A 62434-nucleotide genomic window follows, 5' to 3' on the forward strand; every position below is an offset into this window, starting at 1 on the left:
TCACTAACAAAGAAGCCTTATCACTCACAATGTGTAGTATTTATAAAAGAAGCAATCATGTTAAGAAAGATTGTTGGTTCAAAGGGAAGCCTTAATGCTTTAATTGTAAAAAAATTTGGGCATGTTAAAAAAGATTGTAGATTTAAGAACAATCAACAAGCAAGTTGTGTTGTGGAAAAAGAGGTTGATGAAAACATGTTTTATGCTCATCAAAGTGCTGTTAAGCAAAGAAATAATGTGTGGTTCCTTGATAGTGGTTGCACAAACCACATGACTAGCAATAAAAATATTTTCCTTGACATGGATACAACCATCAACTCACAAGTCAAAATGGGTAATGGTGATTTAGTGAATGTCAAAGGGAAAGACACAATTGAAATCCAAACTAAAATAAGAACCAAGTATATTAGAGATGTTCTTCTTGTACTAGCATTAGAGCAAAATTTCTTGAGTGGGACAATTAGTAGAACATGGGTACAAACTTCACTTTGAAGATAGTAAGTGCACCATCTACGATAAGGAGCATAAAAAAATGTAGTGAAGAAGATAAAAATGGAGAAAAAAAGAAGCCATCCATTTGTATTCAAATATGCTGAAAATGTGGCTTTTAGAGTGGAAAATATTGAAGTGTGGTTATGACATAGAAGATTTAGGCACTTGAACTTCAATAGCTTGAAAATGCTTTATCAAAGGAAGATGTGGTACAAGGGTTGCCTAAACCATTGAAAAAAAGAATGAAATATGTGAAGGTTGTGCTATTGGGAAGCATCACAGACAATCATTTCCAAATGAAGTTTCTTAGAGAGCAAAGAAGGTATTAGAGCTAATTCAAATTGACATATGTGGGCTCATGTCTACACCTTCTCAAGGCAACAACAAGTACTTCAACAAAACTATATAAAGCCAAATCATTGCATAACAAAATCTTCTTGGAAAGAAAATTCTACACTATTTGAATGTCAGAATCTACTTCGATGACTAAACACATTAACACTCTAAAATTTTTGTTCTATCAACTGTTAGCTATGGAGCATAACATAGAAGAGAAAGAATGTGTTGAACTTCTATTCCAAAGTCTACCTGACTCGTATGATCATCTCATCATAAATATGGCCAATGGTGCTTTGAGGACAATGCTAGTTGTTAGGAGATATAGTCTTGTTTAATTGTTAATAATTTTGTTTTTTTTTAATGTTTGAATATAGAAGTCTTTTTAGATAGTGACTTGCTTTCCATTGAAGATCAAGAGTTGCCATTCGTCCAACTAGGAAGTCACAAATATGTTTAAAAATCTTTGGCCTGTGGTAGACTCCATTGAGGTCTAAAGAGGATTGATAATTGTTTTGAATTTAAAATTAATTTTTATAATTTTTTTGAAAAATAGAGAATGCTTAAGCGGGGAACAACACTCAAATGATGACCGCTCAAGCGGTCCATACTACTTGAGCACTTGAAGCGTTCAAGCCACCAAAGTAGGCTAGAGTGGTCACGAATTTTCAACTAAGATTCTTTCATGCAAATATGATTTGGAAGTCTTCTAAAACCAAACCTCTTCAGGATTTACTCTTATAAATACCTCATTATAACCCTTTGAGGCTTAAAAGATCGTTTTAGAGATTCTGGAGATTGGAAAGTGATCTCAAACTTATTGAGAGGTTCCCATTGAGAAGAAAGCCTAAAGTACCACACCATTCCCAATCTCTCATTTAAGGATTTGATTTATGAATCTTGGGTTGAAGACCTTCATCCCTTTGTCGAGGTTAAAGTGATCCATTGGAGCAATTGAAGGTTGCTGCATTGCGAATGTGAATGAAGTTGTAGGTACTGGAAAGAAAATCTTTAAGGTAAGATGATCAGGTAAATATGTGTAACCTGATTTCACATAATGGATTTAGATTAGTAGGTCTTAGATTTTATGGGTTTTTTTTTCCTTTATAGTTAGTATGAGGGTTTTCCACATAAAAATCTTATGCCTATTGCATATCTTTTCATTTCATTGTTATATCATTGAATGTTTGATTATAATTGTTACCCCTAACATCTCATAGGTTATCCCTAGAAGATAAAAATCATATTTTTATACTTGAAGATTTCAAGTATAGCCTATTAGGTTATACAAGGTATCACTGGTACTTCTCAAGATAAAAATTGGGGATAATATATATAAATCTTTATTTTAAATTTTAAAATCACTCATACACCCCCACTTTGGGTGTTTCAGTTTTTTACTAGTCTTTAATAATGTTGCGACTACTATACTTGAGGAAAAAAGTAGGCATAAAAATAAGGAATACAAATATTATCTTTTCAACAAACTGAGACTCTAATTATTTCTAAAGGAAGATCAACAAAACGTGGTTCTAGTGGGAGTCACAAATAGAGTAAGTTAAAGCTTTAAGGTAAGAAGAAAGTCAAATGTTACCATTATGGAAAACAAAGACATGTAAAAAAAGAGTGTTAACCCAATGGGTTCTCCTAATCAGGTTTTGATGATAACAAACCATGGTTAAGTGACTAATTGGTTTGAATGGTAAAGAATCTCAGGTATAAATTCAGAAATTCATCAAATGACCAAATGGATACAAGATTAGGACTTTCGGAAGACTTTTAATCATAAGAAAAAAAAAATGTAAGATGAATGCATGGGTGCACTTAGGGTTTACATATCTTTTTATGCATCTTTGGAAAACTCGGTTTGTTCTTTAAAGTTGTAATTTCATTAAAACCTGAGTTTTATCAAATGTACCTTAGGCAAAATGTTTCAAAATTGACATATTAATTTACCTAAAGACCTTGCCTAAGTGTTAGAAAAGAAAAGAAGTGAAAAAGATAGGTTTTCGGGGCCAAAAGGTTGAACCGGTCGAGGCTTTGGCCAACCGGCTCAATTGGTTGGGGAACCAGTCGACCGGTTGCCCTTGTGCGGTCGAGATCCGGTCGAGGAGTGTCAAGAACACTCTCTCGTTTCCAGAATCCGTCCTTTCTTGGTTGAGGTTTCCTCCTTCCCGGTCGAGGTCTGATCGAGACAATGGTAACCTGCCAAAACATTAAACGCTCCAACGGCTAGTGAACCGGTCGACCCCCATCTCGACCGGTTGAGGCTGTTTTTTGCTGTTCTTGGCTCCCAAGCTTAGAAACCTATAAATTGAGAGCTCCACTTCATTTATGACAGAGAGAACACTTGCAATCAGTTGTCTACCTACTTGTTCTTACCTTAAAAGCTCTCATTTCCTTTTTAGTGCATTAAATCCTCACTTGCATATCTTTTAGTGCACCCTTGTGAGTCATCCTAGCTTTGTTTTGTATTTGAGATATCATTGAGATAGGTTGAGGGATTCATTCTTGTAAAAACTGAGTGTTAAAGCCTTCAAGAGGTTTGAATCTTGAAGAGATTGTGCAAGAGCCAATTGGAGCCGCAATCCAAGTGTAAGAAGATTGGAAGCTTGGTTGAAGCTTCAAGTTAGTGGAACCCTCACTTGGTTAGGAGATTGAGGAGAGTGGACGTAGGCAAGGAAGTGCCAAACCACAATAAAATCCGAGTTTGAATTCTCTAACTCTATCTCTTTATTTTTTTATTATATTGTGCTTGAATTTGTTGTGTTGAAAAAGTTTTTGAAAAACCCAATTCACCCCCATATTGGGTATTTTTCTTATTTAAGCATAGCCTTTATTTTCTCAATTGGTATCAAAGCAAGACCTCTTGTTTAAGACTTAATCGTCTAAGAGGAAATGACTATTCCATCAAGCTCATCTCAAACTGAAAATTTTACAAAACATAGAGCTCCATTTTTTTACGGGAACCGACTATCCCTATTGGAAAACTAGAATGACTCATGTGGATCCGCATTTTTCACGTGCACTCCCACTCAATTGGCGAGGCTAGATTTTATTTGTGAAAAATTAATTTTAGAAAAGTCGGAGTTGCCACTTATTTTATTTTATTTTAAAGGAAAAATAAAACAAGAAATAAAACCCTAAAAAAATGACTTCTTAGTTTTTGGAAAAGCACGTCTTTGGAAAAACCAAGTCTAAATTTGGGGATCAAGTTACCTATTGGGAAGGTACCTCTAAAAGGTAGCACCCTTTTAAGCCCTACAAAGGTCTCTATTGACTAAGTTGAGGGAAATGTGACAATTAATTGGTTAATTATAGATACCTAGGTAGGGTAGGTGATTTCAAAAAATAACATGCTAAATAAGGAAACCAATCACAATCATGAAGAAGATTTCAGGTGCGTACTTGGACTGCTTCTTAAGCGCTATCACAAGACATCAAATTAAGTTAGTTCAAATAGTATATCATCCAACATGCATTTTATTAGAAATAATCGAATAATGAAACATGTATATCAAAACACTCAAGCACTATCAAACATAAACATAATTCACAATGACGATCATATTTATAGAATTTAGAAGGTAGGTGATAGGAGGCGTACCTGGATAGCATAGATAACTCATAATACGCTTTCTTAGGGCATGGGGGGGGGGGGGGGGGGGGGGTTAGATAATAAATAATAAAACAAGAAATCCTAACATGCATATCTAATTAGCATTACAACAATTATCAAAGTATACAAAATCATCAATTATCACATACATCTTGTATATAATTCCTAAAAAATAAATAGGCATGATTACAACAAATAGCAAGGGTGGTAACAAAATAAGTTTTGAAAAGATTTTCTTATGTAGGGGTTTCACCAACTCCCCAATTGATATACACAAATTTAGCCTATAATTGTCCCATTTATTTGGGAGCACAAGCTTTGATTCGTGTTTTGTTCAAAACCAAAATTTTCATTGGAAGCCGAAAAGGATGCAAACCAATCAAGATATGGTTGCATATTATTTTTAAAAAAAGAGATTTTGATCTTGAGGACTTTAAATGAATTTTTTAACATAAAATTTTCAAGGGTATCTTTTGAGAAAAGCATTTGATTTTAAAATAAAGGGAATTTATGTGAAAATAACAAAACATAAGAAATAAAATACCTAGCAAAACAGAAGAAAACGAATTTACAAAGTGAAAATTTGGACAATTCAAGCAAACTAAAGTGGTGAGAATGGAGACCAATCGTCACTATTTTCCGATGGCCTTTGAAAAGTAAATTTCATGAGAGACCATCAAAGCAATAAATTATTCAAACTTAGATCAAATAAGCTAATGAGACATTCACCAAAAATTAAAGACTAGTATTCAAGAAGCACATAAATTGAACATAACAATCAAGAATTAACATAGGATTGGCTAAACACACAAGTACAGCTAGATTAAAAAAATAAAAATAAATTGAAACTATACTCAATTAGAATTAAAAAAAACATAAACTTTATGTAATGGGATTAATTAAACTATTGGATTAAAATCATAAACATACTTAAAGTAAAAAAAACAAATTAAAACTAAACTAAATTATAATTAAAAACATGAATTTTATTTAGCCAGATTAATTAAACTATTGAATTACAACCACAAATATATCCAAACTAAAAAATAAATTATAACAAAACTAAATCGGAATTAAAAACATAAACTTTATTTAATAAAATTATTTAAACTAATGAATTAAAATTACTAACACATTCAAACTAAAGCATAAACTAAAACTAAACTAATGTGGAATTAAAAAAAAATATAAAATTTATCTCACAAGATTAGTTAAACTAATAAATTAAAATTACTAACACATTCAAACTAAAACTAAACTAATCCAAAAAAATATAAACTTTATCTCACAAGATTATTTAAACTAATGAATTAAAATCACTAACACATTCAAACTAAAACATAATTAAAACTAAACTAATCCATAATTAAAAATATAAACTTTATCTCACGAGATTATTTAAACTAATGAATTAAAATTACGAACACATTCAAACTAAAACATAAACTAAAACTAAACTAATCCGGAAGTAAAAATATAAACTTTATCTCATAAGATTATTTAAACTACTGAATTAAAATAAAAAACACATTCAAACTAAAACATAAACTAAAACTAAACTAATCCGAAATTAAAAATATAAACTTTATCTCACCATATTATTTAAACTAATGAATTAAAATCACTAGCATATTCAAACTAAAACATAAACTAAAACTAAACTAATCCGGAATAAAAAATATAAACTTTATCTCACAAGATTATTTAAACTAATGAATTAAAATCACTAACACATTCAAACTAAAACATAAACTAAAACTAAACTAATCCGAAATTAAAAATATAAACTTTATCTCACAAGATTATTTAAATTAATGAATTAAAATCACTAATACATTCAAACTAAAACTAAACTAATTTGGAATTAAAAATATAAACTTTATCTCACAAGATTATTTAAACTACTGAGTTAAAATCACTAACACATTCAAATTATAACATAAACTAAAACTAAACTAATCTGTAACTAAAAATATAAACTTTATTTCCCAAGATTATTTAAACTAATGAATTAAAATCACTAACACATTCAAATTAAAACATAAACTAAAACTAAACTAATATGGAATTAAAAATATAAACTTTATTTCCCAAGATTATTTAAACTAATGAATTAAAATACTAACACATTCAAACTAAAACATAAACTAAAACTAAACTAATCCGGAATTAAAAATATAAACCTTATCTCACAAAATTATTTAAACTAATGAATTAAAATCACTAACACATTCAAACTAAAACATAAACTAAAACTAAACTAATCCGGAATTAAAAATATAAAATTTATCTCACCAAATTATTTAAACTAATGAATTAAAATCACAAACACATTCAAACTAAAACATAAACTACAACTAAACTAATCCGGAATTAAAAATATAAACTTTATCTGACAAAATTATTTAAACTAATGAATTAAAATCACTAACACATTCAAACTAAAACATAAACTACAACTAAACTAATCCAGAATTAAAAATATAAAATTTATCTCACAAAATTATTTAAACTAATGAATTAAAATCACTAACACATTCAAACCAAAATATAAACTAAAACTTAACTAATCCGGAATTAAAAAAAAAATATAATTTATCTCACAAGATTATTTAAACTAATGAATTAAAATCACTAACACATTCAAACTAAAAAATAAATTAAAACTAAACTAATTAATCCAGAATTAAAAATATAAACTTTAACACAAAGAATTAATCAAAAATTAAAATTTCAAAAAACAAATCTAGGCTAAATAAAAATACTATATAGAAAACTAACCTATGAAGTGAAAGAAAAATCCTCTCTTGATGATTAAAGTGGCAACCCGATCTCCGTCTGAAATCCCTCGCTCTCCTCCAAAATTCTGCGTGCTCTCTCTGAAAAAAATTTCCTCAGCTTATTTTTCCCCGACAAAAAAAAAAAAAAAAAAAAAAATTCCCCCATTTTATTCTCGTCCCTCTCTTATTTATATGGCAACCTATCATTTCCATGGGATACTCCGTTTCTTTTTTTAATCCCGGCGGATATATGGAAAGTGCACATGTGCAAACCGTGTCTTGTAAGTTGCAATGCTTAGGCTGTCAACGCCACTTGATGTAGAAACTATTAGGACTACCATTTTTCAGAACAATGAAACCCATCATCTAGCAATGAACAATTCTAGGATTGATATAGAGGGTAGCTCTCATTCCAAACCCAACTCCCATCAAACACGTTACACCCATCAACACCCTCTTCAAGAAACCCCAGCAGTATATCGACAATCGCCTCTAACGACAGCGGGGAGGACAACTGCGACTCATCAAATCCCAACCAAGAAAGCCTCCCAGGCAATGTATGAGTGTGAAGCCTTTGACTGACAGCATGGTAATTCAAGAAAAAGAAACATCCAATGAAACATATGACAACGAAGAAGGAGCCAAGAATGCCCACAAACGACTCAAGAGGATTGAAACGCTAAATTTCTTCAAGAACTCATGTGAACAGCCATATTGGGATAGTTGAATATTGTCTCGCAGTTTCTTGTACACCAAACAACTAGATCTGAGTGTAGCGACATAGGCGATGACTCTAAGCGCTATCTTGACTTTCTATCCACCTTTGAATCCACTGGATGACTCTTCCCCCTCTGAATTTACGCTCTCGGTACTCACGTGCTGCACATCCCTGACGTCAGACGAAAAGGGTGTAGGAGAGGGCGTCAACGGTGATCCAAAGCGTGGTGATGACGAAGGAGCAGTTGGCGAGGACGGAGACAGAGCATGTAACAACAGAGCGACGTCTTCAGCGCCGCTTTTTAGGGTGCCAACGTAGGCGATAACTCCAGCGATTCTATAACAGTAGCGAGCTCTATTAAGAGGAGAGGAAATTGAGACTGAACGTCGGTGTAGGGGACGACAGTTGGAGAGAGCAGATCCAGCGATGCTAAACGAACGATAGTAGTCAGCGAGAACAGCAACACGGTGATGGTGGACGTAGACGACCCTCCTTCATGAGGCATCGCCGCTCCTTGCACTGCTACACAACGTCTTCGTTGTCGAGCTTTGACGTCGTACACCTCATCACAGCACATCTTGTTTAGGAACGTACAAACAGTGCCGGAAAAGAGAAAAATATCCAAAGAGGCACCTCCGGCGGTGATAGTGGCGATTGCGACAGCCATGACGGCTAGGTCGACGATCCATAATCAAAATCCAATGCGGAGATGCGATTGAATTGAGAATTGAAAGTTGAGAGGTGAGAGCGCTCCAATGTCGGTGAGGATTAGAGCCGCTGCTGAAGGAAAAGTTGGATACAATGGAGAAAAGAAACACTCTCACACACTCACTTTGATACAATAAAACTCTCAAAGATACAAAATAAGAACAAGAAGAAGAAGAACACAAGAAAGGCTCAAACAAGTTCTTGGAACTTTGTCCAAAGACTCTATTTCCTCCCACTTCTAGAAATCTTTAGGGAACTAATGGAAATAGTCTTGGGATTGATCAAGCCTTTTCACTTTTCTGCATAAGATTTCAAAAAGAAGAAAAGTCATATATATAGCACTCTTAGGGTTGAAAAAAGGTTACAAGGATGAGAAAAGACTCATTATCTTCCTCAATCTCTTCATCTTTGTAACATTCAAAAAATTAAATCATATGTTTAATTCACACATTAAACATGATTTAATCTCAAATGTGTAACTCTCTTACACTTAACCTCTTAAGTTTTATAAAGTTACAAAGATGAGAAGAATCATTGTCTTCCTTAACCTTTCAAGTTTTGTAACATTTCAAAACTTAATCATATGTGTAAATACCTCTTAAGTTTTGTAACATTCCAAAACTTAATCATGTGTTTATTTCACACATTAAAAGTGTAACCCTTCTTACACTTTATTTTCAAAGGTTATTTTTCAAAAGTGTAACTCTTCTTACACTTTATTTTTAACCAACAATATATATATATTTATATAAATATAACATCTGCAAGATCTGAAGCAGCGAAAAAAACCTTGAACCCTTCACGATAGAGAGATGGAGCGAAAGAGTTGGGTCATTCCAGGAGAAATGAATAGAGAGAATAAATGGAATCAAAACGAGAATTGGCACCCATCCTATATAAAGAAAAAATGAAGTAATAAAAAGAAAAAGAAAAAAAAAAGGCTAAATGGCTTCCATTTTTGTCTTCTCTGCGAGTGTATGTGGGTCCTTCCATCTTGCGGGCTGCTCTTCTTCAGCTATGACCCCCTCTCCTTGACCACTCCAAGTGACATGCAAAATTAAAAAATAAAATGGAAATAAGAAAATCCTGTGATTGGAAATAAAATAAAATAAAAATCGAAAATCAAATCACATGCCACAAAAAATCTAAGATGTTAATTAATTGGAATTAAAAAAATGTATAAATATGTGAGTAAATAGACAAATAAATTGATAAGGGTAACAAAAATAAATATTAGACGTATGCAATTAGAAAAAAACAAGAAATTAAATTAATGCGATGGATCATAACAATTTAAATGTCAAACCCAAACCCCCAAAAATAAAAAATATTCATTTCATGCAATATGTAGTCAACCCAATACTCATCCTATCTCGGAAAAGGAAGTAACCAAAATCAAGAACACGCCTAAGTGGACCATGCCAAAAGAATTGTCCAAGTGACCTATTCTGAAAAGGTGCCTAAGTGACCTAAGTGGCCTAAGGTGAATGTGTGCAATTTAGAAGGTGTCTAGGTGGATCTAAGCAAGTCAGGGTGGCCTAAGGTGGTGCCTAATGGGTCAAGTGTATCTAAGTGAAGCCTAGTCTAAACTTGAAGGGTAGGCAAGGTCGTAATGTGGAACCGGATAAACCCTTCAATCAAAGTCTCCAAAGTGACTTAGAAAAGGTAAGCTACACGAGTAGTAATGGGCCATCAAAGAAACACTGTGGAACACTGGAAGTGAACTTAAAGACATGTGCTAAAAGGACAAAATGGAGGGTCTACAACTTGGTATTTACAATCAATCGATTTAAACGTATGAGATGTCATTGAAGATGACCCAACTTTTCCTACAAAACTAGTTGATGGAGTCTTGGTTCCAAAACCCAAGCAAGAATGGAATGAGCTTGATAGAAGAAATTTTCAATTAAATACTAAGGCCGTTTTTACTTTGCAATGTGCTATGGATAGAAATGAATATAATAGAATATGTCAATGTAAATCGGCTAAAGAAATTTGGAGATTTCTTGAAATAACTCATAAATGAACAAATCAAGTGAAATAGTAAAAAATAAATATACTTGTTCATAACTATGAATTGTTTTTTATGAAAGAAAATGAGACTATTGTTGAGATGATCACTAGGTTCACCGACATTGTCAATGGTCTTGAAGCATTGGGAAAGACTTGCAAGGAATCCGAAAAGGTGATGAAGATATTGAGGCCACTTCCATCAAAGTGGCATACAAAGGTCACTACAATTCAAGAAGCAAAAGACTTGACCAAGTTACCAATGGAGGAGCTCATAGGGTCATTAATGACATATGAGATCAATTTGGCAAAGAAGCTACAAGATGGAGAAGACAAAAAGAAGAAGAGCATAACTTTCAAAGCTACAACTAAGAAAGAAGAAGATGTTAAAAAAGAAAAACCAAGTGAAGAAGATGATGATTTAGCCCTCATCACAAGAAAGCTCAACAAATACATGAGGGACGAAAGGTTTAGAGGAAGAAAGTTCACCTCTAGAAGAGACCTTTCTAAAAAGGAATCTTCATCTCATGGTGACAAGGAGAAATGGGAAAAGAAAAGATATTTGGTGTGTTTCAAATGCAAAAAATCGGGACACATTAAATATGATTGTCCTCTCTACAAAAGTGAAGCTAAGAGAAGAATGAAAAAGACAATGATGGTCACTTGGAGTGAAAGTGAAGAATCCTCCGAAGAAGAAAAGGAGAAAGAAGTGACAAACATGTGCTTCATGGCAATAAATGAACTTGATGAGGTAAACTCTAACTTTAGTGATGAAGATATGCAGGATGTTTTTAAAGAATTATATGAGGATTTTGAAAAACTTAGTTTGAAAAATAATTCTCTTAAAAAGAAAATTCAAGAACTTGAAAAAGAACTTGAAGAAGTGAAAGAAAAATTTTCAATTGTTGAAATTTATAAAACTCATCTTGAAAAAGAAAATGAGATTTTGAGAAATGAAAATGAGATTTTGAAAAATAAAAATGAATGGTTGACATCCTCTCTTTCAATCTTCTCTTGTGGACAAAAATCTTTTAAAATGATTTTAGCTAGCCAAAAATGTGTTTTTGACAAACAAAGGCTAAGATTCAAATCTTTAAAAAATCAAAAGTATTTTAAAAACTACTTTGTAAAAGAATCCTCAAGTGCAAGTCCTTCTACCACTTGCAACTTTTGTGGAAGAGGATGGCACATTAGTTGTACATGCCCCTTAAAAAATGATTCTCAAAAGAATTTAAATGCAAAAACTAAAAAGGTTTGGATTGAAAAATCCAAGGTCACTAACCCTCAAGGACCCAAAAAGATATGGGTACCTAAATCAACTTGAATTTTATTTTGTAGGGTTCAAAGAAGGATAAGTGGTTCTTGGATAGTGGATGCGTCAAATGCAAAAGCTAAAAAGGTTTGGATTAAAAAATCCAAGGTCACTAACCCTTAAGGACCCAAAAAGATATGGGTACCTAAATCAACTTGAATTTTATTTTGTAGGGTTCAAAGAAGGATAAGTGGTTCTTGGATGGTGGATGCAAGATGAATCTAAGTTTGCTTTTCTTACAAAGAGAAAGGGAGGATATGTTACATTTGGAGACAATGCAAAAGAAAGAATCATTGGTCAAGACAACATTGGTAATGACACATCCTCTCTTATTGAAAGTGTTTTATTAGTGGATGGTTTAAAACATAACCTTTTAAGCATTACTCAACTTTGTGACAAAGGTTTTAAAGTGATTTTTGAAGCATCTCATTGCATCATCAAGGATATTCAAAATGATAAAACCATCTTCATGGGCCATAGGTGTGATAATGTTTACACTATAAATATTTCAAAATATGATGACCATGATAGATGCTTTTCAAGCATGCATGATCAAAGTTGGTTGTGGCATAGGAGGTTGGGACATGCTAACATGGACCTCATTTCCCAACTCAACAAAGATGAACTTGTTAGAGGCTTTCCCGAAATAAATTTTCAAAAAGACAAAGTTTGTGAAGCTTGTCAAATGGGAAAGCAAATAAAAAACTCTTTCAAAAATAAAATTTTATTTCAACCTCTAGGCCTCTTGAGTTGTTGCATATGGATTTATTTGGTCTCTCTAGGACACAAAGTGTTGGAGGAAAATCTTATGCATATGTTATTGTGGATGACTTCTTTAGATACACATGGGTCTTGTTTTTAAGTCAAAAGAATGAAGCCTTTTATGAGTTTTCAAAGTTTTGCAATAAGATTCAAAATGAAAAAGGTTTTACAATTACTTTTATAAGAAGTGATCATGGGAGAGAATTTGAAAATATTGATTTTGAATAATATTGCAATGAGCATGGTATTAACCACAATTTTTCGGCTCTTAAAACTCCTCAACAAAATGGGGTAGTTGAAAGGAAAAATAGAAATCTTCAAGAAATGGCTAGAACCATGCTAAATGAAAACAATTTTCCAAAATATTTTTAGGCCGAAGTGGTTAACAACACTTCGTTTTATGTTTTAAATAGAATATTATTGAGACCCATTATTAAGAAAACTCCCTATGAGCTTTGGAAAAATAAGAAACCCAACATTAGCTATTTCAAAGTCTTTGGGTGCAAATGTTTTATATTAAACACCAAAGACAATCTTGAAAAATTTGATGCAAAATTGGATGTTGGAATTTTCCTTGGTTACTCAACTTCAAGTAAAGCCTTTAGAGTTTTCAACAAAAGAACCATGGTTGTAGAAGAGTCTATCCATGTTATTTTTGATGAATCTAACAATTCTCTCCAAGAAATAGAGAGTTTTAATGATGATTTAGGCTTGAGACCTCCATGGGAAAATTCAAAATTGAAGATAGAAGGCAACAAGAAGAAATTGGAGAGGATCCCAAGAAAGAAGAATCACAATTGGCACTACCCCCTCCTCAACAAGTGCAAGGTGAATCAAGCCAAGACCTTCCTAAAGATTAGAAGTTTGTCATCAACCACCCACAAGATCAAATTATAGGTAATTCATCTAGTGGGGTAAGAACTAGATCATCTCTTAGAAATATTTGCAATAATCTTGCTTTTATCTCTCAAATTGAACCTAAAAATATAAATGATGCTTTAGTTGATGAAAATTTGATGATTGCTATGCAAGAAGAGTTAAATTAATTTGAAAGAAGTGAAGTATGAGAATTAGTGCCAAGACTGTCAAATCAAAGTGTTATTGGAACTAGATGGGTCTTTAGAAATAAAATGGATGAAAATGACATAATTGTTAGAAATAAAGCAAGATTGGTAGCCCAGGGTTTTAATTAAGAAAAAATGATAGATTATGAAGAAACCTTTGCCCCCGTAGCTAGATTTGAAGCCATTAGAATGCTACTTGCCTTTGCATGTTTTAAAGACTTTATTTTATATCAAATGGATGTGAAAAGTGCTTTCTTAAATGGCTTTATAAATGAAGAAGTATATGTTGAACAACCACCCGGTGTTCAAAGTTTTAACTTTCCTAATCATGTTTTTAAACTTAAAAAGACACTTTATAGTTTGAAACAAGCACCAAGAGCATGATATGAAAGATTAAACAAATTTCTTCTGAAAAAGGGTTTTAAAATGGGAAAAATTGACACAAATATTTTCATAAAGACCAAAGAAAAGGACATGCTCTTAGTTCAAATATATGTTGATGATATTATTTTTGGAGCTACTAATGTCTCTCTTTGTGAAAAATATTCTAAGTGCATGCATAGTGAGTTCGAAATGAGCAAGATGGGATAACTCAATGATTACTAGTAAAAAAGAGCATATTTTAGATAATAATTCTCATGAGTTTCACATCTTTTGAGTAGTAATTATGTCTAAAACACTCAATTAACATGTTGATGCCCTTGCAAGAGTTACTAAGAAGTTTTATGAAGTTTTGAAGTCATTTCAAGGTATGATTTTGATAATTTGGTGACAAAAGAGATGAATCAAATTGAAGAGAACAAATAAAGTTGATGATGATCCAAATGCATAATGAAAAAAGCAATGCAATCGGTTTGGATTGGGATTTGGAGTTGATTTGGACGTAGTTGAAATGGAATCAAAAGAAAGAAATGGAAGAAATGACAAAAAGAAGTTGAAAAACTATGTTTTTCCATTTCGCATGAACATGAGGAAAATTTGCACAGTCGTGCGAAATGAAACAAAAAGGATTTTGGCTGTAGCTCGAAGGGGAAAAATGAAAACTAATTTCACATGACCATGCGAAAATTTTGCACAGTCATGCGAAATGCTCCAAGAAGGTGAAAATGGTGCTAATGAATTTTCCACTTCGCACAATCGTGCGAAATTATTGGAGCTCGTGTCAAAATTGCATTTTTTCTAGATTTCTTGGTGAATAAGACTCCGAAAAACCTCTTAGATGATGCCAAGTGTCCACTTGACCTTGGCCTAAAATAGAAACTTGATTTGCTCATTTTGGGGACTTTTATACATTTTCTAATTGTAGAATTTTCCAGATTTCCTCTCTAAAGAATTTTCTAATTTCCTTCATTTTTCTCTCATTTTATCTCATTTTCTCACTAGCCAAACATGCCTTGTGAGACCAAATCTCCAAGCATGAGTGGCTAAATCTCGTTTTTCTCGGAGGAGAGAGGATCTAGAGGCAAGATCTATGGTGAATTAGAGAAATGAGTTTGAATTGCAAAGATAATTTGATCCAATTGATTGATTAATTGAAATTTGGGGATTTTTCTCTTCAAATTGTCTTGAATGATTACTACAATGCAAGCTAGGTAGATTCATCAAATTCTTAATACTAGATTTGATGAGATTGAATAGTTGCATTGTGTGAATCATTGGAAGATAATTTAAGATGAATTGAATATATGATTTGAATTGATATCTTAGATTAAATAACCTAATTTGAAGAAAAATTAGATCTATACCTAAAGCTAAATAAAAAAACGGTTTAGATGAAAATTTAGGTTTTCAATATAACTTGATGAAAATTAGATCTCAACATCTATTCACCATGGAAATTGTTTTCTAGAAAATCCTAACTCGAAGAATTTCATTTTCTATTAATTTTCTTCTATTTTACATTTCATTTTCCTCTCAAATTGGAATCATTGTCATTTTGAATTTTTATCATGAATTGTCAAATCATTTTCACTTGATCTCAATCATTTCTTCTCCTCTCATTCAAGCCTTGACTACCAAGAATAATCCATCCTTGTGGATGATACCTAAAAACCACTATACTACAGTAGTTTGTACTAAAACTACTTTTTGATCGGGTACAATATGCTATAGAATAGTGAATTAGGTTATAAATTTTGTTTTGATCCAATAAACGACAAAAATCCGAGTGATCACATAACTTCTTCCTTGGACTTCAAATCAAGCAACTAAATGAAGAAACCTTCATCAATCAAGCAAAATATATAAGAGATCTTCTCAAAAGGTTCAACATGGAAGAAGCCAAAACAATGAAGACTCCAATGAGCTCATCCATCAAGCTTGATAAGAATGAGAAAGGTAAATCCATTGACTCAACTATGTATAGAGGCATGATAGGTTTTTTGCTATATTTGACCGCTAGTAGACCCGACATCATGTATAGTGTATGCTTGTGTGCTAGATTTCAATCTTGTCCTAAAGAATCCCACTTAAGTGTCGTAAAACGAATTCTTATATACTTGAAAGGGATAATGGACATAGACTTATGGTATCCTAAGAGTGATAACTTTGAATTAATTGGATTCTCGGATGCCAATTTTGTCGGTTGTAAGGTTGAAAGAAAAAACACTAGTGACACTTGTCATTTCCTAGGACACTCACTTATTTGATGGCATAGTATGAAGCAAAATTCGGTAGCTTTTTCAACGGCGGAAACCAAATACATAGCAGTCGGTTTATGTTGTTACAAATTCTTTGGATGAAACAAACACTTAGTGATTTTAATTTGTCTTTTCGGATAGATGGGGTGGCTGCCTAAAGTGACTATTTCAGAGCCAATTTTTTCGACATTAGTGAGAACATTCTATTCGAGAGTGACATATGGACTTGGTGGACCGATTATTTCCACTGTTAGAGGTGTTGAGATCCTGTTGGACCTAGAGAGCATCTGCCATATTTTAGAAATTCCTTCATCTGGACTCAGGGTATATGAGTCCAAGACTTGGCTCACTGTGATGATCAACCAAGTTCTTCATCACATGATATGCTCCATCCTATTGCCATAAGGCGGGCACCGAGATGAGGTCTCCTACATTGAGGCATTCCTCGTAGACTCCATTCTAATAGGGAGACAAATTCACGTGGGATATCTGATGATGATGCACATGATATCATGCTGAGAGAGCACGACCCGCGTACTCCCCTATGGCCACTTCCTCACTCGAGTATTCAAGGATGCTGGGGTCGATTTGAGTAAAGAGACAAATTTCAAGGCTCCTAGTATTTATGATACATATGATGAGTAGTCTTTGGGGCGGATGAAGTTTGAGAAGGCCCCCGATGGCTCCTGGGTTAGGAGAGTGGAGCGACCACCAACACAGGCCCAAGGACAAGGGTAGATGAGGAAACCGAGATCCGAGATATGGAGGGTGGGTTAGATCCTCAAAGAGGCTTTGAGCAGAAAGAACCTGAGCTTGACATCCCTCCACTCCAGTCTGAGGGTGTTCAGTTTGAGGCCACATTCCTTGAGCCAATGATGTCTGAGCCGGCTTACACAACGGGACCATCTTCTTAGCCATTCTTCATCAAGCCTCCTCACACCGAGACATCACCTCATCAAACACTTCACGCTCGTGATCATGCGCCTTGGATGGATTTATCTACTCAGATCAGCTCACTTGGCATTAGCATAGAGGAGCTTGCAGTAGTCAGTGATACTCAATTCTACTCCATGGATGATCGCAAGGATCAATATCAAACTGGCTTCACTTCTCAGTTTGAATATCTACAGCAGAGATTTAAGCTTATTGGAGGATCGCATGGATCGGTAGCAGGTTGCATTTGATCATCTCCAACAGAGGATTGAGTGCATTGAGAGTCACCAAGAGAGTCAGCATGAGGATATGATGGCTTACCGCTTCGTGTTTCCACCTCCACCTCCTCAGCCTTGATTACATCGAGACCCCCTTCGTTTCTTTTTTATGTTGCCAAAGGGGGAGAGATATCTAGGATCTAGGAGACCTACATGCATATCATTGTCATATATGTTTGGATTAGCTTATATGTTTATGTTTCATGTACATTTGACTTTACTATATATATATATATATATATGATATGTTATTTTCATGATTTACATTGTTTCCTATTGAAAATTCGCATATCTTGATTATCTTGGTTTTACATTCATAAATTTTTATTGATTAATTCATAATTGGTTTGAGGGGGAGATTTTTTTCCTTTTCCTAGATAACCAAGGTTTGTCATCATAAAAAATGGAGAGATTATTAGCCCAAGGGGTCTCCTAATCAAGTTTTGATGATAACAAACCATGATTGAGTGACTAATTGGTTTGAATGGTAAAGAATCTAGGGTATAAATTAAAAAATTCATCAAATGACCAAATGGATACAAGATCAAGACTTTTGGAAGACTTTTAATCATAGGAAAAAAATGTAAGATGAATGCATGGGTACACTTAGGGTTTACATATCTTTTTATGCATCTTTGGAAAACTTGATTTGTTATTTAAAGTTGCAATTTCATTAAAACCCGAGTTTTATCAAATGTACCTTAGGCAAAACGTTTCAAAATTGGTATATTAATTTACCTAAAGACCTTGTCTAAGTGTTATATAAGAAAAGAAGTGAAAAAGATAGGTTTTCGGGGCCAAAAGGTTGAACCGGTTGAGGCTCTGGCTAACTAGCTTAATTGATTGGGGAACCGATCGACTGGTTGCCCTTGCCCAATTGAGGTCCAATCAAGGAGTGTAAAAAACACACTCTCTCTTCTAGTAGCCTTTTCTTTTCGGTTGAGGTTCCCTTATTCTCGATTGAGGTTCCCTTCTTCTCGGTCGAGGTCCGGTCGAGGCTCTGGCCAACCAGCTCAACCGGTTAGGGAACCGGTCAACCGATTGCCCTTGTCCTGTCAAGGTCTAATCGAGGAGTGTCAAAAACACTCTCTCTCTTCCAGTAGCCTTCCTTTCTCAATTGAGGTTCCCTTCTTCCCGGTCGAGGTCCAGTTGAGGCAACGGTAACCTGCCAAAGCAACGATAACCTACCAAAGCATTAAATGCTTCAACAACTAGTGAACCGGTCGACCCCCAGCTCGACCGGTTGAGGCTGCTTTTTGCTATTCTTGGCTCCCGAGATTAGAAACCTATAAATTGAGAGCTCCACTTCATTTATGACAAAGAGAACACTTACAATCATTTGTCTACCTACTTGTTCTTGCCTTAAAAGCTCTCATTTCCTTCTTAGTGCATTAAATCCTCACTTGCATATCTTTTAGTGCACCCTTGTGAGTCATCCTAGCTTTGTTTTGTGTTTGAGATATCATTGAGATAGGTTGAGGGATTCATTATTGTAAAAACTGAGTGTTAAAGCCTTCAAGAGGTTTGAATCTTGAAGAGATTGTGCAAGAGCCAATTGGAGCCGCAATCCAAGTGTAAGAAGATTGGAAGCTTGGTTGAAGCTTCAAGTTAGTGGAACCCTCACTTGGTTAGGAGATTGAGGAGAGTGGACGTAGGTAAGGAAGTGCCGAACCACTATAAAATCCGAGTTTGAATTCTCTAACTCTATCTCTTTATTTTTTATTATATTGTGCTTGAATTTGTTGTGTTGAAAAAGTTTTTGAAAAACCCAATTCACCCCCCTCTTGGGTGTTTTTCTTATTTAAGCATAACCTTTTTTTTTCTCAAAGAGTATTGACACTACAAAGGAAGGGTAGAGAAAAACGTGAAAAGGAAAAAAATTGCATCATCAAATACTCAGTTGTGAAATAAGTACTTTGGTTGAAAACAAAATCTTGTACAGTGAGGCAACAACAATTGCAGAAGACAAAGATTTGTTAGAGTTTGGTTAATGAACTCAACAACAACATTACACATGACTTCTTATAGAGAATGGTTTCACCAATATGAACCTAGCTATCTTAGGAGGATTACTGTAAATGGGTAATAATCATGCCTTAGATATTGTTGACATTAACTTTACCAAAGTAAAGATGGATGATGGTATGATTCACATTATTCTAGAAGTACGACATGTGAAGGGCTTAAAGAAGAATCTGCTATCAATGGGACAATTGGATGACCTTGGATATGAATTCCATGCTAAAAGGGGAATCATGAAGGTTATCAAAGGTGCTCTTGTGATGATGAAAGTAGATAAGATTGCTGCAAATTTGTACATGTTGCATGAGAGAACATATAAAGAGATGGAGACTTCTGTTGCAAACTCTAGAGAAGAATTGACAATAAGGTGACATCACAAACTTGGTCACATGTCAGAAAAAGGATTGAAAATCCTCTTTGATAAAAAATTGCTTTCTGGACTCAAAACTATAACCTTACCATTTTGTGAGTACTGTGTTATCAATAAGCAACACATTATGATTTAGTAGATCTATTATAAGAAGTAAGGGCATTTTAGACTTGATTCATTCTAATGTTTGGGAGTCACCGGTCATATTTCCTAGGGGCACAAACCATTTGGTGTTGTTTGTAAACTCCATAAGATGTTAGGTTTACCCCATCAACAAAAAGTTAGATGTCTTTCCACTATTCAAAGCCTTTAAAGCGTAGAGGGAGCTTGAAAGGAGAAAAAATATTAAATATTTGAGGATAGACGATGAAGGAAAATTTTGTAACCAGGAGTTTGATGTATTTTGTAGTTAAGAAGGCATACAATGATAGAAAACTATTGTTTACACTCCACAACAAAATGACATAGTAGACCAAACAAATAGAACTCTAGTAGAAATAATGAGAGCTATGTTAAAGATTGTAGGACTACCCAAAACATTTTAGGTTGAAGTAGCCAAAACTTCTTACTATATAATTAATAAATCTCCATCAACAATAATTGAGATGAGGACACCTATGGAGATGTGGACTAATAAGCCAACAAACAATTTCTTCTTACACATATTTAGGTGTTTTGCTTATGTGATGTATAATGACCAAGATAGAACAAAGCTAGATCCAAAATCCAGAAAATGCATATTGTTGGGGTATTCTAATGAAGTAAAGGGATATTGTCGTTGGGATCCTATTACCTGTAAGGTTATCATCAGTAGAGATGTCATTTTTATAGAAAACATGTTACAAAGTGAAGAATGAGATAACACACTAATGAAGAAGACATATACTATAAGTTTCATTGGAAACAAATAGTTAGAACAAGAATAGCCAGAACCTTTTAAAGTAGTTCCAAAGCATAATGAACAAATACTAGTTGAGGTTGAGACACCTAAAGTGCAGTAATCAATCCAAGAAAGAAGAGAACCTTCTTGGCACTTAAAGTTTGGTATAGTAATTAATGTTGCATATTGTCTCCTTTAGAAGATAAAGAACCTTCAAATTATCAAGAGGTCATAAACAATCCATATTCATTTTTATGGATGACAATAAAGCAAGAGAAGGTTAAATCCTTGCATAAGAACCAAACATGGAAATTTGTGCCCCCACCACTTGGAAGAAAAATTATTGGAAATAAGTAGGTCTATAAGATCAAACATGATAGCAATGACCAAGTGGAGCAGTATTGTGAAAGACTGGTGGTTAAAGAATATGCTTAGAAAGAAGGTATTGATTTCAATGAGTGATTTTCTCCAATTGTTCAATTTACATCAATTTGAGTAGTCTTAGCTATGTGTGCTGGATTGGATTTACACTTTGAGTAGTTAGATGTGAAAATTGCGTTTCTTCATGGAGAGTTTCAAGAAGAAATTTATATGCCCGAAAGGCTTTGAAGAAAATGAGAAAGAGAACTTGGTTTGCAGATTAACTAAATCTTTGTATGGTCTAAAATAAGTGTCAAGATGTGGGTACAAGAGATTTGATTCCTTCATATTGAGCCTTGGGTACAATAGACTCAATTCATATCATTGTATATATTACAAGAGGTTTGAGGGTGATGATTTTATTATTTTGTTGTTATACATGATTACATGTTGGTTGAACACCCCAACAAAGATTGAGTCTAAGAATTAAAGGCACAATTGGCTAAGATATTTAAGATGAAGGATCTAGGACCAACAAACAAAATTCTAGGGATGCAAATTTGCCAAGATAGACAAAACAAGAAGATTTGACTCTAACAAAAAGCTATTTGAAATTTTTTTTTACACCGTTTTAACATGCATGATTGTAAACCGGTTTCTACCTTACTTCTTGTGAATTACAAATTATCCTTAAGTATGAGTCCTAGTAATAAATCGGAGTGGATGAAACTATCTCAACACCATATGCATCAGCAATGGGAAATGTTTTCTATGATTTGTACAAAACCAAACATTGCACAAGTAGTGAGAGTGGTAAGTCGATTCATGGCAAATTTGGGGAGAGAGCATTGAAATATAGTTAAGAGGATCCTTAGATACATCAAAGTATTAGTTATGTTGATTCAGACTTTGCAGGTTATCTTGATAAGAATAAATCTACTACGAGCTATTTGTTTACACTTACAAGAGGAGTTGTGAGCTAGGTTTCAAAACTCCTAACTATTGTGGCTCTATCTATAACAGAAGCAAAGTACATGGCAGCTACACAGGCTTGTAAGGAAGCTATCTGGATTAAAAGGCTATTAAAAAAGCTTAGACACAAACAAGAGAAGATTTCTCTATTGTGCCAGTGACATATTTGGTTACACAAGGTGACAAGTTTGTCGCAAATTGACAGTTGAAAGAAACAGACTGAGCAAAATTGGCCAGCCTAAAAAATATTATGAAAATAATTTTTTCTGAAAAACTTAATTAACACTAATTTATGCCCCGGTTACTGGTATATTTATGAATTACAAAGCTAATCAGATAGATTCTGCTACTGAGGAACCCTTATGAGTGGAAAGCAATAATGTTATATGCACCAATTTTTTTTCCAGTTATTTCCATTGTACTTTTTGACAACATAGACTAATACTTGATCCTGTTAATGGGGAAAAAGAATGCATATGAAGTCATTCATCTAATCTTCATTTCATAGTAGTTCAAATAACAAGTAAATGCAAAGAACCATTCATCACAACCCCATTTCAAAGTTGTTCAAATAACTAGCCCAACACCCAAAACTACACAACATAAAGCCATAAACCCTGTAAGAACCTTTAATTTCTAACCTTTTGCTCTGTCCAGACTCCCTTAGTTGATCGCTTGGCAGGCCCAATCACCCTCTTATATATACAATAATACCAAACAATATCACAAAATTTATGTCATTCCATAACCATTAATGAAATAAACAAAGGAATTAGTACCAGTCTTCATGATCTACTCTCATACGTACTTTTCTAATTTTCTAATTGGATACACCTTACCATAACTAGGTTCAGATGCAACCAGTTTCTTTAAATACATCTAATATAAAACAATAATAACAGTCTAAACCATAAAACTTTAAATACTAAACTATATGGTATGAAGCAATCAAATTTCTTAATATTAAACTTTGCTTGGATAGTGAGAAATCATTGGAAAATAAAAGTAAACAAAATAAATCTCCACTACTTAAGTCCAGTAAATAGCCAACAACTTTTATGCAGTCAACCATCATCTATGAATCTCAAACACCGCTTTCTGAGATCAAAATCATGAAAATATAAACTTAAATGGCATAAGCAAAAGGGAAGCAATAACGGAGCAAAAACAAAAATAGTTCATTTCCCTACATTTCTGAGTCTAAAACATTATAAATTTATACAAAAGAATCCAAAAACTAGATCTAAATAGAACACACACAAAGTAACAGAGGTTTAGGTTAGAGAAATTTTCAAAAGAAAATTTGAAGGGGAAAAAATTGAATTCCAGACTTCTCATTAGAACATTATAAAACAAACAACAGCTTTTGTGTGGGGTCCAAAAATCTCAATAGCTTTTAAGCTTCTAGTTGTTTGTGGAGGCTCACTGATTAAGGGTGAGGATGGTGAGTGTTGGTTAGAAGTGTCAGTGAAGATTTCCTATGGTAGCTCATCGACCATTTGCATTTTGGAGTCATGAGTATGTGTAAGTGTTGGATGGTCTGCTGTTGATGCTACCCTTGAACAAGCTACTGGTTCTCCGCATAAATGAAGGCCTGCAAATCTGTAGAGAAAGAAACAAGAAAAAACACAGAGTAAAGCAAAACCAAGGCGCATAAAGGCAACGTGAATACTACTTCTCATATTTTCAGATTTTTTTAGATACAAAAATAAGAAGCTTGCTCAACACACTTCTCTCTTCTATCCAAGCCCTCCATCTGTTAGTATTATAGCCATAGATAAAAAAGATAACTTAACCACGGTTAAAATATCAAAAATCAATAGTAAGGTCCTAAAATATCTAGGGTTTATCAAGTCTAATGGTGGGATTTGAGGGATGAGGCTTATGAATATTTTTTAAATGGATATCGAGGGTAAATAAAGTAGAAGATAATTAACATGGCATAAAGGTTTGTGTTACTACATTGAACTTTGAAAAAGCACCAAGGTTGAATAATAAAACTAAGACACCTCCAATAAGCACTATTGTATTTCCAATTATAAGTTAAAAAGGTCACATCAAATAATGACGGTTATAATAAGAATAATAATATTAAGAAAATTAAATTAAACACTGCCCTTTTTAGTAAGAAAATTCTAAAAGCTTCATGACGCTTTATGAAATGAAGCTTCATGGTTTTGAATTTTCATTGTAGCGTTTGCAGTTTGTATATTTTGATAAAAAAAATTCTATGAGGAATAAGAAAATTCGCTGGTGCCAAATTCGCGGGACCCAGATCTCTCTTTTGATTCAAAAGTAACTGCTGCTTCTGGGACCACCCAAAAGAATAAAATCGTGAAACAAGAAGATGATCAGTCACGAAAGCAAGTCTTGGTCCAAAGTATTTGAATTTTAATTATGTCGGAAGTAAAGAGTTAGATTCAGTGAGGCTCGCTTTATTCGTTTGTGAAGGGTATATAAAGGGCAAGCAGTCTGCAAAAGGAACACAAGCCATCTTCTCCTCTTCCGTTCTGCCTCAAAATCTTAGCTACTTGCCTTCTTTTGCATACCCAAAACGGTGACTACCAACAAAGCCATCTAAGGTCCATTGCAGCAAATGGCCAAAGAACTCAGTAACCCAACTCCCATGCAGCAAGTGAACAACCCATCTCCGATGCAGCAAGCGATCAACCCAGCTCCGCTGCAGCAAGTGTTGAAGCCCGCAGAAACCACCAAAATCAACCCAGTTCCCTTACAAAAACTGATCAAGCATGATAGGAGCATGATAACCATGTCTGATGACAACATGATGGTGAAACAAATTCACGCAACCCATGCTCCTGATGGCCGAGAGTTTGATGTTAAGCCTCTTTTCCAACTCGTGGAAGACATCCTGAATCGGGCTACACCGGGTGTTGATCCCTTAATTTCGGTATAACACTCCTATAACCTCTTATGTAGTAAGGGCCTAATGTTTCTGCCAGTTTCTTTTGTTCAGGCTGCTTTTAATTACTTGACCTTGTTCATTTTTTTCAATAGCCAAAACAAAAGTAAATGCACATACCAATCAAGGATTCCTAGCCAGCACAATGTCATACTAACTAGCCAACTCCTATGTTATCTACAAAATCAACACAAGAAATTTTTACGCCATATAGTCATTTATCTACATCTAAAATATTTTCAGAATAACAAACTTTTTACTGCCGAAGTCCACCTTTTTCCTACTATATGTTTTGAGGATAACATCTATTTCAAAATTTCAACTCCTTCACAATAACACTCTTCTTCTTTTTCCAAATGCTCGAGCTGCTTCCATGGGGTGAAATCATTTAATTCAAAAACATTAGAACTTCCCCGTTTTAGTTTGTTGTGTTAGTTAAGAGCATATGCAATTGACAATCCTAATTAATGAAGGATACTTGAATGAAAGGGTATGCAGATACAAATTTTCTATGCATTTATAGTAGCTAATCCACTCGTGATTTCATTGCAGGCTGCCCAAACACGCATTGAAACTTCTGATGATAGGACAAATCAAGCCAGTTTCATTGCTTTGCTCGAAGCACTGTCGTTTACCATTGATCGAATTTCCTGCGAGGTTATTACAAAGAACTACTGCAAAAATTCATTTCTTAGAATGACATGCAGAAAACTCATCCCTTATGCATTATACACATGGCATGATTACGTTTTATTTGTTTCTTTACAATGACATGTGATCAATCAATTATGTATTCAGATAGCATACAAGAGTTTGGGCGGAGGTGACGCTCATGCAACGACACTCTCTATATTTAACCTGTTAACAAGCTATTCATGGGAAGCAAAGCTGGTGCTAACCCTATCAGCTTTTGCTGTGAACTATGGTGAATTCTGGCTCCTTGCTCAGATCTCCTCATCCAACCAACTTGCGAAATCAATGGCAATCCTTAAGCAAGTGCCCACCATCTTGGAGCACTCTGGTCAACTGAAACCACGGTTTGATGCTCTTAACAATCTCATCAGGGCTATGGTGGCAATTACCAGGTGCATTATTGAGTTCAAGGAGCTCCCGCCCATGTATATAAGCCAGGACGTACCAGCATTAGCAACAGCAATGAAACATATCCCCACTGCTGTTTACTGGACCATCAGGAGTGTTGTGGCTTGCGCAACTCAGATTACAACCTTCACTAGCATGGGCCATGAGTATGTTATAGTCTCTTTGCTGATATATCATGCTTCAATCTTTCAACCTTAGTAAAGCAAAGTACTGCCAACTAAATATCTTTTCCATTTGCTAATTTTCCAAATACAAAAAATAAATGCCTCTGATTTTGTGGAAGAATTATATGATATGCCACTTAATCCATTGGGAATGCTGGTTAGGCAACAATCATTTTACTTATGACAATTGCAATGATTTTAGGTACTGGATATCTGCTACAAATGAGGCATGGGAACTGTCCACCATGGCTCACAAGATCAATAGCATACTGGATCTTCTGAAGAAGCAACTTACTCTTTGTTACCAATACATAGGTAAGACCACCAACCCTTTCCAAATTTATGGAAGCAAGTGTTGCACAGCTAATGTAAATACCAATGAAATGGATTTTAAATCTGACAAGGGATTGCTGTTTGATGCAGATGATAAGCGGAATGCTGAAACTTTTCAAATGCTTCTGAATCTTTTTGAGAGTATTCACATTGACAACATGAAAATTCTCAGGGCACTGATTTCTCCCAAGGATGACGTGCAGCCACTGCTTGAAGGCTCTACAAAGAGAAGGGTTCACTCTACAAACATATCACTGCATTACTGCATTGGCAGTAGCACTATTCCATGAAACTGTCATATATCCACTTCGTTACTACTAACCTAAAGTTCTAACTTTAATGCCGCAGGTTAACATAGATGTGCTGAGGAGGAAGAATGTTTTGCTGCTTATATCAGGCCTATCCATCTCCCATGACGAGCTTTCAATTCTGGATCAGATCTATAATGAGTCTCGGGACCACGGGACTAGGATGGAGAGTCAGTACGAAGTTGTGTGGATCCCAGTTGTGGACCGCTCAGTTGTGTGGACAGATGCCATGCAAGATCGGTTTGTGACTCTGCAGGCCACAATGCCATGGTATTCAGTCTACACTCCTACACTGATTGATAAGGCAGTCATCAGGTTCATCAAGGAGGTGTGGCACTTCCGGAACAAGCCCATCCTTGTGGTGCTAGATCCACAAGGAAAAGTGGTGAGCCCTAATGCAATCCACATGATGTGGATATGGGGGAGTACCGCCTTCCCGTTCACTAGTTTGAGGGAGGAAGCTCTTTGGAGGGAAGAGAGTTGGAAGCTTGAGCTGCTGGTGGATGGTATTGACCCAACCATACTGAACTGGGTAATTCACCTTCACCAATCTAAACACACATCTTTACATGTGGATGAATGACTTCACTTATCTGGAGATTTTATTTTATTTTTTTATCAGATCAAAGAAGGAAAATTCATTTACTTGTACGGAGGAACTGACATGGAATGGATCCGAAAATTCACAACCACCGCACGGGCAGTTGCATCGGCTGCACGGATCCCCTTGGAGATGGTGTACGTGGGACAGAGCAAGAAAAGAGAGCAAGTCCGGAAATGCACAACTGCCATTACTGTGGAGAAACTTAGCTACTGCTGGCAAGATCTTACCATGGTCTGGTTCTTCTGGACCCGACTGGAAAGCATGATGTTCTCCAAGATCCAGCTAGGTAGTACTGTCGATGTCGACCCTACGCTGCGGGAAATCAAGAAACTGATCAGCTACGACAAGGAAGGAGGATGGGCTGTACTCAGCAATGGATCTTTTATATTCGTCAATGGCCACAGCAGCGCTGTTTTGCTCACCTTTACCGAGTACAATGCATGGAAAGACGACGTGCCCCCAAAGGGCTTCGACATAGCTTACATGGATTACCATAATAAGCTTCATAGCGATTCTCGGCCCTGCTGCCGTTTTGAGTTCCCTAGCGAAGTTGGAAGGATTCCGGAGAACATCAAGTGCCCAGAGTGCCTCCGCATCATGGAGAAGTACATCACTTTTGGGTGCTGCCATGACGAGAACGCCATAAGCGCACTCTACTAAGCCTCTACTTCTGTTTTGCATATGATGTATGCATGTTGCCTGTTACTGAAATAATTCCATGCGTGTGTTTATTTGTTTTCCCCTTCCTGTTTTTCCGTGTGATGTAATAAGATTTTATTGTCTCGTTGCATCCACATGATGTGGAAGGAAGCACCTTGTAAACTCCATGTCGTTATTACTATTAGATGTTGGAGTTTCCTTTAAATATTATCCTTGTTTTGATCATGCTTATGTGTTCCCACGTAGTTGTCACTATACAATTCAGAACCGAAACTGAAGACCAATAATACGTTCATATATAACTCACAATATAATGATTCCCCATGTTTGAAATGTTGGAATATAGAATAGATTCAGATAAAGGGAAAAAGCTTGTTTTTATACAAAGAATTTGTAAAATTTAAATTTAATACACTAATTACCCAAAGATAATTAGGATTTTGTACACCTTTTGATCAAAAGTATTATCTTAATTAATTATTTGACCATCTAGAAACAAAGTGGGTACTGATTAATTTTGATCATCATAAGTATTTTTGACTTGAAAATACATAAAATTTGAATTATTTTTAAAGGTTTTCATTTTATGTATTTTTTTTTTTTATAAATTTGTGCATGAAACCCACCTTTCCACACATCCTCTTTATTACTACATTTAATTCACTATAAGAAAAAACGTTAACCATGATGTTTTTTAAGTGTCAAGAAATATATTCAATGGCGCTTTCCCAAAGCGTCATCTACTAGCCTGTTATAATAAGTATTTGCCTATAATGACGCTTCTAGAAAGTGTCATTAAAGAGAACCTGGACGCTTAAAAAAAGTGTCATAATTGGTTATATCAAACTACATTGACACTTTTATAAGCGTCATTGTTGAGTAGAAGAAACCTTGACACTTTCTATAAGTGCCATTGTTTAGCAGTTTCAAATATCGAACTATAAGGACACTTTTAGAAAGCGCCACTAAAGAGAACCTTGACACTTAAAAAAGTGTCATTGTTAGTTGTTCACACTACATTGACATATTTATTAGTGCCATTATTGGGTTGTATAAATGTTACTCTCATTCCTTGACACTTAGTAAAAGCATCAAGGAAGATAATTGTTTAATTTTAATTTAATAATTGTTGCACCTAATTTTTCACCTTCTATTGAAATAATGCATACACATAAGAAAAAAAATTATGTACCAATGAAATTAGTTGTTGCACCTAATTTTTCACCTGGTAATACATTTCCAAATTGCAGTATTTAATCACAAATAGAGAACTTGTATTTCATAAATAAGAAACACAAAAAAGCTAAGATATATTTAAAAAAAATATCATAACTCTAATGTTTAGTCCCTTAACATAGTTCATTTTTTCTTTACATGCAACCCATTTCTTTACATGCAACCCAATTGTGCTTTGGTCTTTAACATACTCCTTCATGCTACCTTATCCAACTACAAGGTTAATTTCCCAAAAAGCCGGCCTACATGCACCAAAAACTAAAATCAATTACAATTTCAGAAAAAATATATATAAGTGAATACTTCTAGAAATAGAGAGAAAGAAATATATGAATTAAATAGAAAATAGGGGATATTGAATAACATTTAGATTCCCCATTAAATAGTTATAACTAATTATTTATATTCAAATATGAGATTATAGTTCGAAATTCATATTTTCGAACATATTTTCAATTACTAAGAGTTCTACAACAAAATTAATTTACTCTTTGAAGCTTTTGCTCTAAGGCACATATTTTCAAACCTAAAACGAGTTTTGTTCCCCCTTTTCCCATCTCCATCTAACAAAATTGGGGCAAGATCAAACATTGACCCAACTAGAATGCTCTGTAAAATATCACCAAAATGACTATTCTAATCTTTCAAAGGAAGGAACCAATCTAATCTTGAAGCAAAATGATTATTTATACCTCCTCACCAAGCATAGGGTCCTCTAATTTGAGTTAGATCATGCAAATTAATCTCCTTAGTTATGTCCAAGAAACACCTCATAGTAGATGAACACTTGGGACAATTCCTCTTTTCCCTCAAAATCTTAGCATATTGACACCTTCATGGACACACCAAGGATCAGTCCAAAACCCTCTAATGTCAGTCAGTTCTTCCCAAAAGTCCTCTCTCTACCCCCTAAGAAAAGGCCCGTACTCCTTAGTAAAAATTAATACAAAATTATCCTCATAGCTCATAAATTGGCAAGAAACGGAAAAAGCACACACCTCCATCTCAATAACCTCTAAAACCCAATATTTTTTGGTGAACTATTTTACTCCCTTGTTTCTAGGTGTTACTTTTCAATTTTCTTTCAATATCCCTTCTTTGTTTTAGGTTGAAACTACAGCCAACAAGCGATGTTTTTCTGGGGGTGGGTTCTTTAGGAAAGAGCAACTTAGAGCAAGGAGTGAGCATGAAAATTGCAACTATGGCTCTCACTAGAAGACCTAACTCTTAATTAGTGAATAGTTCTGGGTTATGATGGACCATCAGAATATAAGGCTAAAATGTAGCTAAGAAATAAAATTAAATAAGAATATTTGGAATGTTTTATGTAGATTAAACTTAAAAATAATCAATTAAGATTTGAACTAGACTTCAACTAAAATTAAAATTTGATTCCTTGCTTGTGTAAAAACTAAAATAAGAAAGATTGAATGTCATGATGAGTTATTGAGAGGTTTCAATACTTTACATAGACTTTTGATTCACCCCACTGGAAATTTTATCATTTCTCTTATAGTTTGATTGGCATAATTTACTTATAACTAGTCTTCAACATTTCATAAAAGTATCATAAGCATTTCATTTTTGTTCTTTTTTCTTCTTAATATTTTCTTGGCCAAAGAAGGATTTTGCTTTTATGGAGCTTTAAGCGTTGCCATATATGTAAATAAGTCTCAGCTATACACCGATTAGATTGGGTTGTTATATCTTAGAAAAGATAAGAAAATTTAGTAATGCATTTCTAACATTATCAAATCATTGAGATTTTGAATCTCTTTAGAGAAATCGCGATTTTTGTTCTCTTAACCAAATTGTTCCTGTATACTACTCAATTAATGTTATTGTATTTTTATTATTATTTGAAAATCCTAATAGCAACAATTTTAAGGAAAGTAAGAAAATTGGAACCCATTAATACAAAAATCTATGTGAATATTGGAGATCTCAAAAGGCCTTTTTGTTTCAAAGGAGTACGTGAAGTGAGAAAGAAAAGTTCTATCTCAATCTTCTCAGTCACTTACTAAGAACAACACAAAAAGTAATCCCTACTAATTCTAGGAATAAAGATGAGCTCTATGAGCAAGAAATAGAGATTGAGAGATATGAAAAAGATGAATGTGATTGTTGATATTATCTCTTGGATTGTGTTTTGATGAACATTTTTATGATTATTATGACACTACCTATTTTCCTTTGAAAAAAATTGGAAAGCCTTGCAAGTGGGAACAACATCATTAAAGCAAGTGCAAAGAAGTAAAAAGTATTAGTCAACTTTTCCATAATTAGATGTTTGGAGGGAAATCCATTGTAAACTAAAGTTCAAGACTTCTGAATAGTAGTAGTCTTATTTTCTGAATCCATTTCTAAAGGAATCAAAATTGGTGACAGCCTTATTTTCTTTGTATCATTTACAAATTACCACCATTATGGAAGGAATTTGAGGAAAATATGTGCCATAAACATAAGGAAATGTCCTTAGAAACTTTATTCACACTTGTCCATAATGATTATCAAGGATGAACCCTTTCTTATCAAGGATTTCTTTCTATCTTTTCAACAACTAAGGAGTCCTTTATGACTATGATTACTAAAATGTTTCAAAGTGTTGAAGGATTTAAGTGTAGAATCTGGTACTAATAGGTATGTCTACCATTTGATAGGTTAGTTCAAGGTATACACTTCTTTTAAGGAGCCTAAGACAATCATGATCAATGATTCACACACTACTCAAATATTTGGAAGCTGTAAGGTTAAGTTAAAATTCACCTCTAGAAGGATGTTACCTTTAAACATTATGTTTGTACTCATTCCATAATCAAGAATCTTATATTAACTTAATCAACCAAGTTTAAGCAAACAATGAAATCTAACCAGGGAGATTTTTGTAGGCAATGGTAATGCTTACGATGAAATGTTTAAAATGAATATCGAAAATAAAACATCTTCTAGTTTTGTTTGTATGTGTTTTTCTTTAAATGTTTGTCATACCCGTATTTCCTGATATAAGTAGAAAATCTAAGAGAAACATGAATAGTTTGGAATTAATTCTTAATGTCAAAAAAGGACTTCAAAAAATATGAGACATTTGCTATGACCAAAATCACCAAAAAAAAAAAAAGGCATCTTAAAAGTGTTAAGAAGACAATAAAATTGTTAGGTTGATACATACAAATTTATGTGATTTTAACTTATGGAGGAAACAAATATTTCATCCCTTTTATCAATGATTTTACAAATTATACTCACATTTACTTATTGAAAAATATTAAATATTTTCTCAAAGTAGAAAACCAATTTGATCAAAAAATTAAAAGAGTTAGAAGTGATAGAAGTTGATAGTTTGAATATTTTGAATTCAACTCTTTTAATTGCTTAGTTTTTTTTAGAAAAATTCATAAGAATTTTCCATCATATGATTGATTATTTTAGTTGAATTCCTGGTTCATCACACTACTGCTCAGATGGTCTTCTCTCATGGAAAGCAAATTTGCATTGCAACCCTTCTATGCTATTTTCCTAGGTAATGGACAATATTCTTTTTTATTCTCTCGAAACACTTACAAAAGGATTATCTAGCACTACAAAGCATCAAATAAGTTGAGGATATCAAGTTAGCACAAAATTAGGTCATTATGAAGCATGAAAAATATGAAAATCTTGGATTGGGTTTGACCATTTTATCTAAGAGTATGTCAAATTAATCTTTTATAGCATTTGACATCACCATAATTTAGGTGACTTTTGCACACTAATAGATAATGCCTCTAAACTTCCTCAAAATCATGTAGTGAAAGAAATTTCTCGATGTTTATCAAAACCTAAATTAGTTTGGTGTAAAACAACCATGACAGTTCACCCATCAAAGAGCCATCTTCCTAGTAGAACAAAACTAATCAAACTTGATAAACATTAATATATCCATAAACAAAAATATTGAAGTGCCAAAATGCATAGAGGAAATGTAAAGAAACACACAAAAATAATGTGCAAGAACGATGGAATACATACAAATCTAAATTCAAGCTAAATTCTAAACTAATCCAAGCTAAAACAAAAAGAATGAATGAAGAAATCTAAACCCTTGAATAGAGAATGTAAAAAAGGGCCTCTAAAATAGAAGAGTTAAGTTTTTTAGTTGCAATATAGGTACTTATATCCCTAGTCACAAGCTCAACAATACTAGGTGAGGTGATAAATTTTTAGAGCTTTGAATATACCCAACAACTAAAAATATTGGAAATCGGCAAAGCAGTCTATACATCTTCGGAAAGGATGCCAATTTCTATATCTTACTCTGCACTAGTGCTATAGGGATGCTAATTTTTCTAGACAAATTGCGTGCATGTTTGTTTTTTTGCACACTCATCCACGAGAGTGCTAATTAGGTGTGGATTCTATGAGGTGATCCTCACTCTTAATTTCATGGCTTATAGAATCTCGTTACTTTGAACACTTCCCTTGCGACTTCAACTTTCAATTGGAACTTGGAGAGTAGCACTATAATGACCATATAAGTACCAAAAACTAGAGCGAAGGGCAAACATTCGATTTTCCTAAGGTTGGCTCAAAATCTGATTGAAAAAGGTATTATAATCATCATATGCTAATGTCGAAATAGAAGAATGCATTTAGCCTCATTAAAATGATATTACTTGAGGATTATCAGTTTTGTTGTTTAATCTTTCCTTTAAACATACAGAATTTCTTTGATATGTTATTAGAAATAGTACTTCTATATTTCAATGCATAAATAACCATTTTGTAATTATAACATTTAATTTATGGTTTGCAATAATTTCCTTTGTCATTCCATATTGAATTGTTGCATTTTCCATGTCCTCCTGTAGAATTAGAATATAAAAAAAATCTCTTTCAGTTTGAATGAATTGTAAGTTCCTTTTTCCTTTTACTTTGACTTCTCATTCCTTTAAATTTCTTCAATCTCCTTTAAAGTAAGATTGATTTAACGGGTTTGCCCCAATTTTTCTTCATTTCTTTTTAATCTCTTTGTATGGTCCATGAATTGATCAATGGTCATGGAATCTATATCTTTATATTGTTCAATAAGAACAACAATATAATCAAATATTAAATCTAAATATTGAAGGATCTTTTCAATTACCTTAGTATCACATAAAGCCTCCTTCATATGTAAAACTTTGTATTTTCCTCTATTAGTTTGTAATTCAAAGTTTTCTAATATCTTTTATACTTGTTTGGTAGTTGTTACATTAAAAAAATTTCTTAATCTTTATTAATGGTTTGATAGATAAGAGAGTAAAGGGATACAATGATGCTTAAAAACCATCAAGAAAAATATTCCAAAGCATTACCTTCTTTCAATATAATCCTTGATGCTTATAAGAAGTGTCATCTTTTATCACCTTAAGCATCATTATTTTTACCCAAATTTTTGTTACAAGCCAACCTCGACGCTTTCTTCAAGTGCCAAGAATGTCTTACACATCATTGTTTAATACTTAAGTAACATTGACGCTCGTAAAAATAACATCCTAAATAATGTTCATAGAGACAATAATGCTTGTGAAAGCACTATGTGATATTATCTGCCAATATTGACACTTCAAGAAGTGTTATCGTATATTACATCAACTTTGACACTCTAGAAGCATCATGAATGCATACCTTATTTTCAACCTATTTTAATTTTAAAATAATACCATTTTTGGTTAATTTCATTATTACACCTTGCTATTGAAATTTTACACATAAATGTCATATAAAAAAATAATGCAACAAAATAAACTTCAATAAAATGAAATTTATATTATATACAAACGATCGTTCTTTTTCATCATTCTTGTTTCATCTCTTAAAATTACATAATAAACATCATATGTTCCAATCTTAAGACAGAAAGTATTCCTTTGATGCAACTCGTTATACTTCCTCCTGGAGAAGTGCATAGGCATCCTTGGAGGTTGAGCTCTAGTAAAAGCCTCTATTCTTTTGGTATTAGAATACAAAAATTAAAAATACAATAAATTAAAAGAAAAAATATTGAGGAACATATGAACAAGAGAAGAACATATCTTAAAGCTATATCTTAAAGCTTCCACCTACAATGTACTACCAAAGTTTTCTGCATATGCTATTTAAGTTTGTTCAACAAGAAATTATAATCAGACAAATAATAAACTAATCTATTGTGTGATTGAATACCCTAAAATAGTCATCAAAATGAAGGTCAAAAGGTCACTTGATTCAATTATCAATGTCAAATACACTAAAATTTAGACAAAATATAAGTTTTATGAAAAATAGTTTCAACTTAAACCTCCAAAAAGCTAATTAACATAAAATTCATGTGAAAAAACATATTGTTTATCATTGAGAAATAACCAAGATCTTTAATTGATTTAAGGCCCCAATCATATTCTACAATACAAACAAAAACATAGATAGTACTTTAACTTTTTTAACATTAGAAAATTCAGAAATATTATTACTACATTTTTTTTTCGAAATCAATATCATGATATACATACTAATTATTACATATGTTTCCTTTAAAAAGTAGTTTAGATCATTCAAGATAAAATTAAACCAAGTATTGACTAAACTAAAAGATACTAACATTCACAATAGGTGTCATGAACTCAACTAAGAAAGATGAAATTTTTAGCAATGATGACCAAAATGAATGAATGAAATTCATCAAGAGTTCCAAAATGTAAGAGCCATCAAGCCAAAAAAAAAAAAAAAAAGTGTCATTTGGCAAAGGATAATAACACTCACAACATAAAGTAGGAAAAATGCAATTGTTTCGCAAAGGCAATATCATCATTAATCAATTAGCATAGGCTAATGACGTTTACAAAAGAACTAATTTACCTAACTCAACACTTGGGAAACTACTACAAAATTTTCTTATATTATTTTTTTAAATGTAACAAGATAAAAAAATAAAAAAATAAAAAATAAGAAGAGAAAAAAACTATAGAAAAAAATCACATTGTTTATCTATTAATCCCTTTTATCAATAACGTTTTTTAATATTTCTTTTTTGGATTTTGCTTATACATATATATAGTCATAAGAAAAATAGAGAAAATAAAATCTTTAATTCTTAATAGTTTAAATCACGCCAACATCTTTTCTCATGCATGTTGGAATTTCATACTTCTCCCTTTGAAAAAAAAAAAATTATTCTACAATAAAGATAACTTATAAATAAATAAATCAAATCTACATAAGTTTTTATTTTCTTACTTGTGTAGAAACTCTTATAAACACAAATTATTAATCTCTTATTGATTGAAAACTATAATTTTAAAAGAGAAAATAAAAACCAAATTAATAAATTTTCATCTATACAAACATAATATAAAATTTTAATTATATAGATAAATAATATTATTTCTATACTCCTATAAGCCCGCGTATAAAGTGGAGCTATCAAAGCGCCATGGAATGAGACCGTCAAGGTTTTGAATTTTTGTTGTTGCGTTCGCAGTTTGTATGTTTTGATGAAAAATTCTACAAGGAATAAGAAAATTCTCTGGTGCCAAATTCGCGGGACCCAGAGCTCTCTCTTGATTCAGAAGTAACTGCTGCTTTCGGGACCACCCAAAAGAATAAAATCGAGAAACAAGAAGATGCGTCACGAAAGCAAATCTTGGTCCAAAGTTTTTGAATTTTAATTATGGAGGAAGCAAAGAAGTTGATTCAGTGAGGCTCGCTTTATTCGTTTGTGAAGGGTATATAAAGGGCAAGCAGTCTGCAAAAGGAACACAAGCCATCTTCTCCTCTTCCGTTCTGCCTCAAATCTTAGTTACTTGCCTTCCTTTGCATACACAAAATGGAGACTACCAACAAACTCAGTAACCCAAATCCAATGCCGCAAGTGATCGACCCGACTCCAACGCAGCAACTGATGAAACCATCAGCAATGCAGCAAGCGAACCCAGGTTCGCAGCAGGTGATCAACCCAACTCCAATGCAGCACGAAGTAACCACCAAGATCAACCCAGTTCCCTTACATCAACTGACCAGGCATGATAGGAGCATGATAACCATGTCTGATGACAACATCATGATGAAACAAATTCACGCAACCCATGCTCCTGATGGCCGAGAGTTTGATGTTAAGCCTCTTTTCCAACTCGTGGAAGACATCCTGAATCGGGCTACACCGGGTGTTGATCCCTTAATTTCGGTATAACACTACTATAACCTCTTATTTAGTAAAGGCCTAATGTTTTTGCCAGTTTCTTTTGTTCAGGCTGCTTTTAATATCTTGACCTTGTTCATTTTTTTCGATAGCCAAAACAAAAGTAAATGCATATACCAACCAAGGATTCCTAGCCAGCACAATATCACACTAACTAGCCAACTCCCATGTTATCTCCACAAAATCAACACTAGAGTTTGACGCCATATAGTCATTTATCTACATCTAAAATATTTTCAGAATAACAAACTTTTTACTGCCGGAAGTCTACTTTTTTCCTATTATATGTTGTGAAGATAAAATCTATTTCAAAATTTCAACTCCTTCACAATAACACTCTTCTTTTTCCAAATCCTTGAGCTGCTTCTATGGGTTGGAATCATTTAGTTCAAGAACATCAGAACCTCCACATTTTATTTTCTTGTGTTAGGTGAGAGCATGCAATTGACAGTCCTAATTAATGAAGGATACTTGGACGAAAGGGTATGCAGATACAAATTTTCTATGCATTTATAGTAGCTAATCCACTTGTGATTTCATTGCAGGATGCCCAAACACGCATTGAAACTTCTGATGATAGGACTCATCAAGCCAGTTTCATTGCTTTGCTCGAAGCACTGTCGTTTACCATCGATCGAATTGCCTGCCAGGTTATTACAAAGAACTACTGCAAAAATTCATTTCTTAGAATGGCATACAGAAAACTCATATCTCGTATGCATTATACACATGGCATGACTACGTTTTATTTGTTTGTTTACATTGACATGTGGTCAATCAATTATGTATTCAGATAGCATACAAGAGTTTGGGCGGAGGTGACGCTCATGCAACAACACTCTCTATATTCGACCTGTTAACAAGCTATTCATGGGAAGCAAAGCTGGTGCTAACCCTATCAGCTTTTGCTGTGACCTATGGTGAATTCTGGCTCCTTGCTCAGATCTCCTCATCCAACCAACTTGCGAAATCAATGGCAATCCTTAAGCAAGTGCCCATCGTCTTGGAGTACTCTGGTATGCTGAAACCACGGTTTGATGCTCTTAACAATCTCATCAAGGCTATGGTGGCAATTACCAGGTGCATTATTGAGTTCAAGGAGCTCCCGCCCATGTACATTAGCCAGGATGTATCAGCATTAGCAACAGCATTGACCCATATCCCCACTGCTGTTTACTGGACCATCAGGAGTGTTGTGGCTTGCGCAACTCAGATTACAACCCTCACTAGCATGGGCCATGAGTATGTTATATTCTCTTTTCTGATAAATCATGCTTCAATCTTTCAACCTTTAGTAAAGCAACGTACTGCCAACTAAATATCTTTTCCATTTGCTAATTTTCCAAAGGCAAAAAATAAATGCCTCTGATTTTGTGAAAGAATTATATGATATGCCACTTGATCCGTTGGGAATGCTGGTTAGGCAACAATCATTTTACTTAAGACAATTGCAATGATTTTAGGTACTGGATATCTGCTACAAATGAGGCATGGGAACTGTCCACCTTGGCTCACAAGATCAATAGCATACTGGACCTTCTGAAGAAGCAACTTACTCTTTGTCACCAATACATAGGTAAGACCACCAACCCTTTCCAAATTTATGGAAGCAAGTGTTGCACAGCTAATGTAAATACCAATTAAATGGATTTTAAATCTGACAAGAGATTGCTGTTTGATGCAGATGATAAGAGGAGTGCTGAAGCTTTTCAAACGCTTCTGAATCTCTTTGAGAGTTTTCATATTGACAACATGAAGATTCTCAGGGCACTGATTTCTCCCAAGGACGATGTGCTGCCACTGCTTGAAGGCTCTACAAAGAGAAGGGTTCACTCTCCAAACACATCACTGCATTACTGCATTGGCAGTAGCACTATTCCATGAAACTATCATATATAAAAAAAATTATTACCACGACTTAAAAGTTCCAATGTGCATTTTCTTTTTCCCCTTCGTTACTACTAACCTAAAGTACTAACTTTAATGCCGCAGGTTAACATAGATGTGCTGAGGAGGAAGAATGTTTTGCTGCTTATATCAGGTCTATCAATCTCCCAAGACGAGCTTTCAGTTCTGGAACAGATCTATAATGAGTCTCGAGTCCACGGGAATAGGATGGAGTATCAGTACGAAGTTGTGTGGATCCCAGTTGTGGACCGCTCAGTCGTGTGGACAGATGCCATGCAAAATCGGTTTGAGACTCTGCAGGCCACAATGCCATGGTATTCAGTCTACACTCCTACACAGATTGATAGGGCAGTCATCAGGTTCATCAAGGAGGTGTGGCACTTCCGGAACAAGCCCATCCTTGTGGTGCTAGATCCACAAGGAAAAGTGGTGAGCCCTAATGCAATCCACATGATGTGGATATGGGGGAGTACCGCCTTCCCGTTCACCAGTTTGAGAGAGGAAGCTCTGTGGAGGGAAGAGACTTGGAAGCTTGAGCTGCTGGTGGATGGTATTGACCCAACCATACTGAACTGGGTAATGCACCTTTACCAATCTAAACACAGCTTTACATGTGTATGAATGACTTCACTTATTTGGGGATATTTTTCTTTTTTCTTGATCAGATCAAAGAAGGAAAATACATTTACTTGTATGGAGGAACTGACATGGAATGGATCCGAAAATTCACAACCACCGCACGGGCAGTTGCATCGACTGCACGGATCCCCTTAGAGATGGTGTACGTGGGAAAGAGCAAGAAAAGAGAGCAGGTCCGGAAATGCACAACTGCCATCACTTTGGAGAAACTCAGCTACTGCTGGCCAGATCTTGCCATGGTCTGGTTCTTCTGGATCCGACTGGAAAGCATGATGTTCTCCAAGATCCAGCTGGGGAGTACTGTCGATGTCGACCCTATGCTGCGGGAAATCAAGAAACTGCTCAGCTACGACAAGGAAGGAGGATGGGCTGTACTAAGCAAGGGATCTTTTGTATTCGTCAATGGCCACAGCAGCACTGTTTTGCCCACCTTTACCCAGTACAATGCATGGAAAGACGACGTGCCCCCAAAGGGCTTCGACATAGCTTGCATGGATTTCCATAATAAGCTCCATGGCGAATCTCAGCCCTGCTGCCGCTTTGAGTTCCCGAGCGAATTTGGAAGGATTCCAGAGAACATCAAGTGCCCAGAGTGCCTCCGAATCATGGAGAAGTACATCACTTTTGGGTGCTGCCATGACGAGAACGCCATAAGCGCACACTACTAAGCCTCTACTTCTGTTTTTCATATGATGCATGCATGTTGCCTGCTACTGAAATAATTTCATGCGCGTGTTTCTTTATTTTGTTTTCTTTGTTTTCTCCTTCCTGTTTTTCCTCGTGATGTAATAAAATTTGATTGCCTCATTGCATCCACATGATATGGAAGGAAGCGACCTTGTAAACTTGAGGTGCTGGTGAATGCTATTATCCATCGATTTCCATCTATACTCTACCATCATTAATATTAGCTGTTGCAGTGTCCTTCGATTGCCATCCTTGTGTTGATTATGCTTATGTGTTCCCACGTAGTTCTCACTATAAAATTCAGAATCAAAACTGAAGATCAATAATTCGTCCATATAACTCACACAATATTATCATTCCCCCATGTTTGAAATGTTGAAATATAGAATAAATACAGACCGAGGAAAAAACTTGTTTTCATAACATCCAGTTTGGAAAAAAAAAAATTACAAAATAAGAATTTAAATTTGTAAAATCTAAATTTGATATAATTAGTTAAAAATAATTAGGATTTTTGTGCATTTTTTTTTTATCAAGGATATTAACTTTCACCATCAATATATGATTTATGTACCCATCTTTGATCATTTTAAGTACTATCTTTGATTTGAAAATAAATGAAATTTGAATTACTTTTAAAGGGTTCCATTTTGTGTTTCTTTCAAATGCGTGCATGAAAACCTGCTTTTCCAATGGGGAGATCCATTTCATGTCCTATTTATTACTACATTTGGATGGTTTTCTGGAAATGGGAATCAATAAGAATGACAAATTCAATATCATGAAGATCCGAACTCACTCTAGTGATTTGAATTCTACTCTTCTATCAAATATTGTGATTTACCTTTACTATTCTATCATACCAAACTCAACGTAAAGAGATTCAGAGACTTGTTATCAGTGGGAAAGAGCAACCTAGAACAAGGAGTAAGCACGAACATTCCAACTATGGCTGTCACTAGATGGAGTACTAATGTCGGTGTATAAGGCCAAAATGTAGCTTAGAAATAAAGTTAAATAAGAATATATATTTCGAATGTTTGTATTGTATATTAAACTTAAAAATAATTGATTAAGACTTTAACTAGACTTCAACTAAAATTAAAATTTGATTCCTTGCTTGTGTAAAATTAAAATAAGAGAGATCCAATGTCATGATGAGTTATTGAGAGGTTTCAATATTTTACAGAGACTTTTGACTCATCCCACATAAATTTTATCATTCCTCTAATAGTTTGATTGGCATAATTTACTTAGAACTAGTCTTCAACATTTCATAAAAATGTCTGTAGCCATTTTATTTTTGTTCTTTTTTGTTCTTGATCTTTTCTTGGCCAAAGAAGGATCTTTCTTTTGTGGAGCTTTAAGCTCTTCCATTTATGTAAATTGGTGTCAGCTATACACCGATTAGATTAGATTGGGTTGTTATATCTTAATGCTCTAATTCCCAAAGTCATCTTTGATAGGTTGGGGGCTTGAAGTTAAAATATCTCATTCAGCATTTTTGCCCTTTGACTCTACACCAATTGTGAGAGTAGAATCCAAACATACAATGAAAACAATAAAAAATAAAAAAAATCATTAACTATATCTTTAAAATTCTCGTGTATTACTTATGCTAAATCCCTAATATTTTTAGGATTAATTTCTTTCACTTCTCCTGATATTTTGGTTAAATATATCTAACCTTCATGGGTTTGAAATTTTATCAAATACCTTTCTTAACTATCATTTTCATTTTTCATTTTCACTTAGCTTATCTTTCATTCAAAATAAAGGTGGTGTGTGATAAAGTTTCAAACCTATGAAAGCTAGATATATCTAACCAAAACCTCATAGGAAACGAATGAAATTAACCAATTTTTTTATAATTAAACGTTTCAAATATTTCAAGTGATTTCAAATTTCTAATTTAAAGTAAACAGAAATTTCTAATTTGACTCCACTCCCAATAAATGGCTTTATACATTCAATTATGTCGCATAGTTAAATGTAATACCATCCCTTGTAGCCACGGGATTTACAAGATTTGATAAGGTTGGTCAAGATTCCAAAGATTGTTTGCATAAAATGCTGCCCGTTGTGATGGGATATAAAGGCAAATATAATTTGCCCAACTGTCAAATCTTCAACAATGGTCATTTTGTTGGATCTTGCCTCTGCTTTTCTTAGCTTCTTTATTGCTCACTATTTCTCACAGTACGAGCTATTTCGCTGGTTAACGACTCTGTATCATTCCATGAGTGAACATTTATTTCCATAAAAGGAAGCAAGGAACAAACATATTAATCTTTTTCTTTTCACTTTTCTTCATAGTTTTTGGGTAAATTAATAATATTCAAGGATGCCAATATTCGATTGCTACCATCATCCTATCATGTAGCATTTGTATATCATGTTACAAATGTAACATTTGTAACATTTGTAATCAAGAAGAAACTGCCTCTCTTCTGGATCAATTCGAGAAGAATAAAGTGATGGGGACAAGGGATGGGGGCCCCAAAGTCAGTCTTGGGACAGGCCTTCTTTGATTTATTAATTACAATGGAAGCAAAGAATGATTCAACTGTGATAGCTTTATTCCATTTGTGAAGGGTATATAAAGAGTAGGCAGTTGGAAAGAAAAACATTATCCATTCTCCCCTCTTCTGCCCGAACCTTGAGCTTCTAAGCTTTCTTTTCTCACCCAATATGGCCAGCAGAATCGCAGCACCTTCACTAACTCAATTAATCAGGGGTGAAAGGGGCAGGATAAAATTGTCCGATGAAAACGCGATGATGAAGCAAATTTATGCAACCCATACTCCTGATGGCCGAGAGGTTGACGTTAAACCTCTTTTCCAGCTGGTAGAGGACATTCTGAGTCGTGCTAGCCCTGCAGTTGATCCCCTTTTTCTGGTATAACAGCTAGTACTGAACATTTCTTTGTTGTTTTGAAAGAATTGTTTGCATTGAAGTGATTTGATTCAAATCACCATGGTAGAGGCCTATAAATTTTTTTATTTATATATGCTAATCCGCTTTTGATTTTATCACAGACTGCCCAAACCCGTGTGGAAACATGGGATGATAAGACTCAGCAGGCCAGTTTCATCGCGATGCTGGAAGCACTGTCATTTACAATTGATCGAGTCGCCTGCGAGGTAATTACAAAGAACTAATTCAAAAATTCATCTCATAAACATCCTTTTTTTGTTTATTTATATTGACATTCTCCTTAATGAATCATGTATTCAGATAACATACAAGAGTAGTAGTGGAGAAGATGCTCATGCGACCACACTGTCCATATTCAACCAGTTATCTTACTTTCCCTGGGAAGCAAAGCTGGTGATAACCCTAGCAGCTTTTGCTTTGAGCTATGGGGAATTCTGGCTGCTTGCTCAGATCTACTCGTCCAACCAACTTGCCAAATCCGTGGCAATTCTTAAGCAAGTGCCTGTCATCTTGGAGCACTCGGCCTCACTGAAACCCCGATTTGATGCTCTAAACGATCTCATCAGGGCTATGACGGATGTGACCAAATGCATAATTGAATTCAAGGGACTACCATCTGTGTATATTTCTCACGATGCAGCACCACTTGTCACAGCAATGGCACATATCCCCACTGCTGTTTACTGGACCATCAGGGCTGTAATCGCTTGCGCATCTCAGATTTCAAGCCTCTCTAGCTTGGGCCATGAGTATGTCTTCCCTATCCATTTATGCTAACATATCACACTAGAACTCTTCGGCCTTTATTACCAATATGCCAATACTAGTTAGTACATTTCCATCTGTCTCCTGATAAATAGAATGAACATATTCCCCTGATTTTATATTAAATTATATAGCATGCTAGTGAATCTGTTTTAGGGTTGTTCGTGATTTCCTTATTACATTTGGAATGATTTCAGGCATGCGCTCATGTCCAGCACAAATGAGACATGGGAACTATCCACCTTGGCTCACAAGATCAAAAACATACTGGACCTTCTGAACAACCAACTTGCACTTTGTTATCAGTACATAGGTCAGAACACTCAGCCATTCTAATTTTATGGAAGCAAGCGTTGCACAGCCCATGAAAATCATAAAAATGAACATTAACGCTGATGAGAGATTGCTATTTGATGCAGAGGAGAAGATGAATCTTGAAACTTATCAAATGCTCCTGAATCTCTTGGAGGGTGTTCAGATTGACAACATGAAGCTTCTCAAGGCACTGATTTATGCCAAGGAGGATCTGCAGCCCCTTCTTGATGGCTCTACAAAGAGACGGGTTTGCTCTTCAAACACATTACAGCATCACCATTGCACATCGGGGACAATCACATTTAGACAAATCACTAATACCACTAACGCTACTATTAGAAATGATTTACACCCGGGCTCATATATTATAATTGAAGTTTTAATATGCATTATTTGTGCAAAAACAGGTAAACTTAGACGTGCTGAGGAGGAAGAATGTGTTGTTGCTCATATCAAGCCTAGACTTCCCTCGTGACGAGCTCTCAATTCTTGAACAGATTTATAATGAGTCCCGGGTCCATGCAAGTAGGATGGAGTATGAGATTGTGTGGATCCCAATCGTGGACCGTTTTGCTGAGTGGACAGATCCCCTGCAAAACCAGTTTGAGACTCTGCAGGCCACGATGCCATGGTACTCGGTGTACTCACCTTCACTAATTGAAAAGCCAGTCATCAGGTTCATCAGGGAGGTGTGGCACTTCCGGAATAAGCCCATCCTTGTAGTGCTAGATCCACAAGGGAAAGTGGTGAGCCCTAATGCAATCCACATGATGTGGATATGGGGGAGTACCGCCTTCCCGTTCACCAGTTTGAGAGAGGAAGCTCTGTGGAGGGAAGAGACTTGGAAGCTTGAGCTGCTGGTGGATGGTATTGACCCAACCATACTGAGCTGGGTAATTCACCTTTACCCATCTAAATACACAGCTAGCTTTACATGTGTATGAATGACTTCACTTATCTGGAGATTTTTTTTATTTTTATTTTATCAGATCAAAGAAGGAAAATACATTTACTTGTATGGAGGAACTGACATGGAATGGATCCGAAAATTCACAACCACCGCACGGGCAATTGCATCGACTGCACGGATCCCCTTAGAGATGGTGTACGTGGGAAAGAGCACCAAAAGAGAGCAAGTCCGGAAATGCACAACCGCCATTACTGCGGAAAAACTCAGCTACTGCTGGCAAGATCTTGCCATGGTCTGGTTCTTCTGGACCCGACTGGAAAGCATGATGTTCTCCAAGATCCAGCTGGGGAGTACTGTCGATGTCGACCCTATGCTGCGGGAAATCAAGAAACTGCTCAGCTACGACAAGGAAGGAGGATGGGCTGTACTCAGCAAGGGATCTTTTGTATTCGTCAATGGCCACAGCTCCAGTGTCTTGCCTACCTTCAACGAGTACGACGCATGGAAGGAGCATGTGCCTTCAAAGGGTTTCGATATGGCTTGCTCTGACTACCATAATAATCTTCGTCCAGATGCTCGCCCCTGCTGTCGCTTCGAGTTCTCCAGCACTGTTGGAAGGATTCCAGATACGATGAAGTGCCCGGAGTGCCTCCGCAACATGGAGAAATACATGGCTTTCCTTTGCTGCCACGATGAGAGCACTATCAACGCACTCATCTGAAGTACTCATGTCGCGTTTCTTTTTACTGGGCATGCACGCATGCTACTGAAATAACTTTGCAGTGTGTTTTCTTTTTTCCTTCTGTTTCTGTTTTCCGCGTGATGTAATAAAATTTGAGTTCTTAATTAAGCTTAATATGATTTCAGTTTCCAAACATTACTCTATATGATGTTGATTTGGAGAGTTGAGGCCTTTCCTTTCACTGTCCAAAGAGGGAATATGTTGATGCCAACAAAATTAATGGTGAAGCAGTAGGTGGTACATGAGGATACCCATAGGATATATCAACTCCTTTGTTACCATTACAATAATTGGATAATATTTTTGTTGAATGTTGTATAAGCCAAGGTAAATAATGAGTTAAAAGTTTGGGAGAGAAGAGAAGCCAAGTTTTGCATCCCCTTCTTGGTTTTCACAAGTAGAGGCAATCACAAGATTGCACATGTGTCTTTCCTTGCTAGTAGTTAAGGACCTGTTAGAGCAGCGCCACCAATTGGTTTGATGCCCCATTGATGGTGCACCACCTCCTAATTTAAGGAATGACTTATCTTAGCCATTAGGATGAGTTTCCCATGGTGAGTGTACTAGTGTATGTGATGCACACTGAATAGAACCTATGGTGAATCATGATGCGAGGCTATCAATTGTCATGATTCACCAACCTACTATATTGCATGGACTCTCAATATTGAGAAGATATTGAGTTTGTACCAAAATCAATAAGAGACTTTAGCCTATGGATGAGATCTTAAAGTGGTCATATATCCCTATGGATTGGATCACAATTGATGAAGATTGGCGGCAACATGTATTCTTAATAAAGACACTATGATATCTCATGGGATTGAAACAACGTGTCCCATTAAGTAGTCCAAAGGACATATGATTATGAAATCTCTAATGCTACAATAATTCCTTTAATGGAATTTGACATATGCTCCTTAGAATTAGAGTATATCAGTTGATCACATAATAAGTGGGATATATAATTCAAGGATTGGAGAGATAATTTTGATAGGTGATAGCACTACCTTGTTAGATTACAAACGCTAGTTCATAGGAAGTCTGCATGCAATGGATAGTAGGTCACGAATCCTGAGCTTCGTATCGTTGTTATTTACATAGGATATTGGAGTGCAGTTGATTTTCTTTAGTGAAATTTTGAATCAACTTCAAAATTGGATTCTAAGGGAGCATGTACTCCTATGAGTCTTAGTGGTCCCCACTCTAAGCTCATATACCATGATGACATGGTTTATGAGGGTTAAATTAACTCTAAGTTCATTCTTGTGCATAAGAGCGTTTTGATAATTACGCAAGGTTGCAAAGGGGATAATGAACAAGGTTTTTATATTAGACTAATTGATTAATTAGATGGCCTTATGTGATTAATTAATCAATTAGGACCTGTTTTAGGCTGGATTAAGTTACCTAAGTTTTGATGGGTTCAAGTCACTTAAGCCCAATGGGCAATCCTATAAATACCCCCTTATGGGTTTGGGTTTCCTAATGACTTTAGTTAGTCATATTCCACATCTAACGAGAGAGAGAGAGAGAGAGAGAGAGAGAGAGAGTCAAAGTTTCCACTCTTCTAAAGCCCACACTTTGCAGTGTCAAGATCATAGTTCGAGTCATCGGGCAAAAGATCTTGGGTATACGAGACCTCTAGACTATTCAAACATGTTCTTCACCACAAAGAATTAATCTAGGAACATCTAGATCTAGGTGTGGGGTTCAAATCTCTAAATCTTTATTCTAAAATGGTTTTTATTATCATTTTATTCCGCTACAATAGATTTAAAGATGCCTAAGGATATAGATCCATGCACCCTATGAGATTCAGGGCATGGGAACGAAGTAATCCAGGGTTCCCAACAATAGGTTCCTTGATTTGGGGATAAGGTCTTACACATGCCATAAATATGAGGGTGGTGTTTAATCAAATTAAATATATATCTTATCACATTAAATGTGTTTACCATGGCTTGTGAGGTCAACCCATATATGAGGGATTGATTTGGCATTTATCTCTTGCTTGCTCTTCCTAAATTGTATGTCCATATTTGTGTTGACACATGCTCTTTGAATGACATGTGTCATACATTAGTAGTGTCCCACATTCATTATCCTTATAGTTCCTACTCTCCTTCTTCCCTTTATTTTCATACATGGGGAAATTTCTATACAGGAAAATCATAAGGTAATATGGCAGCAAATGTACTTTTGTTCTTCAATTTTAGGTTATTTTTCCTCTACATATAAAGATTCTTCCTCCTGTTGGTTGTTATTCTCATTTATATGTTCATCTCTCTTTTTTCTACTCTTTGTGTTCTCATTCTTTTTATAGTCCTTCCATTCTTTGTCTTCATCCTTTTCTTAAGGTTTCATGACCTATGATGATGTGGTTATGGTCTATTGTTTTCATATTCCTCTTGTTGGAATATTTGGAAAGACCATTTTAAGCCCTAAATCATAAAAACACATGCATCTAAATATCCTAAAGATCTAAATCTAAACACAGAGGGAGTATTCATAATTCAAAAAACTTAGATATAGGGGTTTAAAAGCATTTTACACCTTTGATTTAGATGTTCCTAAATCAAAATCTAGATAATAAAGAAGATCTTAATCACCTTATGATCTTCCACCTAATCATGTCTTCCTTGAATTTTGATTGTGTAGAGTGGTGACACATTTTTCAAGGGTGAGAGAAATGGAGGCTCTTTGGGAGACAATGACTAAGAGTATGTTTAACCTTAAACTCCTAAGGAAGTTTATATAAAAAATTTTGTAGGTTTAAATGACTTTGTCCAACTTGGGCTTGGTTCACTTAATTTAATTCATTAGGTTCTAATTAATTAATTAATTAGTACTACTGAACTCCAATTAATTAACTAACCTAATTAAAAAAAAACAAAACATAGGTATAATCATAAAATCCTTTGCAACCTTGCATTTTTGCCAAAACGTCTTTATGCATATAAATATTTAATTCTCCATAAACCTTAAGATTTTAACAAAGAGTATGAACTCAAGTGGAGACTACTAGGACCCAAAGAAAAATACTAACTACTTTATAATTTAATTTTAAAGTTGACTTAACACTTCACTAAATTGAATCAACTCTACTCCAATACCCTATGAAACTACATCAAGATGAAATTAATTAAATTAAATTAAATCAATTTCTCATGCCTATGACCTACTATCCACAACATGCAAACTCCTCATGAACTGGTGTTTGTAATCTAATGAGATAAATGTTATCAACCTCTTAAGATTACCTTTACTATTCTTAAGTATCATATCCTTCTATTTTGTGATTAACTGACATACTCTAGTTTACAAATAATATATTTCAAACTTTAGTTAAGAAATTATTGTATCCATAAATTATATGATCACAAGTACTTAGGATAACCTTAGGGGTCAAATCGTCTCAATCTTATGAAATTTTATGATGCTTATCTTAAGAATACTTGTCACCTACTTTAATTAATAATGATCCAATTGATAAATAATATGACCACCTTAAGGTCTCACCCACAGGTCAAAACCATTGAAAACTTCAACACTAATTCAATATTCTCTCAAAGTTAAAAACTCATGCAACATAGTAGTTTGGTGAAGTTATGATTACTCAAAAACTAATATCACATCATAGGTCTTATTCAATGTATAATTATGCATATTAGTGCATTCACCATGGGAAACTCATCCTAATAATTAAGATAAGTTATTCCTCCAATTAGGAGGTAATGCATTATAATCTCAAATGAATTGTTCAATTCCATGAACTAACCATGAACAACTTATCATTTTGCAAGAAACTTAAGACTTAGGTTTTCTATACAATTTCTAATGCACTCAAGTCATGTACAATGAAAGTAATATAAGCGCGAATGCTCAGATAAGAATGCAATGATAGATAGAAAAATGGAATTAGAAATCATTTTATATATTAACATATTAATGGAACTTATCTTATTACATTATGTCATACTGTTAAGAGTTTTATCCTAACAACTAGAGTATAAATAGATGTTTGAAAAATTTAGCAAGAGAATTAGATGGTGTAAAACTTAAAAAAATTGAGAAATATCAGGTAACACAAGTAGCATGACTAAATACCCTAAATTTATCTAAGAGACTGAAGAAACAATTGGTGGTTGTTTCAATTTTTTAAAAAGGAAAAGAAAATTCATCAAGTATGACATCTCTTTAAATAAATAGCCTACCATTAGGGTATAAATAGTTATAACCCTTGTGATTTAAACTATAGATTGTAAAATGCATTAAACACTCCTAAATTGCATATTATGTTTATTATATGGTCTAAGGTTTGGGTAACAAGCACATTCAAAGACTTTAAAAGTGTTATAGGCAGGTTTAGTCTTGTTTTAAGGTCTCTAAAGGAGATTTCATACCAAGCATAGGAGTTGGAAGTCTATTTATGAGTACACAATTGCTTTAAAAGCCTTATACCAATATTTCAAGGGAAAAAAAACATTTGCTATAAGAGTAAGCCTATTTACCACTATATGCCTATGTTTTCACTTAGCAACCCCATTTTGTTCTTATGTATAAGGGTAAGAAACTCTATGTAATATCTCTTTAGTAGACAACTAATCTTGAAAAACTCGAAACTCTTCTCCTTAGTCTGTCTATATGGCTTTAAGTTTGGTATTGAATTGTAGTTCTACTTGAGTTTTGAAAGTGTTAAAAGTTTGAATATCATCTAATTTATTTCTAAGCAAGTAAATCTAAGTGAATCTAGAGTAAGAAAAAAAAAGTGGATGTAATATTTTTATCCACTACTAGACTAAATAGGTATTAAAATCCATAAATCAAAATGTATGATATGAAGAGGAGCAATATAGATTATATCAGACAAACAAAATTGAAATTTATTAATCCTACCTAGGTAATAAGATTAATAGAAAAAAAAAGTTTCATTTTATTAAAATTAGGCATATTACAATGAGAGAGTACACATTTGACAACATTCTCAAATGGATAATGTAACCTATTATGCCACAAATCAAACAAATAACTTTTGGAACTAGTTGAACAACTAGTATGTGATGAATTGTCTATACTGCAAGAGGTTGATAGCACTTGAGTTGAGCCACTAGAAATTAAAAAAGTAGAATGAGATAGCAATAGTGTTAGATTGAATATCATGTGTGGAGAGTCAAAGGTATAGAAACCATCTTTAACCTTCTTTGCCATTAAAATTGCCTTGGAAGCCTAATCTTTAATAGAACATGTGTTAGGATGAAATTCAAAGAAAACACTATTATCTCTTGTAAATTTAGGCACACTTAATAGAATTTTATTTGGAACATGTAAAAGATGCTTTAGAGTGAGAATTTTAGAATTATACGTGTTGGGATTGAGCCCTAGAAAGCATGACATGATGTAACATATTAAAATACATTTATAAATTTTATTTATTTATATTTCTTGGTTTCCCATTTATTATCCTATATACATTAATTGGTTATTTAAGAATGCGTGTCACATCACTTGCATTATACGTAACTTAGGTGCATTAGGAGTTACACGGAAGATCCAAGTTATGGGTTCCTTGTAGAGTGATGAGTACTCCACAGTCGGTTCATGGATTTAGGCAATTTATCTGAGAATGTAGTGTACTACCTCTTAATTGGTGAGACAACTTGTCTTAATGGTCAGAATGGTTTTCCCATAGTAAATGCACTAGGGTATGTGATACACATTAGACAAGACTTACAATGAATCATGATGTAAGGTTATCAACTATCATGATTCATCAAGTTACTATAGTACATGGACTCTCAAACTTGAGAGAATATTGAGCATGTGTCAAAGTCAACAAGAGGCTTTGACATAGAAATGAGACCCTAAAGTGGTCATATATCCTTATAGATCATGTCACTATTGATGGAGGCTGATGACAATAGGTATTCTCAATAAAAACGCCATGATATCTCATGAATTGAGATAATGTGTTTCCTTGAGTGATTTAGAAGACTATGGTCATAGAATTTCTTTTAATAGAAATTTGGCATATGGTAATTGCAACTAGAGTATGTCAATTGATCACACAATAAGTGGGATCTGTAACTCAAGAATTGAAGAGGTAATCTTGATAAGTGATAAGATTACCTTATTAGACTATAGACACTAGTTTATAGAGAGTCCACATATAGTAGATAGTAGGTCATAAACTCAAGGTTTGTCTCGTTGTTATTTGCATAAAGTATTAGAGCATAGTTGATTTTTTTTTTTTTGTGGAATATTTAATCAACTTTAAAATTGGATTCTAAGATAACCAATACTCCTATGGGTCCTACCACTCTAAACTCATATACCAAGATGGCATGGTTTATGAGGGTTGGATTGACTTTTAGTTTACTTTGGTATAGAAGGGTGTTTTCATAATTGCACATAGTTACACAAAAAATAGTGAGCAAAGTTTCTAGATCAAGCAAATTGATTAATTAGATGACCCTTTGTGGTTAATTAATCAATTATGACCCAGTTTAGACTTAAACAAGTAACCCAAACCCTTGTGGGCTTAAGTTACTTAAGCCTAGTAGCTATAGAAATCCTATAAATACCCCCTTAGGAGGTTAAGGTTTCCTAATGATTTTCCAGAGTCATCTTTCACTTTTAGATAAAGAAAAAAAAGGCAAGACATCTTCCCTTCCAAAATCCACTATTTAGAGTGCTAAAGTTGTGGCTTGAGTCATTAGGCGGAAAACTTCAGGTGTACAAAATCAAATTATGAATCGTTCTTCTTTAGTTTTATTAATCTAAATGGTTTTTAAAAGTCGTGTTTCCACTTAGATTAGTTCCTAAATAAGCCTATGGTAAATTTGCATATACCTATACAATCCAACATTTAGGAATAGAGAAATTTAGGATTTTCTACAATAAAGAGACAAAAATGAAGATTGGCCAACATGTTTAATGGACAAACTTATGTCATTACTAATGTGAACTCTATCCTGGCTAGTGAACTCTTATATATGCTTCAAATTGTTAACATCACAAGTTATATGATTGGATGCACTAGAATTAGGGCAGTAACTTACATCATTGTAAAGTTCTAGGATGGCAATCATTGAACACATTAGAGAGGCTTGGTTTCAAAATGCATTGGCATTTTGAAAATTGAAACCGAAAGGCCCTTCAAAACAATAGTAGCAATTTAAAATCACATTCCCAAACTTCCCATACAATTAGCATTATGGTTTACCATTTGAATTCCAACATCTTCTATCTTTTCCTTGTCCATTGAAACCATTGTTAAAGCCTCGACTTTATTAAAGTCTCCATTAAACTCTCCTCTACTAAAATTAATTACCACCATAATTTTAATTAGAACTTTGACTAAAATTTCAACCTTGACTCCCATTGAACCCTTGACAAGAATTTTGTCTTTGTCCTTGACCTCCAAAGTTATTACTTTGCCACTTCTTCAAATTACCTTGTCCCTAAAATTTAGTAGCTATATTTGCACTTAGTACAAAGTCCAAGGCCTTCTTGTTCTTTTCAAACCTTGCTTCTTGAGCCATTAATGAAGACTCGATCTCTTCTATAGTGTAACTATCCATTCTAAAGTTTATTAACACTATAAAAGGGATCATACTATGCAGTTAACCCATCATAAATAGCATCAACCTGATCTTTAGTAGAAAGAAAATGCCCTACTGATGCTAAGGAATTAACACAACTTTTAATCTTGGACAAATACTCATTAACAAGCAAAGATCTAATCCATTCATTGTATTCTAAAGTTAAGTTTTGAATTAACTAACCTTAGCCCTAGTTTAGGTAGAAAAATATTGCCCAAGCTTGCCTTAAACCTGGAAAGAAGTTTCACAACCTACCATTCAAGGGAGAATTGGTTTTGAAATTGATGATAAAAGCCATAACATAACAATTGATCTTATTATTCCCAATCAAGAAATTCTTGATTAAACATCTTAGACCTTGCATCTTCTTGCAACAAAAGCCTTTCTAGAATCTCACCACTACCAAAAATGAATCTTTGCAAACCATATCCTTTGATTGTCGAGACAACCTGTTGTTTCCAAATTCAAACACTATTATTATCAAGTTTTACCAACAAAGAATAAGTAAAACTAATAGGTATGAACCTTGATAAAGAAGATGATGGATTTGTCACCACTAGAACTTGTACCATTGTCCCTAATGCTCGATTATCCTTTATTGAAAAAAAAAATGCACTTTGATACCATGATAAAATTCTGAATCTAAACAATTTTCTAGGGCAATAAAGTAAAGGAATGATTAGGTTTAGAGAAATTTTAGGAGAGAGTTTTGGAATTTTTGTCTATTCAACTAAAATCTATATCTATACTATCTAGTACAAATATAAAGGAAGATCTCTAACAAACTTGTAACCGACTTCAACAAGCTTTACGAATATAAACTATGCACTTAGCCAAGCTAACTATATGACTAAAACATAAAACTTCAACAAATTAATCTTTTGTCTTAACATGTGATATATTATATATACTTATGTCATAACTACTTGATAGTCTTATGTTATAACTCATTGTAGGTCCTATTCAATATGTAATCATACACATTAGTATACTCACCATGGGAACCTCATTTTAATAGCCAAAACTAGTCATCGTCCAATTAGGAAGTAGTGCACTATAGGATTGCTTAGGTCCACGAATTGGTTATGGACAAATCATATACTTGTAAGAAACTCATGACTTGGATCTTCAATGCAACTCCTAATACACCCAAATCATGTACAATACAAGAGATATTAGGTAAGAATTCTCATGAAGTATAATGTATAGAATAAGGATGGATAGAAGTAAAATTGAAATGTCATCAAATAAATAATGGATTTCAAATTTATTATATCATGTTATGCTTTTAAGAACTCTATCCTAACAATTTTCACTACAAGAAAAAAGGTCATTGTTGACATATATTATCTTGACTTAAGGTGATATGTGTCAATATTGCCTATTTAAATGAACTACTATGACATATATAACTTGTTTAAACCAATAATGACATATATAAAATTTGTTGAATTCTTTCATGACTTATATAATAGAATCTTGACAGATAATTTATAAGTCAATGTATTCAAGGTACTTAAATAAAAACAATAATGATAATAATTTGTTTGATATGTATGTATCTAATTTACTTACAAATTAAGTATTATAAATTGAAGTGACAACAATCAATTTTGATTAAGGAAGTCAAAATTTGACAAATTTTTTAGTAATGTAAATATCAATTTTTATTTTTTTAATCAAAATGATTAAATCATTTTTTTTTTGTCTATATCAATAGCACTAAAATAAATTTTTGTGCATAATTTTTTATTCACTAATTTTAGTAAAATAAAATTTGCTACATCATGGTTTTTTTATAACTGAATATAAATAAAATCAATACTAATAAAGTATTTTTTTATTCATTAATGTTAATGATTTTTTTTTTGAGTTTGTATTAATATAATCTTTTTTTCATAAATCATTTTTCATTATTTTTAAATTAGTAATTAACTTGCACTTGATTTAAAAATAATTAATAAATTTGTGTAAGCTTGAAAATTAAGATATTTGGAATTTTGATTTATCAATTGTTCAACATAATATCAGGTTTCAAAATTTTATTTTTTAAGTTAACTCATACAAATTTAGACATTAGGAAAGAAGAAAATTAATTATGGAAAATTGACATTATAAAAGTTATAAATATATTCCATAAATTGATTCTCATAAGTTTATTATTATTATTATTATTATTATTATTATTATTATTATTATTATTATTATTATTATTATTATTATTATTATTATTTGTTTATTTACTTTATGTTTTTATTTTTATTTTTATTTTCATTTCTTTTTTAAAATGTTTATTTTATTTTATTTACCTTTAAAAAAAAAAAAAGGCTTTGAAAAAAGAAGAACAATCCAGCTCCATTCGGGAAAAATCTCTCTCTAAATGGTTCCTGCTGAGTGGTAGAAAGGGAAATTAGGTTTTTGATTTTGAGAAGCAATCTTCTAGGTTTTGACATTTAAGGCATAAACTACTCATTGAAATGCATTTGTTTCCGATTATCTGGTCTTAGCCACATCTTAATTATTCGCAAATTTCTAGCCCCAAATTTCATTCTATTCTTATTCGAATCGATATCTGAGTAAGAGTATGTCCGTGTCATTAACCCATCTTTCTTGGTGGTTGTGGAGTGGAAAACACCAAGAGCCCAAAAGACTCTCCAATGAATCTTCTTTAAATTCTTTTCAATATTCAGGTTTGTGGGAGTCGGATGCTTTGAAATTCCCTTTAGTTAAGGGGCTTTTTCGTTGACATTTCAATTTTTTTTTTCTCCCAGAACCTCTTGATTCTTTGAATCTCAAAGTCTCCCAATCTCCCGAACCTCGATCCACGCAGATCTTCAATTTCTGCTATTGTTTTCTTTTTTTTTTTTTTGTCTTCGTTGAATGTTCAACCTAGGGTTTTGATTTTGTCTGTTCAAGTTATTGCTTTGATCTCCTAGATCTCGGTTCCGAATTTACCTAGGGTTTGATCGTTTGATTGTTGGATTGTTTGGTTGATCTCATGGAGGCGATCGACGAGCTCGTGCAGTTGTCAGGGTCTATGCGCCAGGTCGCGGCGCTGCTGGTAGATGAAGATGCGAACAAGAATTTGAGTTCCATTTCTTCTTGCAGGGGTTCGACTTTTCTTAACGTTGTTGCTCTTGGAAATGTCGGACATCCTGTTTAATGAACCCCATCTACAAAGGATGGCCAATGATGAGCATCTTCGCAAGGCCTTCTCCTACTTTGATAGGGATGGTAATGGCTATATTGAGCGAGATGAGCTTCGGGATGCCTTGATGGAAGATGGAGCAGATGATTGTATAGATGTAGCAAATGACATCTTCCAAGAAGTGGACACAGACAAAGTAAAGATCCAGTAGTTTGCCATCAACTCAATTTTCATCCAGCAGATTATAAATGACTTTTTTTTGTCTTACAATGCAGGATGGGCGAATTAGTTATGATGAATTTGTGGCTATGATGAAAACTAGAACAGATTGGAGAAAGGCTTCTACGCATTATTCAAGAGGGAGATTCAACAGTCTAAGCATTAAGCTGATAAAGGATGGTTCTCTAAACTTGGGGAATGAGTAACATATACACAAGATTAGTCTTTTGTTCATGCACACAAGAAAAGTACTGGATCATTCCCCATTTATCTTGGACTTGCTTTCTTTTGTGATTATTTGTTGGGGGGTTATTGGTTGAATGGGGTCCCTTCTGATTGCTGGCTTATAAGGGATCATGGAGGGGTGAGTACATCTTATTCATGTCTTCTTCATATGTTAATTGAGTAAAACATGAGGCCTTGTAGCTATGGTACGACATGTATGGTTCTGTCCTTTTACCACTTCAACCTTCTGTGGTCGTTTCTGGTTGGCGACATGAAATTGGTGAACTCTGTGGTGCTGTAGTATATCCTTATCAAAGAAATATTGTCTTGTAGCATATGTGTTGTGCTCTAACATGTATATATAGGAAAAGTGACATATGCTTGTCCAGGATGCATCACACTGTCAAGGGACATGTTGCATACATTTTGGCTTGGTTTTGTGCAATGGTAGCTTTTTTTGATCAATTACAATACTAAAATTAACCCTACAGTGTAGAATGGGCCTGTTGTTTCATTATATTTCAGTATTGTAACAGCATAGTAATGTTAGGAGGCTAGTAATTAGTAATGCTAGGAGTTTGTTGTGTCAATATTTGCTTAAAAATCAAAACCCTGTGAGAATATGGTGCTACTTGGGCTCTAATATGTATTGATTTACAAAAGGATGGTTCCCTAAGCAGCATATTCTCGCAGGGTTTTGATTTTTAAGCAATCATCAAGCTGCATCAGACCAGAAAATCCTTGCTGCTGTTCAGGCTCTCCTGTTAAATCAAGGTCTTAGAAGTACATCTAAAATGCCATGGGTTGCTTTAATTGCGCAATCTATTTCAATTGCCTCTGCACACTCTGGATCTGTTGGGTCTACATGAGTTTGATAGCGTGCGCAAAAGAATGTCTATTGTCATCAAATTCCCCAATGATACTGTGAAAGTCTTGGTGAAAGGTGTTGATTCTTAATGTTTAGCATTTTTGCAAAAGACAGTGGGAGGAATAGTCATGTAAGGCCTACAACTCAGAGCCATTTGACTAAATATTCATCACAAGGCTTACTTACACTTGTAGTTGCTACTAGGGATATTACTGATGAGGAACTTTCAGAGTGGCAGTGCAAGTATGAAAATGCAAGCACTTCATTGACTGATAGATTTGTAAAACTTCGTCAAACAACAGCTTTCATTGAATGAAAATTAAATCTTCTTGGGGCTACTAGGATGAGAATAAGGCTACCACTTTGAACCTCCACCACACATCAGTTTATTTTTTGTAAAAAAAAAAAAAAAAAAAAAAAAATGTTGCCACTTTAAGAATATGGCACCACCAGATTTTGTGAAAGGCATCCACACGTTTTGATGAATTTGGAGGGCAACCATACCATGCAAAGAAGATGACTGCCACTTTAAGAATATAGGTTTAGTTATTCTTTATTTATTATTCTTTAATCTTATCATTATTATTGGTGAATTAACCTTATTTTTGTAGAATCACTTATGCTTGTTATACAGGTATGCTCTCTATCTTCCCATTTTAAAGTTTCATGAATATGTATGTCATTAAGAACTGTATCCTCGTTTGATATTGACTTTGGGTGCCTTGCTATTCATTTGATTTCCTTTGATAAAATGCATGTTGAGTAATATAATACTTGAAAATTGTTATTTTGATACTTGTTACTTACTTTTCTATTAACGTGTGTCTATCCTACTAGGTATTCAAGAAATATAGCAAAAAAGAAGAAGATGATGAAGAATTAATGACCACCTCTTACGAAGATAGTATTGTACTTTTCAATTTAAGTTTGTATATTATCTTAATTGAATATTTGTAATTAGTTTTTTTTTTTTTTTTTTTGTATATAGAAAATAGAGAGTAAGTAGAAAAAGATTTATTCCATCGTGTTTTTAATATTCAAATGTATCTATAATAATTTTTCCCTTGAGTAATAGTTTATTTACATTGTTTTAGGACTTAGTTATTATTATCATAATTAAATATGTATCAAATTTAATTTGGAAACAAGTTTCATATGGTAACAAGTTTATTTTCCATTAAAACTAAAAATTATAGTAAAATAATATTAAATTTGTCATAGGCAACCTTGACAGATGGCCAATGCCCAACATTGACATTGCAATAGCTAGAAACCTTGACATATTATACTTATCCTTGACATTTATTGTAGCAACCTTAACAGAAGAGCAAGTTAACATTGACATATGATTAAAAAATCTTGACATATGTTGAATCCAACCTTGACAAAAGTGAAAGAAACATTGACATATGTCATACTAACAAAGATTCGATCATTGGTAGAAATAGAAACAACCTTGACATATGTAAATGTCAAGGTAGATTTAAACTTTTCTTGACACTGGCATAGATGACATATATAAATAGTAACATACCTTGACAGATATACCCTACTTTGATGGTGAAAAACTGTCAACAAAAGGCTTTTTTCTTGTAGTGTTTCTCATCATATTTTTCTTACTTAACAATTTCAATCCACCAAAATTAAAATGTCTAAATCTTAAGCGTCAAATCTATGAGAAATCATTAACACAAGATTTTAAACATTTTACAACATCATTTTGAATGTTTAACAAAACATTTTATTTCTTGTCATAGGCACATTAGCAATTAAATTGGCATGTTGATCTATTATTGAAAGGCTTTGTTTTTTATATGAATATTATAGCTTTTTTCTAAAAGTTAACCCAAATTTAATATATGATTTTTCATGTTGTGCACATAGTAAACATTCTAGATAAATTGATGTCTTTTATTTTTTAAACGAATTAGGATTTTGTCTTTGTCTTTTATTGGAAGTTTGGATGCATTTCAAAAAAATATGGCCACTTTCCGATTCATCAAGCTTCACAAACATATTTTTGAAACCACACATGTGATTGTTTGCTCCAATGTCAAGGTACTATGTGTTTTTCTCTTTGTTTTCTCCTTTATACGCCAACAACACAATAGGTTTTTCTTGATCTTTCTTTTCAACATAGGTGGTTTGTCCTTTCATATTATTAATGGAACTTCTACATTCATAAGCATAATGACCATATTTGTTATAATTATAATATTGAATTTGGGTTTTATCATATTTTCCCCCTTTATTTTGCCTTAATTATTTGATGAATTAAAATTACCCCTTTCTTTATTGTCATGACCACATCCACAACCATAGTTTTTCTTACCTTTTTCATTAAAAAAAAAAATTCATTTCATGCAATATGTAGTCAACCCAATACTCATCCTATCTCGGAAAAGGAAGTAACCAAAATCAAGAACACGCCTAAGTGGATGCCAAAAGAAGTGTCCAAGTGACCTATTCTGAAAAGGTGCCTAAGTGACCTAAGTGGCCTAAGGTGAATGTGTGCAATTTAGAAAGTGTTTAGGTGGATCTAAGCAGGTTAGGGTGAATCTAAGTGTGCCTAAGGTGGTGCCTAATGGGCCAAGTGTATCTAAGTGAAGCTTAATCTAAACTTGAAGGGCAGCCAAGGTAGTAATGTGGAACCGGATAAACCCTTCAACCAATCTCCAAAGTGGCTTAGAAAAGGTAAGTTACACGAGTAGTAATGGGCCATCAAAGAAACATTGTGGAACATAGGAAGTGAACTTAAAGACATGTGCTAAAGGGAAAAAATGAAGGGTCTACAACTTGGTATTTACAATCAACCGATTTAGACGTATGAGACGTCATTGAAAATGGTCCAACTTTTCCTACAAAACTAGTTGATGGTGTCTTGGTCCCAAAACCTAAGCAAGAATGGAATGAGCTTGATAGAAGAAATTTTCAATAAAATGCTAAGACCGTTTTTACTTTGCAATGTGCTACGGATAGAAATGAATATAATAGAATATGTCAATGTAAATCGACTAAAGAAATTTGGAGATTTCTTGAAATAACTCATAAATGAACAAATCAAGTGAAATAGTAAAAAATAAATATACTTGTTCATAACTATGAATTGTTTTTTATGAAAGAAAATGAGACTATTGTTGAGATGATCACTAGGTTCACCGACATTGTCAATGGTCTTGAAGCATTGGGAAAAACCTGCAAGGAATCCGAAAAAAGGATGAAGATATTGAGGTCACTCCCATCAAAGTGGCATACAGAGGTCACTACAATTCAAGAAGCAAAAGACTTGACCAAGTTACCTATGGAGGAGCTCATAGGGTCATTAATGACATATGAGATCAATTTGGCAAAGAAGCTATAAGAGGGAGAAGACAAAGAGAAGAAGATCATAACTTTCAAAGCTACAACTAAGGAAGAAAAAGATGTTAAAGAAGAAAAACCAAGTGAAGAAGATGATGATTTAGCCCTCATCACAAGAAAGCTCAACAAATACATGAGGGACGAAAGGTTTAAAGGAAGAAAGTTCACCTCTAAAAGAGACCTTTCTAAAAAGGAATCTTCATCTCATGGTGACAAGGAGAAATAGGAAGAGAAAAGAGATTTGGTGTGTTTCAAATGCAAAAAATCGGGACACATTAAATATGATTGTCCTCTCTACAAAAGTGAAGCCAAGAGAAGAATGAAGAAGA

At 34.0% G+C, this 62434-nt stretch overlaps 4 protein-coding genes across 4 annotated transcripts; all 4 read left to right on the forward strand.

Annotated features, from left to right (window-relative positions):
* The first annotated feature begins 24784 nt into the window (after positions 1 to 24784).
* On the forward strand, positions 24785 to 28426 carry LOC117929857 (protein SIEVE ELEMENT OCCLUSION B-like). Its single transcript, XM_034850277.1, has 7 exons — positions 24785 to 25166; positions 25731 to 25835; positions 25977 to 26425; positions 26646 to 26758; positions 26867 to 27009; positions 27125 to 27616; positions 27707 to 28426. The coding sequence occupies exons 1-7, from the start codon at positions 24852 to 24854 to the stop codon at positions 28346 to 28348; spliced, it is 2259 nt and encodes a 752-aa protein (XP_034706168.1). The 5' UTR covers positions 24785 to 24851; the 3' UTR covers positions 28349 to 28426.
* Positions 28427 to 37353: 8927 nt separating this feature from the next.
* LOC117930381 (protein SIEVE ELEMENT OCCLUSION B-like) lies at positions 37354 to 41213 on the forward strand. Its single transcript, XM_034851009.1, has 7 exons — positions 37354 to 37763; positions 38324 to 38428; positions 38572 to 39020; positions 39242 to 39354; positions 39463 to 39605; positions 39771 to 40262; positions 40352 to 41213. The coding sequence occupies exons 1-7, from the start codon at positions 37407 to 37409 to the stop codon at positions 40991 to 40993; spliced, it is 2301 nt and encodes a 766-aa protein (XP_034706900.1). The 5' UTR covers positions 37354 to 37406; the 3' UTR covers positions 40994 to 41213.
* A 2437-nt stretch (positions 41214 to 43650) lies between these two features.
* Positions 43651 to 46819, forward strand: LOC117930382 (protein SIEVE ELEMENT OCCLUSION B-like). Its single transcript, XM_034851010.1, has 7 exons — positions 43651 to 43910; positions 44051 to 44155; positions 44250 to 44698; positions 44912 to 45027; positions 45134 to 45276; positions 45437 to 45922; positions 46019 to 46819. The coding sequence occupies exons 1-7, from the start codon at positions 43704 to 43706 to the stop codon at positions 46658 to 46660; spliced, it is 2148 nt and encodes a 715-aa protein (XP_034706901.1). The 5' UTR covers positions 43651 to 43703; the 3' UTR covers positions 46661 to 46819.
* A 10648-nt stretch (positions 46820 to 57467) lies between these two features.
* Positions 57468 to 57858, forward strand: LOC117930015 (calcium-dependent protein kinase 13-like). The gene is made up of 2 exons (XM_034850463.1): positions 57468 to 57629; positions 57709 to 57858. The coding sequence occupies exons 1-2, from the start codon at positions 57468 to 57470 to the stop codon at positions 57856 to 57858; spliced, it is 312 nt and encodes a 103-aa protein (XP_034706354.1).
* The last annotated feature ends 4576 nt before the right edge of the window (positions 57859 to 62434 follow it).

The sequence above is a fragment of the Vitis riparia genome, chromosome 14 (assembly GCF_004353265.1).
Source record: "Vitis riparia cultivar Riparia Gloire de Montpellier isolate 1030 chromosome 14, EGFV_Vit.rip_1.0, whole genome shotgun sequence".
Lineage (NCBI taxonomy): Eukaryota > Viridiplantae > Streptophyta > Magnoliopsida > Vitales > Vitaceae > Vitis > Vitis riparia.

Bases quoted from the DNA above. Each gene is read 5' to 3' on its own strand.
- LOC117929857 (XM_034850277.1), top strand. From the start codon at position 24,852: ATGGCCAAAGAACTCAGTAACCCAACTCCCATGCAGCAAGTGAACAAC. The intron at 26,759-26,866 runs GTAAGACCACCA...TGTTTGATGCAG, and splicing joins TCTTTGTTACCAATACATAG to ATGATAAGCGGAATGCTGAA. The intron at 27,617-27,706 runs GTAATTCACCTT...TTTTTTTATCAG, and splicing joins ACCCAACCATACTGAACTGG to ATCAAAGAAGGAAAATTCAT.
- LOC117930381 (XM_034851009.1), top strand. From the start codon at position 37,407: ATGGAGACTACCAACAAACTCAGTAACCCAAATCCAATGCCGCAAGTG. The intron at 37,764-38,323 runs GTATAACACTAC...ATTTCATTGCAG, and splicing joins GTGTTGATCCCTTAATTTCG to GATGCCCAAACACGCATTGA. The intron at 39,021-39,241 runs GTATGTTATATT...CAATGATTTTAG, and splicing joins CTCACTAGCATGGGCCATGA to GTACTGGATATCTGCTACAA.
- LOC117930382 (XM_034851010.1), top strand. From the start codon at position 43,704: ATGGCCAGCAGAATCGCAGCACCTTCACTAACTCAATTAATCAGGGGT. The intron at 44,156-44,249 runs GTAATTACAAAG...TCATGTATTCAG, and splicing joins TTGATCGAGTCGCCTGCGAG to ATAACATACAAGAGTAGTAG. The intron at 44,699-44,911 runs GTATGTCTTCCC...GAATGATTTCAG, and splicing joins CTCTCTAGCTTGGGCCATGA to GCATGCGCTCATGTCCAGCA.
- LOC117930015 (XM_034850463.1), top strand. From the start codon at position 57,468: ATGGCCAATGATGAGCATCTTCGCAAGGCCTTCTCCTACTTTGATAGG. The intron at 57,630-57,708 runs GTAAAGATCCAG...CTTACAATGCAG, and splicing joins AAGAAGTGGACACAGACAAA to GATGGGCGAATTAGTTATGA.